Below are 72,089 nucleotides of genomic sequence, written 5' to 3'. Positions count from 1 at the left end.
GGCTGTATTTAAAAATCTAATACACAAAAATGACTAATATTTTGTTAACTAGAAAAGTTTGAGTGTGGGGCACCTGGGTGGCTCAGTCCATTGAATGTCCCACTTGGTTTCAGTTCAGGTCATGATCTCAGATCCTGGAATTGAGCCCGGAATTGAGCCCTGCATTGAGCTCCATGCTCAGCCAGGAGTCTGCTTGTCTTTCTCTTTTCCCTCTCTGTTCTCTGGCCCTCCACCTTTCCCTCTTAAATACATAAATAAAATCTTTTAAAAAAATGTTTTAAAAGAAAAGCTTAAGTTATTAATAAAGTACAGAGTTTATAAAGAAGAATCAAAGGGATATTTAGAAGGAATTTTGGAAATAAATATTGGCTTATTATCAATTTTTAAAACTTTGACTTAATTATTTTTTAAAATTTTTCTTAGGTTTTCTTTATTTACCTTGGGCAATTCCTATGACAATATATGTGACAGAAACCAGAGTTATTTTAAATTTGAAGGTGTAAAGATCCAAATACAGGCATAAAGATAGTTACCTGCTTGAATTTATAAATTATGACTGACTGACCTTGATGTAGAGTAAAACTGTTGATTATGGTTTCTAATATATGTTGCTCTTCGTTTGTGGGCAGTATCAGAATATGTAGTAGACCAGTAAACGGATGAATGTTTGTTATGTGTGCACAGACATTATTAATAGTATCATTTCATAAATGCTTACTTCACTTGGTTTACAAAAGAGAGATTAATATGTTATTCAACCCTTGACCCTAGGAGCGAAGTGATCTATTAAGATAGCTGATTACCTCAGACTCTAAGTTGTTGCCCAAATTATGAGAAGGAAGTTGTTCTAAAAATAAGCGTTCTAGGATAAATCTCACCAGAGACAAAACTCATACAAAAATTATTTTTTCTATATTAGTTATAAAACAATATTTTCCAAAATTGTGTCATTAATAAAATAATAATTTTTTTCTGATTAAATTATTAGGCAAGATTTTTTCAATGTTTGTCATGTCTCATATAATAAAATTGTTTCTGGGGGCGCCTGGGTGGCTCAGTGGGTTAAAGCCTCTGCCTTCCGCTCAGGTCATGGTCTCAGGGTCCTGGGATCGAGCCCCACATCAGGCTCTCTGCTCAGCAGGGAGCCTGCTTCCCCCTCTTTCTCTGCCTGCCTCTCTGCCTACTTGTGATCTCTCTCTCTGTCAGGTAAATGGATAAAATCTTTAAAAAAAATAAAAAAAAAATTGTTTCTGGAAAGTCATAATCCACGTTGATGTAACGCAGTGCCTATAGACTTATAGCTATATATCTATAAATTGTTAATGGAATTCTACATATCAAATTCTCCCCTACAAGTTACTCTTTTAATCATGACTTTCTTGATTTCTCAGTCAGAATTTCTGTGTTTCCTGTTTATTTTCATTGCTAACATATAATTTGTGCAAGCACTAAGTACTCTGTATGTGTTAACTAATAGTCTTGACACCCTGTGAGGTATGTCTAATTATTATCCCCTTTCGCAGATGAAGATATTGAGAAGAGGTGGATAATTTGCCAGGATTATTGACCCAGACAGTTGACATTCCTAACTGCTCTAGCCTACTACTGCCAGTAATCTATTTCCTAATTTAAAAATAAGGCCAGCTTCATCATTTATAAAAAGTAGGGACAATTGTATTGAAAAATCCATTCAACAAAATCCTTCTGTAGTAGTCCTAACTACTAGATTTCACTACAGTGAAATCTATCTGTATTTGCTGAAGAACTGCTGTGTACAAGGATTAAAGCCAGATTCTAGAAGCACACAAAAATACACATTCTTTGTCTTCAAATGTAGAAACCTAGATGGAAAGATGGATATGTTCACACATAGAAATAGAAGCAAAATATCATGTAGAATAGAGATAACCATGAAAATTCCAGTCTAACGTGGGTAAAAGGAGTGAGGAGAGAAATAAAGCAATCAACATTAAGAGGGTCTGGTGTAGAAATTGAGATAACAAGCATATTTGACACAATTATTTTCTTAAAACAGGAAGAAGTACAAGAAGTACACAAAAATTATGTTAATTCTCATTTATTTCCCAAAAGACAAGAGACGACCTGATTTATCTGTTTATCCCTGTCCTTTAGTGCACCCACACAAATACACAAAGAGAAATATAAATCACCATTTTTTGAGATGAGCCATGCCTACAGCTCTTGAACTTAAGTCACAGGACAGGAACATTCTCCATACCATGAGGTAGAGTGGTGAGGCATTTCTAGTACAGTCCTGACATCAGGACTCTCCAGCCTGTGGACTACTCAAGTCTCAAACTGTATAGTAGACTGTTACTGGAGGTCCAGTGGAAGTTATAAATATGAAGAGTAGACCATAGTTACTTCTTCCATTGTGTGGTTGAAGGAGGTGGTTTGTGGAAGTAAAAGGTCTAGAGTTCATCAATCCCTTTTCCTCTTATTTAGTTGATATGATGAGAGTAAATGACATTTAAAAATTATCACTAAAGATTCTCTTCAAATTAGTGTTTATGGTTTTTACAGAGCTTCAATATTAAGTCACAGGGAAACAACTGCAACAATTTGGGTTTTTTTTTTTTTTTAAAGATTTTATTTATTTATTTGACAGACAGAGATCACAAGTAGGCAGAGAGGCAGGCAGAGAGAAAGGAGGAAGCAGGCCCTCTGCTGAGCAGAGAGCCCGATGCGGGGCTCGATCCTAGGACCCTGAGATCATGACCCGAGCCGAAGGCAGAGGCTTTAACCCACTGAGCCACCCAGGTGCCCCGGGTTTTTGTTTTTGTTTTTTTTTTTTAACTTTAATTTTGAGAAAGACTACTTAAAAAATCACCTGCTTGCTTCTCAATTGGTTTCAGAGTAACTTATTAAAGATGTGTATACGGGGCACCTGGGTGGCTCAGTGGGTTAAAGCCTCTGCCTTCAGCTCAGGTCATGGTCCCAGGGTCATGGTCCCAGGGTCCTGGGATCGAGCCCCGCATCAGGCTCTCTGCTCAGCGGGAAGCCTGCTTCCCTTCCTCTCTCTCTGCCTGCCTCTCTGCCTACTTGTGATCTCTGTTTGTCAAATAAATTAAAAAAATAAATAAATAAAGATGTGTATACAAAAATGCTATTAGAATAAAGAAAGAAAGATTTTTTGAAATAGGTAGAAAATATTCTCTCACAGGAGCAAATACATTAACTGTGATCAAACCCTACAGTTAGCTTAGAGATTCCTGGCAGCTGATAACAAGGTAAGGAGGATGAATTTCAGAACTCTTATTATCTTGGATAACATATAGCTTGCTTCTTCAAAGGAAACCTTTTTGCTACCAGTTTTTTTTTAATTATATATAAGAGACATTGAACAAAATATATAGAGGGTATTTACAATGATAGTTTTGTATGATTTTTCCTATTTAGGCTCTTGATAAAAATCTAGGGCATCATATCAAAATTTTAGCAATTTGTAAATATTTGTAATAATTTTTGGTAATTTCTTGGTAAATAATTTATAAATTATTTAACAAATCTATGACTGTGGTGAGGGAATTTAGATAATGTGGTCCAAGTTTGCTGCTTTCTGATTTATCTTGCTATGAAGTAATTTTCAATCTATTAGACAAATGATCTATACATGTTCCTCTAAATATTCTCTTTGGGTATGTACTGCTTTGACTTTTTAGTTGGAAACTAGATTGGGAAATACATCATCTCTACTGAAAATTATGGGACTAGGGGTGCCTGGGTGGCTCAGTGGGTTAAAGCCTCTGCCTGCAGCTCACGTCATGATCCCAGGGTCCTGGGATCGAGCCCTGCATCGGGCTCTCTGCTCAGCAGGGAGCCTGCTTCCCCCTCTCTCTGTCTCTGCCAGCCTCTCTGCCCACTTGTGATCTCTGTCTATCAAATAAATAAATGAAATCTTAAAAAAAAATTATGGGACTAATAAAATGCATTTTGGGGGCACCTGGGTGGCTCAGTGGGTTAAAGCCTCTGCCTTCGGCTCAGGTCATGACCCCAGGGTCCTGGGATTGGGCTCTCTGCTCAGCAGGGAGCCTGCTTCCCCTCCTCTCTCTCTGCCTGCCTCTCTGCCTACTTGTGATCTCTGTCTGTTGAATAAATTAATCAAATCTTTAAAAAAATGCATTTTGAATACAGGTTCTGTATTAGGAATAAGTATGTTTGGCTCTCAGGTGTTTAGAGTAGTAGAATAAATTGCAGTTGGAGAAACAAAATGCTAAGGTTCAAATGCAAAATTTACTCTTTTTTAGTGGCAGGACCTCAGTGCTTTAGCATCTTCTATAACATGGGATGAATAATAGAGAGGAGTTAAGCAAGGATTAAATACATATGTGACATCTAATTGAATACTCTTATCATCTCAGACAAATGGCTGTTTCACATGCTGTTATGACCTTCAGGAAGTCAGATTGGATTCTGTTTATAGAGAAGAGCACCTTCCTGCACAGAGGTGAGTTGAAAGATGCTGACCCTCAGGGCTAATCTTTTCCTTTAAAAAGCAGCTTTAGAGCTACTGAAATTCCTGAAGATGTATTGGAAAAGTGCACAGCAAAGGTAATTTTACCTTGAAACTTTTTTAAGAGTAAGCCATCTACCTTAGATATGGCCTTATATCTTTGAAATGTTTGGCTTTGCATTCTAACAAAATCATCAGCTAAACTAGCAAAAGTTTGTGGTTTAATTTCTAGAAAATTAAGTAAATTGATGTACCAGACCTGATTATTGAATATTGCCAACATCAATTTTGATTTTGTAGAATTGATATCAGAAATCTTACAAGTTAGCAATAACAAGGCAAGAACTTATAAAATGTAAAGATTTGAAAAGACAGGCAAAGGGTAATTTAGCTGTACTATGACATTTCAGTAGGGCTACTTAAAACATTTCATAATATAGGAATGGGTCTCATTGTAGACATGACTTAGGAGAGAAAATATGCAATACTGTTGAACATAGCATACTCTGCAAATCTCCTGGCATGCCCACTAGGGAACCCCAGTGACTCAACAGGTCTTTCTCTTCCTTCTCTCTGGACTGAACTGACCTCCAAACTCAGAGGCACATTAACTAAGAAGTGCTGTCACTGGTATATTTTTAATTTACTGATGTGATCTCCTCTTTGTAGTCACCAGCTGTGACACCTATTGTGACCTGTGCTAAGTTATTAATAAGAAAAAAAATCATTTCTCTGGATCAAAGACACTTCTTTATTAAGCTTGGGCTATTAGTAATTGTAGTATTTTACCTATATTTAATCTGAGTCAGTGCACTAGACCTAGAGCATATTGGAAAGTTATTCTCAGGCCCTAGGAGCTGTAGGACTTCAATAACTATTATTTGAATTGGATTGAGAGGAATTAAAGAAATAAACATTCCAGATCATCTATTTAAATCTTCTTTAAAAGTGATAAATAGCTTGGTGTTTAAATATCAAGGGCTTTGGCTGGACATCAACAGGAATGGCAGAGTAAGAAACTTCAAAATTCACTCCTACATAAAGGAATGAGACTATTTGCAAAATGGTCAAAATAACTTTTTCAGAACTCTGGAAATTACCCAAAGGCCTGCAGCAATCTGAGGAGCATTTACTCAAGAAAAAAAAAAAAATCATTGAATCTTGGTAGAAACAGCGAGGTTTATGGTTTTATTTTAACTTGGTCTAATAACATGCCCTACTTCCCAACTCTGTAGTGGTCTTGCAAACCAACAGCCCCACAAGCACAATGAAAACAAGCAACCTAGCTGCCACTGGAAAGGTCATGATGTGTTGAAGATTTTTTAAAGTCCATTCTCAGAATTGTCATCAGTTGACCTGACTGGTAGTTCTTTGGAAATCTCCACTTAGGGTTTGTATTTACTTGGCTCAATTCAGATCTCTCAGTGAAAACAGCTTTTTTCACTGGGAGAAAACTATCAGTTGAAATTGTTTAACATCACTTCTAAGGCAGTAGTGATAGTTGGAGCAAACAGGAAGCTGAACAAAAATCTACTAGGGAATGAGAGGTCTTTAGGGAAGGTAGAAGGGCATGTATAAATAATGCTGTGTCCATGCCTAGGGCTGTGTGGATGCCTAGGAAAGGTCTGAGAAGGATATAAGTTCTCACCTCTGGTTGACCTTGAAGCTCTGTGAAAGTAGGCAGTAAATACTAAAGCAGAGGTATAAACTGCCTGGACATTGAAGGGATGCCCCAAATACACACATAGAACCTCAGCAAAGGCTGGAAAACTTATTGGTTTCAAGAATTTAAAGAATTCTCTGCCATTCATTAGATAATTGTAAAGCTAACTGAACAGTGACTTCAGTAACCACACACAACAATAATATAGGCTTTCCAGAATAACAGTTAGTTAGGAAAGTCACTTCATGAATAAATAATAGCAGCAGCAACAATGAACCTGGAGTAGGAAATCTGCTTTCCAGAGTTGTCACATTATATTAATTTTAAATGTCTAGTTTTTAACAAAAATTTGTGAGCCATATGAAGAAACAAGAAAATATGGCCCATACACAGGAATAAAAGCAACCAATAGAACCTACTTTTGAGGGAGTCCAAATGTTGCACTTACTATACAAAGACTTTAGATCAACAATTTAAAATATGTTCAAAGAACTAAAGGAAATTACATCTAAAGAACTTTTAAAAATGTATTAGCATGGAGTAGGAACTGTATAGAAGCAAAGTTTTGTATACTATTAAGTTAATTAGGTATTAATGTGAACTAGAATATTATTAATTAAGATATTAATTATAAATACCAGAACAGTCACTAAAGAAAATAAAAATATACACTAAAGGAAGTGCTACTGAACTAAAATGGTGCACTAAAAAATATCTGTTTAACCTACAAGAAGCCAATAATAGATGAATACAAGAATGAAAAAAGACATAAGACATATAGAAAACAATAGCAAAATGGCATGTGTAATCATGTCATTATCGGTAATTACATTAAATATAAATGGATTAAATACTCCAATCCAAAGGCAAAGATCGGCAGAATGAATTAAAAAACACAATTCAACTATATGCTGTCTATAAGAGACATATTTCAGAACCAAAGATGCAAAAGATTAAAAGTAAAAAGAATATAAAAGAATATACTGTGTAACATTAACTGAAATAGCGCTGTAGTGACTATACTAGTATCAGACAAGATAGACTTTTAGAAAAAAATTTTTACAAGGGATAATGGACATTTTATAATAAAGGATCAATGCATCAAGAAGACAGAACAATGATAAACATATATGCACCCAATGATAGAAACCCAAAATACCTAAAGCAAAAACTGAGAAATGAAGGGATAAATAGGCAAGTCATCAATAACAGTTGGGACTTCAATACTCTAATATCAATAATGGATAGAATATCAAGACAGGGGGCGCCTGGGTGGCTCGGTGGGTTGAGGCCTCTGCCTTCGGCTCCGGTCATGATCTCAGGGTCTTGGGATCGAGCCCCGCATCGGGCTCTCTACTCGGCGGGGAGCCTGCTTCCTCTTCTCTCTCTCCCTCTCTGCCTGCCTCTTTGCCTACTTGTGATCTATCTGTCAAATAAATAAATAAAATCTTAAAAAAAAAAAGAATATCAAGACAGAAAATCAACAAAGGATTAGAAGACTTTAAAAATACTATAAAACAAAGAGACTTTACAGACATTTATATAACCCTTCACCAGTAATGGCAGACCACACATTAATTCTAGTGTACATGAAATCTTCTCCAAGATAGATTATGTAGTGGATCAATTTTCAATAAGACTAAATACCTTGAAATCATACCAAGTATGCTCTATGACCACAAAGAGAGGACATTTGAAATTAATAATTAAAAAATTAAGGGAAACTCACATGCATGTGGAAATTAAACAGCAAACTCCTAAATAACAAATGGGTCAAAGAAGAAATCCCAAAGAAAAATTAGAAAATCCTTTGAGATGAAATTAAATGAAAATACAATATACCAAAGCTTGTGGTATACTACTAAAACAGTGCTTAGAGAAAAGTTCATAGCAGTAAACATCTATATGAAGAGAGAACAAAATCTCAAATTAATAACCCAAGTTTCTACCCTAAGAAGCTGGAAAAGGAGATCTAAACTCAAAACAAAAGAAGGAAGAAAATAGAGATTAGAGTAGAAATCAATGAATTAGAGGATAGGGAAAACATAGAGAAAAACTGATGTAAACAAAAGCTGGTTCTTTGAAAAGGCTGATGAAATTGGGAAATCTCTAGGTAGGCTGATGAAGAAAAAAGAGAGAAGATTCAAATTACTAAAATTAATAATAGGAGAGAAGATATTACTATTATTATTACAGAAATAGTAATAATTATAACAGAATACTATGAACAATTGCCTGGAAACAAATTATATAACCTATGTTAAATGGAAAAATTCCTAGAAAGTCCCAAACTACCAAAACTAGACATGAAAGAAATAAAGAAGGGAAATAAGAAAGAATGAAAATCTGAATAGATCTATAATAAGAATATGGAATTACTTCTCCTCCTCCTCCTCCTCCTCCTCCTCTTGCTACCATTTAACTCCCTGCAAAGGAAAGTCCAGGCCCAGATGGCTTCACTATGAATTCAGTCAAACTTTTAAAGATGAATTAATGCCAATTCTTTACAAAGTCTTCCAAGAAAAAGAAGAGGAAAGAACACTTTCTACTTCATTCCTAGCCCAGGATTAGCCTGATACCAAAACCAATCACAAGAATGAAGAACTGCAGACCAATATTCTTTATGAATATAGAAATAAAAATTCTTAACAAAACACTAGCAACCTTAATTCAGCAACATATAAAAGGGATTTTACATCATGACCAAGTGGGATTTATGTCAGGAATGCAAGGTTGGTTCAACATTCAATAATCATTCAATGTAATACTCCATATTAATAGAATAAAAGAGAAAAACCACATGAGTACTTTAATAGATGTAGAAAAAGCATTTGACAAAAATCCAGTGTAATTTCATGATAAGAACATTTAATAAAGTAGGAACAGAAAGGAAATTTCTCATCTACAAAAAGCACTTATAGAAAGGACATTTGTGAAAAACCACAGCTAACATAATACTTAATGTTCAAAGACTGAATCTTTTGTCCCTAGGGTCAGGAACAAGATTAAATATATTCTCATTACTTCTCATTACTTCTATTCAACTTTTTTCCTGGAGGCTATAGTTGGGAAATGAGACAAGGGAAAGGAATAAAAGACAAGTTCATTGAAAAGCATAAAATAAAATTATCTCTATTTGCAGATGACATGAACTTGTATACAGAAAATCCCAAGGAATTCACACACACAAAATTATTAGAGTTCAGCAAGGTTACCAGATGCAAAAACAATATATAAAAATTGTATTCTTATACACTTGCAGTGAATATTTCAAAATGAAATTAAGTAAATAATTCCACTTGCAATAGTATCAAAATAATAAAGGTTTAAGAATAATTTAAGAAGAGAAATGCAAGACTTGTGAAAAATACAAAATACTGTTGAAAGAAATTAAAGAAGATTTCAATAAATGGAAAGAGATCCTGTGTTCAGGGATTTAAATTCAACATTATGTTAATGGCAATGCTTCCTAAATTTTTCTACAGATTAATTTCAGTCCCTATAAAAATCACAGCTGCTTTTTTCAGGAATTGAAAGCTGATCCTATAATTCATACCATGAGACATCATTCAATCATAAAAAAATAAAGTTCTGATAAATGCTCTAACATGGATGAACCTTAAAGATATTATGCTAGTGAAAAAAGGCAGACACAAAAAGCCACATGTTGTATAATTTCATTTACATAAAATGTTGAAAATTGGCAAACCCTATTAGTGGTTGCCAGAGGTGGAGGGATTGGGAAATGGGAAGTGACTGCTAATGGATTAAAGAGTTTCTTTTGAGGTGACAAAAAAATGTTCTGAACATAGATAATGGTGATGGTTGTACAACTTTATAGATACAGTGAAAACTGTTAAAGTGTACAGTTTTAAAAAGTATATTTTATGGTAAGTGAATTATATGTCAGTTTAATGAATGAATGAATGAATGAGCTGAATCAACTGAAAATCATCCACCAGCCTTTGACTGGATCTTCCCTTCCATATTAAATCTGTTTTCTGACAACTAGTCATCAATGATAAACACAATTCCTTGAATCATAGATACCTACAAAGGCCATTGTGTATTACCTCTGGCTGTCATGTGCTGGACTAAATCTATTACTGTATCTAGTTTCATTAGAAACCAACATGGTAAAATTCTGAGAAAACTGTATTGAGCTTAATTAATATTTTGTTGTTTTTTATCTTTGAATTGTTAAAACTTCTCAGGCTTGTATTTTCATCTTTAAATTTGGGGAGAATGATTTTTTTCTTGTAACTATCATTTTTACTAGCCAAATTATTCCCAGGTAAGGACATATTCAGGGCTACTGTAGACCATATGACCAAAAAAATATTATCTTCATATAAAACAATATTTATCTCATTAATAAACTCTTAGTTAAATTCAGATGTAGTCATTATGATGGGTTAAGTTCATATTTTGATAATAATGACATGCTGTCCTTTTGTAGCAATGATTGGGTAGCCACAAATTATGTCATGTCAACAGAGAACTGAATAATTTAGTGATTGTGAATTTTTGTAATAAGTCACTGAGTTATTGTTGCCATTTATTTGCTCAATGTCAGTGGCTTTTCTGGATTTATAGATGAGGATGTATCATGATGTCTGTGGAGTTGAAATGCCCTTTTCTAATTCAGATGATAGTGCATTGGAGTAGGCATTTATACACTGCAGTTGTAGAATAATATGTAATACAACTGTATAAAATATCTATCCTGGGGCACCTGGGTGGCTCAGTGGGTTAAGCATCTGCCTTTGGCTCAGGTCATGAACCCAGGTTTCTGGGATTGAGCCCCACATCAGGGCTTCCTACTCAGGAGGGGAGTCTGCTTCTCCGTCCCTCTCTCCCTGTAGATGCTCTCTCTCCCCCTCTCAAATAAATAAATAAATAAGTAAATAAATAAATCTTTAAAAAGTAAAACATCTATACAATACCACATTTTTGGATGAAATAAGTGCTTCAGTTGATTGGTGTCAGTGGTGAGTTGTCTTAGAGATGATGAATCAAATGAAATGTTCTCTCAATCTGAATAATTTCTAGTAATGCTTAATCAAATGGTTTGAAATAATTTTTTTCATCTGTGCTTCTAATTCAGTCAAAGCTTTTGATTGACAAATCTGGAGATTTTTCAATGTGAATGTCTTTTATGTTTATCTTTGTTTACCTATACAGTGATCCATTAGCGGAAATAATAAATTTTCATAACCATAGTGAACATTAATGTTGACTAATCAGAAAGCATACATTTAGTCTTTTGGTTTAAATATATATGTTTAAGTACAATTTAAATTAAAATAATCATAAAAATAATGAACATTAGTTGAATCTCAAAATACTTTACATGTATTGACATCTTAAAGGTGAGTAACTAAAGGCATGGAGAGGATAAGTAAGTAGCCTGAGGTCATCCAGACCACCCAACTAGCAAGTTGCTGAGCTGAAATTAAAATGTAGGCAGTGTGTTTTCAGAGGCCATTCTTTTAACTATTTTTCAATGCTGCTTCTTCATGAAAATAAAGAAATCAGGACACATTAATAATTGTTAGTTACATTTATGAAAAAACAAGGGAGGAATTAGGTTGGAAGAATTTGCCAAAGTGTAGTTCTCAGATTATTTGTGGATCTTCACAGTTATTAGCAACTAGTATGACAGCCATTTCTTACCTCCAGTAAAAAAAAAATTCAAATATTTAAAAGCCATATCTGATAAATCAGACATTTGGTTAACCATAGACTCAAATATTAGCTGATATCAACTGGTATGAGTAATAGGAAGAACAGATTTCCCACTGCTTCACAAACTTTCACCCAAACACCTCAAAAAAGAGAGAAGAATGAACTGGCATTCCAAGAAGACCTAGGGAGGGACCATGCTTGGACTGAAGTATCTTGCTGAAACTTTTATCTTACATATATATATATATATATGAGAAATTCTTATGCAAAATATATTCAATTTCACAAAAAATCTGTTTAAGCACAAAAATAGGTTTTACCCAACACTTGGCAATAACTTGACATTCTAGGAAGATATACCATGTTGAATCTGGATATGCTAATTGAGCTTAAGAAATACAGGATTTTACCTCACATCCATTAGGATGGCTACCAAAAATAACAAAAACAAACAAAAATAACAGGTATTGGCTGTGATGTGGAGAAATTGGAACCCTTGTGCACTGTTGGCGGGAATGTAAAATGGTGCGGACTCCATGGAAAACAGTATGGTCGGGGCGCCTGGGTGGCTCAGTGGGTTAAAGCCGCTGCCTTCGGCTCAGGTCATGATCCCGGCGTCCTGGGATCAAGCCCCGCATCGGGCTCTCTGCTCAGCAGGGAGCCTGCTTCCTCCCTTCTCTCTCTGCCTGCCTCTCTGCCTACTTGTGATCTGTCAAATAAATAAATAAAATCTTTAAAAAAAAAAAAGAAAAGAAAACAGTATGGTCGTTCCTCAAAATATTAAAAATAGAATTGCCATATGATCCAGCAATTCCATTTCTGAGTATACACCCAAAATAATGTCTTTTATTTATTTAAAGATTTTATTTATTTATTTGAGAGAGAGAGAGTGCAGAGCGAGAGAGAGAGAGAGAGAGAGAAAGAAAGCATGAGCACAGGGTTGGGGGGGCGCAGAGGGAAAGGGAAAAGCAGGCTCCCCCCTGAGCAGGGAATCTGACACAGGTCTCGATTCCAGGACCCTGGGATCATGATCTGAGCTGAAGGCAGATGCTTAACTGACTGAGTCACCCAGGCACACCCACCTAGAAGAGTTTAAAGCAGTCTTGAAGAGATGTTTGCTACAACATAGATAAACCTTGAGGACATTATGCTAAGTGAAATAAGCTAGTTACAAAAGGAGAAATACTAAAGGATTCCATTTATATAATGTACGTAGAGTACTCAAATTAATAGAGACAGAAAGTAGAATGGTAGTTTCCAGGGTCTGGGGTGGGGAGAATGAGGAGCTATTATTTAATGGGTACATAGTTTCCATTTTGTAAGATGAAAAAAGTTCAGGAGATGACTGGTAGTGATGGTTGTACAACACTATGAATGTACTTAATGCCACTGAACTGCACTGCCTAAAAATGGTCAAAATGGCAAATTTTGTTATGTGCATTTTGCCCCAATTAAAAACAAAAAGAAACATAGGATTATGTGATAGAAATGTCAATTTTCTGTGCATCATATGCATTATTTCACTACTATTGTCTTTATCCAAACTACCTGGATCAATGTTCTACTGGGTCACCTCCAGAGCCTCATCCTTAGGGTGACCGTGTAGTTGTTAACCAAACAGACATCCTTGAGAATGAGAGAGAGCACTATTAATAATATTGCAACACAACTGGCATAAACCAGGATTGTTCTATTCTCAACAAAGAAGCCACAGTGGTCTTTGAAAACTGTCAGGCGTGTCCACTGGAAACCTGCAATGGCCTCCTATTTCCACATGTTGCTCATGGCTACCATACTGGACAGTGCTGATCTAGATGATATGTATCCCCAAACTATCTTTCTGTAAAAATTGGGTTCTCCTTCACTTAAAGGGGCTTAATAATTTCCATAATTTATAGCTAATGTGTAAACTCCATGAGAGCTGGGGCTGTATGTTTATTCACTGCTACATCCTCAGCATTCAGTCCAGTGTCTGGCAGGAGGTAAGGGCCTCAGATTTGCTGAAATAAAGAATGATTATATTAGCATTATTCAAACAAAATATGATTTTTCTTTTAAGACCAGAAAAATATTCAGAAATACAGCACAGCATTTCAGTAATTGTGTTCTGGAACTATCTATTTTTTCTATTTCCAGTTTCTGGTACAATATTCTGGTGAATATTGTAATAGATAATAGAGAAATATTTAGACCAAAAGAGAAACAAGTTGACATCAAAGTGTCAAGATTATGTCAATGTAATTGGTATACCATGTCGGAAAAGTGGAAAACATATTTGAAGTTTTTCTTTCCTTAGCCACCACTGAGTTTTTCATTTTTCTTAGGATTGCTTGCTGCAATGGAAATATCCAATATATTAGCTTCTAGTTGAAAAATATCCATCAATTGGGACATATTTTACAAATCACCACCCTTTGCAGCTTTCAATTTTGGAATATGAATGAGGAGGGAAAGGGCAATATTGGTGGCCTGCAAGACTCACAAATAAATACAAAAACCATGTAAAGTCCTGCTCCTTCTCCTCTTCTTGATTTAACTTGGCTCAGATGAGGAATATGTAAAGCTCTGTAAGATGTGTATATGACAGACAAAGAAGAAAAGGGAGGGGAGAGAAAGAGAGGGAGGAGAAAGGGGAGAGGGGAGAATGAGAGAGCGAGAGACAGAGAGAGAAGACAAAGTGCTTACTCATGAAAGTCAGCATGAGAATGTAGTGCAGGGACTGGTATCATGGCTATGTGCTCTGGGCATAGTTTTCAGACTGGGCCTATTATAAGTCAATGGATTTTTCAACATTATTATATTAAAAGGAAATTATGAATTTATTTATTCCTGCATTTTTCACAGAACCAACTCTCAGTAAATGATATTTAAAAATGATAGATTTCCAATTAGCATTTGTTATCAGCCAGTGGCTCCCAAAATTACAGTTCAATAACAATATGTGGATATTGCCCAAATTTGCAAAGATTTGTGACCCTAAATAAATAGTGATTTAAAAGCTCAACATTTCACATATGCAATGCAAGTATCTTCTTGATGTGTTGACTCATTGTCATAAAAGGTTTTATCAGATGACTAATAATGCAAAGGTGAATACTGAAGATATTCTTGTTAGATGGATGGGCAGCACGCCCAAAGGCATTTGAGGAAAGAACTCACTAAACATTTATCTAGGCACGGGCTCAAACAATTTAAGAGGAAGCTCGTGTGTACCTGTGTGTGCACACATAAGTAGGAAGTAAAGACCGATGGCAAAGATTTTTCTGTTATTTTTTAATTCATGGCATAAAATTCCGTTAGCTCAGAGGCACACAGAACTTAATCTCTTTCCTCCGTGTCATTCTCTTCTTTTATAATTTGTATACCATGAAGAGTTTGGAGAAGCCCATTCCCAAGTACAATGGCAGGAGAACAGAAGATCAGGGAAGAGATCCAGTAATTAACCCACTCTGCTTGGCAAGTAACCCACTGGAGAGTAGTGGCTCTGGACAATAATTTGGTAGGGGTACTTGGTGGTTGCAGCCTTTCATCTGATGTGAACTGCCTGAATGCCAAGAGTTTGATCAGTACGTGTTAATCTAGTTAAAATAGGCACTTTTTCTCAAAATAAACTGGATGCATAATGTATGCATCTCAAATCCTGATTTATAGCTAACTTCAGAGATAAGGATTGAGGTAGAGTTGCATTTAAAACAAATACTTTGCCATCGTCTGTAAAAATGTGGTTAGTCTAACTTCAGGATCTAGTCTTTCCAAAGTCTTTCCCCTTTATATACACATGTACTCACACATATACGTAATGAATGATGACGGCATATAATGAAATAATACTGCATTTTCAAAGCCACTTACCTTTTAACCTACCCGAAACAATACCCATTTACGCTGATTATGTGGCAGCTGGCCCAGCTGCCTTATGACTTCTTTTCTATTGAAGTTGCATTCTATAAGTGACAGAAGCTTTAACCTTTATTTAGGGGGAGAAGCCATTAATCTGTCTTCAGACTTTCCCCTACCTCCCACAGAAAAAACAATTTGCTCTTCAAAAGTTTGTTTGGAAATGAAACTGAATTCTGTGTTTCCTCTACAGATGGTTGACCTCTTTCAGTTGGTGGCTGCATTACTCATTTAAACAATTATACAGGTCAATATAGTGTAATCTAAATTATTTAGTCTCTTAGTGTTTTTCAGACACGACTGACAGTTGGAGAGGCTCCAGCTGCTGGTCGTACCTGGATTTGAACTCCACCCAATGATAACAGTTTCAGTCTGAATTCCCGAGCCCATCCATTGACAGTACCTACTGACCCACTTGTTAGTCTTGCACGTTGGTCCCGAGGGAGTTATAGCTTAATAATCAATATGTTGACACAGGATAGTTAAGTATTTTTGAATGGAAAGTTTAAAATGTGTGTGATTCTCAAGGACTCATTACTACCTAGAAGGTTTTTCCTTCTGAAGCCTAACTTTAAAATACCTTTCTTTTTTGTTTGTCCCCCACAGGGAGCAATTCAAATCTACCAAATAGACTAGCAAAATATTATGATAACCTTTTCCATCCTAATTTGTACTGGAGGCTGAGTGTGTACTAGGATCAACATTAATTACTGTATAACATTTCAGCAGTGTGGTTCATGGAAATGTCAGGGAGTTAGCTAAAGGGGACTTGGGGTCTTGGAAACATCAGGGGGGAAACAGCTAAAGAACACGTGTTCCCCAGGACAATGGGGATTTACAAACATGAAATTTAGGACAAAGATGGAAGTAAAACCCAGGACTAGGGTGTGAATCCTCAGCAGATCCAGTAAAAGTTAGGTTTATCAAGGTAGAACAAACACAATGCAATACAATCTGGTGGTCTTTCCACCATCTTTAAATAATTTTAAAATTAGTAAAATTTAGGTTCCAGCAGTGAACTCAACAGCTTGTGAAAATGATTCTTTAAATAAGGGACCTAGTTTGTTAAAGTTAATATATCAGTTCGAATTAATGAATTTTAAATTCAGATTCCTTTTGCAGCTTGAATTCAGACTAATTACAGGTTTTAAATTGTCACTAGTCGGAGCTCAGCCAAGGCATATTTCCTCTCTTCTTTACTTACACCCTGAGAATTCATGAATCAATTTTTTTCTGGGTCATGACTTTGCCCCACTAGGAGTAGAGAAAACCCTTCAGTGAGAAGAAAATCCAATGGCAGGGATCCCAGTCAGTCAGAATTTATACGCAAAATGCAAGGAGGTAAACGACAGAGGAAATTTCCCAGCTCTGAAGGAAAAAGGCTTAGAAATCACATATATAATCGAAACAGTAATGAATTTAGTAAATACTTTTAGGCACAGCAGTATCCACTTCTATCCTTGTAATTTAAGATTACTGAATATTTTAGGAAAGGGACTGGTTTTTTGCAAGCCTTTTTTTTAAACAGCAGAGGTCACCTTAGTACAAACCTCTTCAGGGGGGAAATGGTTTCTGTTCAGTGGTGATAAATTAAGTACTTTTAAACCATCAACAAGTCTTCTCTTATTTCATTGAAGCTCAAAAATCAAACACACATGCTTAGCTGAATTTTTAAAAAGTTAGACAAAATGAAATTGTTTTAAAATTAAATTGCTTTCAAGCCTATATCCTTTTTTTAAAAAAAAAAGTTTCTTTTCTAAAATGAATGGGAATAAATAATATGAAATAATTTAAATAATTATAACATCAATTATATGTGCAACTTGCTTAACAAAATTGCATGTTGTATTTACTGTTAAAAGACTGTCCAGTAAATTGTTCTGCCTCAGCTACTGGGCATTATTTTAAAACTAATTGTACCTATAAAGTATATTCACTAACAAAGAATAGCAAATAGCTAACTAAATGTAGAAACCTCTAAAACAGGGAAAAAAGTTATTCAATAAAGTTCCATTTAATAAAACATGCATTGGTTTAGATAAATTGATAGTAATTTAGTTTTGTAACTTAATTTTTTAAATTTTTGTTTTGTAACTATTCTAACTTTAAATTACAGTTCATCTAATGTTGCATTGTAAGCTAGTACGTGCATTTATTTTTCGGATATTTTAAGACCAGAAGGTGTACAGTGAAACATTTGCTTTATAAGAGTCCATGTAAAATATTCTTTTTAGTTTATAAAGCTTATTAGGATATACTTTTAATTAGTAATAATGTCTAGTGACAATATAGAATCTTTACATATTTAATCCGTATTTTCTAATGGACTCTTAATCTACAAGATATAATCAATTTTAAACAAATACTTCCAATATCCTTGTATTATATATGCCAACATATCACTTTTATATTATAATGAACAACATAACTATTTTGACAATGAGAATAAGATTTACTAACACTTTCCTTTCTCCTTTTCCTGCTTTGTCCTCCTCTCCCAACAGATGACAAAGTTGCTATAAGTTTCAAACTAAGACTGCTAAGACAATTGCCATCTTTCAGTGAATGGAGGGAATATTCAAAGTAATAAAAATGCCCAGGAAATTCTTAAAAGCTATTTTAGATTTTAATCACTTTATTAGATTTCTTGCTTGAGTGATTTGTGCAGAAAACATTTTATCTATTTTGTTTTCCTCTGATTACCAAACTGTGTTAGACACAAAAGTCTACTTGAAACTAGCTTACAGTTTAAAGACAGGTTTAATAACAGGTGAACACTGGAAAATATGCAAACAAAATGGCAGACATGAATGACTTCATTTAAGGCATAATTGCTTCTCATCAACCCAAGAAATCATGCAGAAACAGTCTCTGTTTTACCCAGCCAGGAAGAGACCAGAGAAATCACTCAGGCAGAGATACTAAAAGGAAGGTCCATTCTTGGGTCTCAGCCAGACAACCACTCCACACACAGATCCAAGCATAAAGACAATAGTCCTTAGAATCACAGTTCATCATAACAGATAATTATACAGCAAGTAAGACAATAAAGTTTTTTGGCCTCTGACTATATAGACTAATTGCTGGCTATGGAGCTCTGCCTGGAAGGCATACAGCACAGCCTCTGCAATGTCTTCTTATTATGTGAGGACTGGTGTAATTTGGGTGGACAAGAGGTTTAGTGTCTAGTGAATTCCATATGGTGGCTTTTCTACCCCCTCCTTTTTGTGGATTCCTTTTTCACTGACAGACATACAGTGGTTTTCCAATAGCAGAATTCCAAATGGCTGCTGACATATTTACCTGGAAGGAGTTTTAAAAGGAAACATTCCTGCCTATTATCCCGAAGAAGTTTTCAGTTGATTTAAAAAATTGATTTAAAAAAAAAAAGATAGAAGAAAATATGACCACTAAAATATAGGGTTTGCCTTTATCCATTACAAAGTATTAAAAATTAGGGTAGGATGTTAGGTTTTACTTAAATGCGTATGGGTGTCAGCAGATTTGCTGAATAATACAGGCAAACCCCAGAGTTAGCAAACAAACATTGCTTTCAAATACGCATCTGGAAGGAATAAAGTCCCACCTTTATTTTGGTTTTGTCTTGTTTTTTTGTGTTTTGGGGTTTTTTGTTCCTTTCACTTTCTAACAGGATCTATTGTGATCATTTCATTTATTTATTTATTTATTTATTACCAAGAAAGATGAAAGTTGTCTGCTTTAAAGATATTTACTTATGAGAGCGAGTTCCTGGCAAGATAGCAAGAAGGGGCAGAGGCTCTGGAACAGTGACCTACTCATCCCCCATTAGAAACAAATATGTCTCTCTTCAATTTGTGCGGCCCCCAATGCCAGCCAATTAACTTGAAGTTGGGTTTTGACTCAAACTCGTGACCCTTCAAGCCATAGATCCCTACTCTACATCTAGTGTCATTGAACCAAGTTAGGGTAAAAATAATCTCTGCTATTGTGTGTGTGTGTGTGTGTGTGTTCTTTTCCTTGTTTAAAAACAACAGAAAAGCAAACAACAAACAACCCCCCCCACCCCCAAAATTAATATTTTTAAGACCTACTGGAGTCTTTAGGATTCCTAGAGATTTCTACATGATATTTGTATGTTTTCTCCTCTTTAGGAGGGAATAAGGGCTGGAGCACAATCATTTTTATTGAATAAAGTTTGCAGTTCATGAAAGGCTTTCTTGCTCCCATGTACAAGCGCTGACCATTACATCATGCGCCCTGAGGGTTGTGCTAGAAAAGAGAAAAGCAGGCGAAATCAGCAAAAATAAAAGAGTCTTCCTGACTTGAATTGAAAAATGTGCTTGTTTTTTGTTAAACACCACAAATTTGCGGGAAGGCTGGCAAGTGTAATAGCATTCTGAGCATATGCTCCCTCGGAGGCACAAAGCCCTTGCTTAAAGAAATACATGTGAAATGTACACTTTGATACCCATGATTTGTTAAAAGAAAACTATGGTTTCCAAGCTGGGTCATGTATTTTGAAGTTAGTTTAAAAATTTAATTAAACAGGATTGAATATGCAGTACCCAAACCAATTTTACCTCATTTACTTTTATTGTAAATTAATTTGAAATTTTTTTTCCAGTGGTAAAAGGAAGAAGGTGGGTATCTTTTGAAACAAGGTGAGCTGAGGATCAAAAGAAGCAAAAAAAAAAAAAAAAAAAAAAAAAAAAAAAGAAGCTCTAACTAAGCATAGTGAGTTCACTCGTTTTGTTTTTTTTTTTTTCTTTTCTTATTTTACTTTTGTTTTCTACAAATGCAGCGACATTTGGCTATTGGAGATGTTTGGTACATAAGGGTATGTGTAACATATATACTCAGACATTATAAACAATATTAAAATAGAGGCTCCAGGAGTGTAATGATGTGCATATGTCCAAAAAAGGCCTTTGAGTCGTGTCTGCAATTTGGTGGCTGTTAAATACTCATCTCATTTTGACCTCGCATGTCTATTTTTTAATTGGGAATAAAGTGAATTCACTATTTATTTGTGGTTTGATTTGCAGAAGAAAATGAAAACAAAACCAAACCCAACAAGGCCAGTCACTCTGCTATTGTGGCGGTATTTTAATGTATTCTCTTATTCTGTGTGAATTTCTTTTTTTTTGAAAGTACACAGATCTTAAATATCGTAGCTAGAGAGTTGATATGGTTTGGATTTCAGATGATAAACACTACCAAACGGTGTCATATTAAAATGTAAAAACTATGCATGCGTGCCACAGCCTCTGCCTGCTATGAGTTTGGTTGTACGAATGTTTTTTTGACTTCTAAATCACACATTTGCTAAAATGAGCTCTGCTAGATATCAGTTTGCGCACAGGCACAATGTGTCTCAGTCAGATTCATAAAACAGATAGCTGAACTAGACTTTGACTTTTGACATCAACAATCTGACTTCAATATTTCTCCACAAAAAGAGACTCCTGACTCGGTGCTATTTCCCTGTGATGGATAGCTTTTCAGCTGCTGACAGCACGGAACATAATAAATGTTTTCATTAGCATTGGGGGCTGCATATCCCCATGTCTTAAGTTTTCCAGCTAGTGGCTTTGAAATGCCACCCAGAAACACCTGCAGCACTGCCTTGTCTCTGCAGAACTGCAAAGCCACTGTGAAAAAATATTGTTATAAAGTTGTCTGTATATCAGCATTCTGTGCTAAACAACCTTTTAATTGCCTACCCTCTAATTTTTCTTTGCCTGGAAACACTTGCAGCCACATATTTTAATTTAAGCTGCTCTGTTTGACTCCTCTGATCATCTGGGTTTTCATTGTCATTGCTTCACAATAATTTAATGTCATATATAATGGCATCAAATTGAGGAAAGCCCTAAAAGCTGCCAATCCAAAGTGATCTCAGAATGTTCCCGCGTACAAGCCTAGATAAGCTTGATTTGTTTGTGCCAACATTATTCATCACATTCTGTGTCTAACTGGGCCAGTGTTCTCTTGCTCTTGCATTTTCAAATCCTCTTTCAACATACACTGAAGCTTCTTAATCAGTGTGTTTTCTATACTTTAGTTAACAAAATGGTTGAAAGTATGCGTTTGCGACAAAAAGGAGAGGGTATTATGATGATGCTTACTTACTACACTACTATCTAACATTTTAGCATACTGTTTTTTAACTTGGTTCTTGTTTTAAAATTTTCATTTTGTTTGCCACTAGAAGAGGAGAGAGAGTTGGACCACATACGCAATTCAACATTTGTTTTAGATTTTCATTTAATAATATTATGGAGAGCTAACTACCAGTAATGAAAACTTATTTGTGAGTCTACTCCAAAGCTGATCATATACGTCTTCTTGGGAGGAGAAGAGTTTTATTTTATAGCTAATTAAAAGTTTCTAAAGATGCCATGGATTTTTTTTTGTGCAAATTAAAATTAATTAGAGTTATTAAGGAGCCATGAAAAGAAGGATTTGAGAAATAGTGAGAAATATTATTTAAACCCTAATGGAATTCAGTGAAACCCACAGGTCTATTACAGGCCCCTGATTTGCCAGGATCACTGCAGGGAATCTAACATTAATAAGCACACTGGTAATTAAATCATTTGTTACTTTGTCTGTAATGTTGTAATGTTTCACTGATACTCTGTCAGAGCTCTTTGTGCAGATCAGAGCTAATCAAAGGTAATCAATTTTCAGCATTTGAGAAATCTGTAAATGATTATACATTCATCAGATCATTTAGTGGAGTGCAAGGAAAGTGCAATGCAATTAATCTTCCTGCATGAGGAGGAATTACCACCACAGAATTCAACAGTTATAATTAATTTCATTGTCTTGCTGTGAATTTTGATTGCTTTTCTTTGGACTGTATAGTACAAATGATGATTCATTGCAAAGTATTTGCAAAGCAAACACACCAGTGTGCTATGCAAATTAAAGTAGCTGTATAACAGATAGGTTTCAAACTTCCTATTTACTCAGGGTTGTTGAGTACTAATTTGCCAAATAATAATTGCTTGTTAACTTTATACACTCTTCCCTTGAATATCAAGATTGGTAACCAACATAAATAGAAAGCACGTGCTATTTTGTATCTTATGGTATGTATGCAAAATACTAGTTAGCACTAAACTTGTTCACTTTACCAAATAACTTAAGCATTAAAAATGGTTATTTACCTTTGAAATAATTTGCTACTTATTTTACTTACACAAAATAGGTAGTAACAATAGATTACGCATAGAAATTTTCTTGTGTGTTGTTTTTTCCATTATATGTGACCATAAGCCTTTAAGAGACTTTCTCTAGAAACATATGATGCATAGAATCTATTTATGTCCCGAATGTTGCTTGTTTAAAAAAATATGTAATTTTTGGTATATAGTAGGGTATTGCCAGAATACATTCTCCGTAATTTACAGATTTCCTATATAATTTCTTTTCAGTTTCCCAAAGCTCTGCTCATTTAAAGATGTGCCTGTGGAAACAAAAATCGATTCAAAACGACTGAAAAGGTTCATGTCACGTTTCGTGTTAAAATGAGAAGAATTTGAAAATGAAATTAAGGTTAATAGCAAACAGTGAAAGAATGTGCATAACTTTCACATTAACTGTTTGCCAGATGACTCCAATTCCGTAGTCCTTAAAATGTGGAGAATACTTTTTCTTTAAATTACTTTGTGAAATCCAAGTCTCCAATGTTTTCTCCCAAATTAAAGTCTATAAACCTTAAAATCAGCTCAAATTTCTAAAATTCACATAGCTCCACAAACATGAAACCCTATTTTATTATATCTTGATCAAAAAGCTGAGATAGGTGCATGATTCCCAATCAAAAACCAGTATAAGATGTCACTTTCCCCTCAAATACATTCTGTGTGTGAAGTCACTGAGGCTTTTGTTTAATGCATATTGAGGAATAAAGTCACTTTTCCTGCATGTTAATTTTTTTAACCAATGAATTAGTTTGAATTAGTTCAAACCATTGCTTGCTAAAACCACAAGGGTTAATATAAGTCTTTGCTATTCTGAATAACAAAAACAAACCAAAAAATCTCGAATGGGTTAACTGACTAAATTAACACATTCCAAATAATGTGCAATTAAAATGTCAAGGTATTGTCACTTAAAATTCATGGTAAGATAAATAATACTAGGAAATAGACCAAAATAATGCAAACATAATAGTAAATCAATGCTACTATTTTTCTGAGAGAATTAAATTATTAAATTGTCTGGAAACCCAAAGAGATAGTCAGAGGGCAAATGAAGCCCCAAACCACTATTTTGCTGTCAAAATCAATAAAACAACTGGGAAAATTCTTTGATAGCGTCAAATCTTGCATATACTTTAAAACATTTGCCTAATGTGGAGATGCAATGATTCTGATTAAAGACAAATAGTATATAGGTAAAAAATTCCTTGTCTCTTAAATTTAAGTGTACCTCTATTATCTACTGTTTCATGGGAAGTGTTTCTTTTCAATTTGTTAAAGTTGTCCCATCTTTGCTAGTCTCTTCTCTTTAATGATTTCCCATTGTTGCTGGGATCATGGCATTCCTATTTGACAGTTCTCTGTAGTTTTAATATTTGATGCACCATGCTGATCTCAGGTATTACAGTTGGTTCAAGCAGTATTATGTGCTAAATATAGTTCCACTAATTTAACATTATTTGAACTGCCAAACTTAAAAAATTCACTTAAGAAAAATTAATCCTCTCAATTGATGCTTTCAGATTAAATCTGCGAATGTTAACCCATTTGATCATTTTGACTAAATTCACTGATCAAATCATCTGGAAAAAGGCTTTTCGAGTTAAGAGAAGAAATAAAGACATAAACACAGTATACAAAGAAGAGGGAATAAAAGTTAACATGTAATGCAGCATGTTTTGTGTGAGGATCATAGGCTTTGGAGTGAAAAAGACAGTTCAAATCCTAGATCAACTTCTTTAAAGGGGTCTGAGCTTGGGAAACTTTTCTTAACGTAAACTTTCTAAGTCTCATCTATAAAATGGGAATAACAATCTACGTTGCGGGAAGTTGTTCTATTGCAAATATACATTAACATGGTTGGCACATAGTAGGCACTCACAAGAATGAAAGCTTCTCTTCTGACTCATGCAGTGAAGAAAAGAAAATGTGTGAGGTGATGGTGGACGTGGTAGAAGTAAGGGCTCTGACTTCTGGGTTTTATCTGTGAATCTGAATACACATAATTTTCCCATCATATTGGCCTCTTGGTTACAAACATCAGTTGAACAAAAAAGGTATTAATTAAGGAATTTAAAACACATGATTTGGGGTAGGGATAGAAATGTTATAGGTTTCTTCATTCATTGTTTCCAAAAAGCTTTTCTTTTCTTTTTTTTCCATTAATACCTTTGAACTACCTCAAGGATCTACTTCAGAAGGTTCATCAACTTAGGTCTCTTGCATATCTATTTTTTTTAAAGTTTTTATAGGTCTCTCTCCTGAATTATTAACTTCTCCTTCATTTGCATTGGAACAGACATGTTAGAAATGGTAGAATGGTTTCAATAATTTTTACTAGCTGTTTCAGCATTATTTTTTATTAATAATAACTCAGAATATCATTTTTGAGATTTACCATTAATTTAGTTAAGCAACAATGATTTCTCGATAGGATTGTAAAATCTAAAACATTCAGAGAATTTGACTTATCAGAAGTCAATTTGAAAAATTCAGCCAAGTGTCAATATCAAGTTCTCAAAATGGAAGCTCAGTATTTTTTAAAGTAAAAATATTTCTGGAAAGAGATTTTGGGGAGGGGGGGATTTTTATGGTATAGTTTCTCCATGACTCTTGGTTTGCTCTTAGTCTCTTGCAAAATTTTCTAGTTTGAATATAAATGAAAACCCTTTGTAAGTGAAAAATAAAGCCAGGGATAGTTTCATAAGATTGGAAAAATCTAAGTTGTTTTTTTAAAGAAATTACAAATAAAAAAAAAAATCCCTCATCTGTCACTTAATTAAAAATTTGATGAGACTTGTTGTTTCCCCCAGTACAAATTTCAGGGAAATATCTATAACTCAGTAATTATCTTTATTAACAAAATACATGTGATGAATATTTGTTTCCACTGATAATTTCCATCTCCTAAGTAACAATTGCTTTTCATTTTTCCAATTTTTTTTTTAATTCAGAAAGTCTAATTTCATTTTGTTGGACATCCAAGTGACTTTGAGGAATCTCCAACTATAATAGTTAATAAAAAGTAATTCAGGAATGAGCCATATATGTTTTTGATAGATTTTGCAAGTGTTCTATTCATTTAAAGCACCAGTCTGAAAATTTTCCTTGATGTAAGATGGAGAACAATATAAATAATCTATCTGACTTAAAAATATATGAAAAAAGAAAACAGAAAACTTGATAGGTTCTTACAATATCATAATTTATGTGAAACATGAAAAAAACATGCATACATAACACCTTTCCTGTCTGGCTTCGTCTGTATTTCTTTGTTGTCAAAACAGGTTTCCATATTTAACTTCTTTTTTTGATTATGCCTTTTTCTTTATTTCATGGAATGATATGTTATTATCTCTGAAGTGTAGATTTCTGCCAAGTTCTATGCACTTCAGTGTTAAGAGTATGGCCCACAACTCTGGGAATCTTTGTTGAAGCTGTAGAAATAAAATGAATAGTATAAAAGCTTGATGGCATCTGTGGATAGGAAACTCATTAAAGGCCCCAGCCCTCTGTTTTATTTCCAACCACATTTTCCCTGTGGGATTTCAGTGTCTTGCAGGATGAAACCAGCAGGACTCATTACTTACAAAACAATGTTTAGAGTCCTTTCGTGGTGCTGGAATGCTTCTGCCAGTCAGGTAAAGAACCTAGGCCTTTATCCTTTCGGGGACAATGCCGGCCAGTTCACAAACTGCTTGGAAAAGTCATGCCTTTGAATGTAACTGCAGGTGCTGCTCCCCAAAGGCTGTTGGTTGGTACCCTCCTATGCAATGTACAATGGGATAATAGAAAATTCACTTTGGAATTCAAACAAAGTCTTAGAGAAATGGAAATAATAGGAACACAATTTTGAGACTTCCTTCGTTTTTCCCACGAACTATGGACCATGACTAATACCCTCAGGGCAAAAAACATCCCTTTGCCTTTAAGGGATGTATACAATTCAGTGTTTCAGATAAATAAGTTTCATGACCTCACCAATTCTGTGGCTTCCATTCATTTACTAGAAAATAAATTTAAGCAAGAGAATAAGGCCATGTTATGGACTGAACTTTAAGACACTCAATCTAATAAAAGATCAGCACGTATGAGTATAAAGTATAACAAATCATCTTATTTGATTTATTTTTTTTTCCTAAAAGAAATCATTGCTTTAACTGGGTTCCCTAAATCAAATTAGTATAGTTCTGACTGAATTGCCTGTCTCTCTTTGGCAGTGTGGCTAGTGGCATTTTGGAAATATTCTTAGAACTTGTAAAATTCCTGCAAGAATAATAAGGACCTTGCCATTGTGGAATCAAAGAGATTCAATCACTTAAAGTAGTACTATAGGCTTGTCAAGTGGAATTGCTTTTACAGATTTGCTGAATAACTCATCCATAATGGCTGAAAATTTCAGCCATTTTGTTAAAACACCCAAGGCAGAAGAGATTAGTGCGCACCATAGAAAAGCATATGTATAATCACGAGGAAGTTTAGACCACGTCTGCACCGTGAAGTACCATTTAAACATCCCAAGTTCCAGTCATTACATTACGGAAAACAATGTGAGCTATCTAAAAAATGAAGTGTGGCTTGCTCTTCGTTGGCTGATGAGAATTCAATAGCATTTAAGCTTGGTAAAATGTATTTCTAAACAAAGTTGCTATCTTTACAGCTTATCTTTACAGATGACAAGGTCATGTAGAATTTGACTGGAGGGAATTTAAAAAAACAGTTAAATGTGGCAACGATAGAGAAGAAGTTAAACAGTGAGAAAGTGCTAACCTAGTTGTTGAAGAATTAATATCAATTAGAGTCCTATTAATAATAATAGGATCAGCTGACAACAAACATCTGGGTTGCTAAAATGAGAAACCATTAAGCTCTTCCCTTTTAAACACATTTTGACAATGGAGACATGTATGTTATTTTTCAATGGGTAAGTTTCAACTTGAAGGCTTCCAGCATTTATTTTCACAATTTTATCTTAATTCTGAAAAAGAAATCAGGAAATAAACTGCTATTTTAAAGATTGTCCCTCGAGCCTTTGGTGCTTTGCAGAAGCTATTGTAAAAGTGGGTTCTGGAGGGGAAAAGTATATTTTTAAATGTCAAATTCATCTCGTATTTTCTAGGTGGGAAATGACATGAATACTAGATTTTGTGCAAAAGCTCAAGTAGGCTTAATGAAGAATAAATATTTTCCCTCCACCTACATTTTGGATTTTGAATTTGGGGGGCTATATTTAGTTTGAGTTGTATATGGTGTTCAGTAGAATAAAAACATGTATATAAAACTTATCTTCAGCTTGAATTTAAATTCATCTGCTTGCTACCTTGTTTAAACAATAAAAAGGGAAAATATTCCCCAGGAAAGATGTTTAAATACCAGTATGTAAACAATGATGTCACCTTGCAATTTGAATGAAATATTAATGGAAAGAAGAGCAGATGAATATCAGAATATGTTATGAATAGAGTAAATGCAACAGAAGGATATTTTCTATCAAAAGAAAGGTGGTAAGAAATTTAACAGATACAATTCATAGTCTCGGTAAAATTAATGCATTTGGGCTAGAATATATAGAAGTCAATTAGCTTCTCTGTTCCAACAATCTCAAGAGCCCTATACACATGTGGATTACAAAATTGGGTCAGAAGGGTGATAATTCAATCAACACTATCTTTTGGTTTTCACTCTTTGCATAGCTTTTGCCAGAGGTCATGCAATAGGTCAGCTGCACTATTAGGATCCAAACTTTAATTCTAGCATTATTTCTCTAACACTCTATGTTCTCCAAAGCAAAGTAGTCTACAGGAAAAGGATCAGAAAATTTCTCTTACACACAAAGCTATTTGGAAAAAATAACCAACGAATTAACCCATCTAATGATTCGTTCAGTAGTAAAAGCAGCATTTATTTGACATGTTCTAAATCTACCAGTGATGGCTGCCTCTCCTTCCAAATCATACTGAGCCCTTCTCTACCAACCTTCCCCATTCCAGTAAGCTGTGACTAGGGTTTCAGAGGAGGCCAGTAAAAATAACTTCTCTTTCTCCTAAATAAATAATCAATTACAAGCTAAGTATTCAGTTGTACACCTGAAACTAATATAACCCTGTATGTTAATTATACATCAATAATAAATAAGTAGGCAAATAAATAAATATATAAATAAGAGATAGATATTCGAGGCAGCTGGAGGAAGCTAGAATGCCAGCTTTAACTGGTAAATGGTGGAAAATAGGGTCTGATTAACAGGTGAACCACTCGAAACACCACTCAATAAATAGACCTCCCACCCCTCTCAGGCAATGTCACATACCTGCAGGCCTCCCTAGCAGGGCTGGAGTCTCTTGACTCACAGAAGTGTGGACCTAGACATTCTCCCTGTTGTCAGGCAGACCTGAAGGAGAAAAATGCTGAGCTTTCTCCTGAATGCATCTTCAGAGAAATTGCTCCCCCTTTCCTGAGACCTAAATGTGAAGGCTGCATGGATCCCCCTGGACCTTTTTCTCTTCCTGGGAAATAGAGGGGAAAATTCCCTCTCCTTTAAGGAAAGAAGAGGAGTGGGGAAGAACATGTGTGTTTCTTTTTCACTTGTCTAGATTATTTTCTCAAGTAGGTATTTAGGGACTAGAGAGGAGGATTTTATTTTATTTTATTTTATTTTTTATCTACGTATCTGCATATAGCTTCCTGTACCTCAGCTCATGGTGCAGCTTTCTGTGTGAGGATGTCTCAGCCAGATATGATAGCTGGAAGAGGTATAATAATAATGATAAATCAATGAATCTTATTTTGAAGGGGCTAGAGGAGTAGGTGCCCATACTTACGTCTTGATGCCTCATAATATGCCTCTCTCTCATTCTCATATTTTTTCAGACTGTTCTCAGTTGTTTCTCTTTGTTTTTGTTTTTTCCTCACTGGTAAGTGATTCTTCTGTACCATTCAAATAAAACAGTTGATTTAGGAAAGTTAACTTACTTGAGAAGGACATGGATCCCTACTATTTAATTTTTTTTTTTTTAACTTTAGATCAAACCAAGGCATGCCATCACAAACAGGCACTGAATGAAACTGATTTCTGTTTTTCACACATAAGATAGGCTGTTCTCACTACCCAAGGTCATAGTTTCAGGGCCGACAGCATCAGAATCACAGGGAGGTGTTAGAAATACTGAATCTTGTGTACAATTCTTCAACCAGAATGTGTACTTCTCAGGTGACTCCAAGGTATGTTAGCTTTTGCGAAGCACTGGTTTAGGAAATTATTACCTTCTCCTAAGAGGTCAGCCGAGGCTCTCATTACTCAAACTACTTTAGGAGCTGTGGAGCAGAGGAGCGATGGGGCCACAACCTGTTCTCATAGTTGCCGGGAGTGTTCTCATAGTAGCTGGGACAGGATGCGTGGACAGGGCCCTGCACAAGAGGTCCAGGACCATGAGCAGCACAGGGCATTCTTCAAAAAATACGGACCTGAGTTTGAGTCCTAGATTTACCACTTACCAGGACTGGGAGCTTGGCAAGTTACTTCATCTCTCTCAGCCTCATATTCTTGAGTGTGAAGATAGGAATATGATAGTGACCTTGAGATTTATTGTGAAGATGACTTGAAGTACAGTATGGTGAGTACATGCCAGAAGTAGGGAAATAATACATTTCAGGGTTTTTTTTTCCCTTTTATTTCCTGCAAGTGAAAAAATGTCCTTACTTATTTTAATAGCCTCAGTTTAACATTCTGTGACTAGGTCAGCCAGTGTGAGAGGAGTGGAGGGAGGGAGGTTTGTTCTTCCCTACATGAGACTCTCACCCTTTATGGCCAAGCAATTACTGTCATATTCTCTTCTAATGCTGCTGTAGCACAAATACTTCTTGCATGCTGATTGACTATTCTCACAACAACCGACAAAGTGAGAACTATTACTATTTCCATTTTTCACAGGCAATAAAGGGGCACAACAAAGTTATGGAAGCTACCCAAGGTTACCTCACTTCTAAGAGTTCATGTGAAGATTCATACCCCATGCTCTACTTCTAGAGCCCATATTATTGGCCACTATGCTAGAGATGGGACTGGAAGGATTCAGTCACTTTCTTTTATTGTGGCTTCTGTTGTGACCAAGAATAGATATTTTCAGGTTAATAGTAAAGTCCCAAATTTGTGGAGAAACACAGAGGCACCTGGATGAGAAGTCAAGCCTTAGATCCAGACCTCATTTCCCTAGGTAAGAGTCACAACCCTCCCTCCAGCAGAAACAATGTCTTTACACTGTAAAGTTATGTCATCTTTACTAATTCTCTAGGGAAATGAACAATTCTTGTTTTTCACGGCCTACTTTAGAGAATGCTAGATGAATAGTCAATGGTTGTGGAGAAGGAAATGAGCCAGCTGCCTCCCTGGCCTTCCCTTGTGGACAACAGGGGGCTGTAGTCAATTCCCATTTACTTCCATGTGGAGAGCAAAAATGAATGTGAACTCAACTTACTTTTCTAGCCTCTTCATTAACAGTGTTATTTCCAAATTTTGTTATAGATATAACATTTATGATTTCTAATATACTTTCAATGTCTTGAAAGTTTCAAAACTGTACTGAAGGTGATCCTGTTTTAATGGAAACCCAAAAATCTCTGAATGCTGTTACTATTATGTTATTCATTCATTCATTTAACAGATATATATTGTATATCTTCCTAGGTTCTGAACCTTATCATAGACCCTGAGGAGGCACTCAACAAGACAGAGAAGATGCCCAGCTAAGGGGAGCCTATCTTCTGTTCAGAGGAGACAGAACCTGTGCTCTAGAGGTAAAGCCTTTGGTGTCTCATTTCCTTGGGCTTGATGACTTTAAGTTAATGATGAGAAAAAAAGACATAGAATGTTTGCTTTCATGAAATGCACCAATATTTTTTTAGTTACATGAATAAAAAAGAGTAGTAAATTTTTACAGGATGAAAACTAATCCATTTTGGCAGTCTCATGGCTTAGCATAATCGGATTCTGTCTCAGGAAACACTGAATGGTGGTAACAATTTAAATTAATAATATAATTTGCAACTGCATTTAAGATAGGTCAATCAGTATCTAAACATATGAACTTGGGTATCTAGAAACATATTATATAATGTTCAGAAAATATAGTATGCAACATGGAAACATCTATCTAGCAATGGGTCTATTTATTTATTTATATACATAATATCTGATAAATTTATTACTTTTGACAAAACTGAATTTTTTGACAGGTGCTATTACCTAATAGATCAAGTGAGCATTTTGGTGACCTATACTTCAGTGATAACTCTTTGAAGGGAAATGTGCCTTGGAATTTTCCAGGTTATTATTATTCTGTGGAAAGGTAATATTTCACATTGCCTGAAGAAGGTGCTCGTAGTTTTACTTCTCATCTAAGACCCTTAAATTTTCTATTTTAAACATTTCTTTGCCTCCATTCCTGACATTTGAATTCATCATTCACGTTTGTGACATGTTTTCATATTATCTTTTAATACCGATGTCAGTACCAAACAGTAATAAGGGTGCAAACATCTGTTGTTTACTCTGAAATGATTAGCTTCCATATATAATAATAAAAATTTACCCTATTTCAATAATGTTTAAAAAAAAAAAAAACCCTTGCAAACATTTTGGACTCTGGTGATACCTTTCTTTAAAAAGGCAATGGAAAACCAACTATATAAAGTTTGCCTGAAATTTGCTTAATTCTAGTAAAATCTAGAATGAGTACGAATAAAGTTCATTCCAGATAATGCTTACATTAAGGGGAGTCTATTAAATATATGCATAGACCTGTTTGGTGTTTAACTTCACTGAGTCTCAGAAACAACGCAACAAAGTGACAAAATCACACAGACGTTTGGTGAGGAAGGCCTATCATTTTATTGTCCTTTTCCAAGTTGGCTGGTTGTTTCTTTGGTGACATTTAAGGACAAGACCCGTTTGGTTGATAATACTGCTGACTTTAAGCTGAAATAGAAACATCTGGAGGAATCACATTTCTTTCACTGGCTAACCTTTATTCCTCCTTTGAAATTCTGCTCAGGCGTCATTTTTTACAGCGAGCCTTCTCTAAGCCTCTAGGTTAGGCTTAATGTTTCTCTTGGAAACTCACAGCGCCCAGTAGGGCCCCTTATTCAGAACTCATCATAGGATTATATTTGAATCATCTCATATATGAACAGCTTCCCTATTAGACTGCACGCAGAGACCCAGCATTACTTATCTTTGTATCCCTGGTCCCAAATACAACAGTGTATTGCCTGATCATGGATAAGAGGTCAAAAGAGGGACAAAAGGACAGGAGTTAGAACATCAGGCAACATGCAAAGCAGGCCCAGGATATATATGATATTTCTGTTCTTTAAGATCCAGTCATCTAACAATCTAGGAATAAACAAATACTACCATGAGAATATGCAGAGCCTGCAATGGGGAACAACAAGGGAAATTCATCAGCCTGATGGGAAGGGTATGACAAAGAAGTCTTCAGAAAATCTAATGTAGGAACCAAGTATTGGCAGATGAAATGTACTCATTGATTGCCTCGAGAGTAAGAGAGCAAGGCAACTTTGTGAAACTATAAATTGTTAAATGTGTCTTGAGTTTAGGATTTTAAGGGTGGAAAATGGTGCTGGAAAAGTAGGAGTTAGGACAGGATAGGTATAATTGGAAATACCAAGTATTTAGTTTTTTAAGCTGCAGAATGAGAGGTCATGGAAAGATATTAAACAGAGGAGTGTCATGGTAAGATTTAAATCTAAGAGTGATAATCCAAGGTAGGTAGTGTAACAGAAGATGTATTATTGGGGGCGCAGTGAAGAAACAAGGAGACATTTGGGAAAGGACTAATTGGAACTGAGGCATGGGAGTCAGGAATAGATCAGAGGTATACTGAATAGATAAAATCAGGGGGACTTGGTGAATTAAGGATGAGGTATCTGCAAAGTGAATTGAATTTTCTGGACTGATTCATGGGGGTATGAAAGTGATATTCACTGAGAAAAGCAGTACCTGAGGATAAAGATGTGAGCCCCATTTTGGAGAAGGTGTATCTGGGGAGGCTAGTTGACAAGGAAAAGGTCCAATTGACAGATACATAGGTCTGGAGTTCAGGGGCTAGGTCTGTGGTAGTGATATAGATTTGGAATTTGTCACACTGGCTGAAGCTGTGGGTGTTATAGTGGGCACTGACATTTTGCACACAGATGCCCCAGGATCCCTTCTGTAATTTCTGTCTTCTAGCCAGCATCCCTACCCCAACTTCCTTATGGTTTTGTATCTAGTGGGCTGAACCCATGGAGGGAGGTTCTGTGGTTGCTTTGTCTGCATCCTCAGAGAGCAGGGCATGTCTGGTTATTTCAGTGCCCATGGTAGACCTTAGCCATTAATTAAGGGGTACAGGTGTACAAAAGCCCAACTCTGTTGCCTCCAGTTGGGACAAACTGTGAGGTATAATTTGCCTTTTGGGACTCTTCCCCAAACCACACCTTAGCTTGCTTTGTTCTGAATCCCCACCCTATTTCCCTACTCCCTGGCTAGCCTCCCAGGAAATCACTCGCACACAAATAAATTCTCATCTCATGGTCTCTTTCTGGGATGTCTACCTAAGATATGTTGTGAATAAGACCAGTCAAGTAGAGTATTTAAAACGAAAAGGAAAAATATCCAACAAAGGAACTTAGGCTAGCATCCCAGTTAAGAGGTAGGCTAAGAGATCCATATCTTGAATCTGACAATTATGGGTAGAGCCATCATCAGTGCCGAACAGTGTCCCCTCAGACCACTTGTTCTCCTAACCCCTCGCTCTCTTTCTGACAGGACAAAATTCCTTCTGCTTCTAAATGTGAAGAGATGAGGAATTGTCTGATGAAGTGTCACAAAGATACTGTTAGCAAGGATGCTGATAAGCATATCTTTGGCCATAATAGGAAAATGAGCCCTGGATGAGCGCCAAGTGGTTATTATGGATTTGTTTATTTCAGGAAGAATGAAAATTTAATACTTCATATATGGGGAGGAGCTGTCATTTTTCCCCTTTCACTCAGTATTATGTGGTGACATCTTTCTATGCACACAAATATAGATCTACATCATTATTTTAAATTACTGCATTGCATACTATTATGTATATTAATTATGGTTAAATAAATAACTAGTCTTTCATTGACAGATACCTTGGTTTTCCTTATTATGAACGATGCTGTGATGAACAACCTAGGACACATATCTCTTTTTGTATGGTTGATTGAATATCTTCTCAGGGAAAATGTCTTCAGGTAGGATTTGTGCATTTTGAAACTGGTAATTATACGAAATTTTTATTAACTTGGCATACCATATTCATGTGTAGGATTTATAAACTTATTTTCTCATCATTCAGCATCATTCTGTTGTAAGCCCCCATTTCTCTGGATACCAGAAAATGTTGCCCAGTCAATTTCAGGTTCAATTGGTTCAATAAACTAAACTTACATTTGGTTACTGCAGGTTAAAAACTTAGCCACACGTGGAGGTTTTAATTTTCTACTCTGGTTTTCTCTCATCATATTCTTCCCAGAGTCAGTTCCAAGTTCCAGGGGCATTTTGCAATTGCCACCAGGCTCAGGGAGGGGACCAGTTCTGATTTGGCTCTGCACAGATGTTTTCTCCAGATGTGACTTATAGCTGCTCCCTTGACGTAAATGGTGTTCAGTGTTTCTTCAATGATGACTAGTCTGTGGTTTTATAGGGACACTGCTTGGATCTTTGGGTCAACTGATTTCTCTGTTATGCAGCCATGTTGTTCTCAGGTTTCTTGTTGGAACAGTAACCAACTCTGTGTCCCCTTTTCCTGGCCATTTGACCCCCAAACCCCTGCTAGCTCTCTCAGCCAATCTTTACATCCCACTTGGTACATGGGAACTTAGGATTTCCTTGCACATCAATTAGGGGACATAAACAACTGTAAGAAAGGTAGAGGATTCCACAATTTCCCCCCCTTTATTGACCTTTTTGCTTTACTTTCATGGGAAAAGAGATCATGTCACTAGAAAATTCTGAAAAATACTATGTTTGCAATGAATGAGAGTAAAGTTTTGAAAGAGCAGCTGAGGAGAAAAGTGAACTATGGAGAAGAAATGCCAGGCAGTGTTGGAAGTGCAATATAAGTTCCAGACCTTACATTTCTAGTGGAGGAAAAAAAAGGGCAAATAAGTGACATTTTTCTCTGTCACTACTCAGTGGCAGCAAGGAGTTGAAGACTGGGAGAACACAGAAGGCTGTGGGACTGGAAGCTGAAGGATGTCAACAAATTGCGTAACAAGACAATACAAACAAGCTTAGACAGAGGGCAAGTGTGGTCAGAGAAGGTCACAGATTTTAATAGTTTAATGGTAGGACATTTTGGGGGAATGAAACATTTTTTGTGGGGGATGCTCGGTGAAGAAGTAAAACCCACTAAACTTGGGAAGCCAACTCACCGTGACACAGGGTTTTCCTATGGAAATTGGAGCTCCTTTGAACAAAGGTTGAACTTGGGATGGAGAAGACAAAAAGCCAGGTTCTGAAGTGCTCAAAACATGTAGAGAAGTGACGGGGAATGAAGTGGAATGAAATAAAGATAATGTGAGCGACAACAGCAAGGAGAAGTAAAACATGACATACTAGGAGGCAAAACCTGAAAGGGGAAAAGAATTGAGATGAAGGAGGAACAAAATGGTCTTAAAGTGAAAACCAGAAATTGGCAGAGTAATTAATCCCTCCATTCCACTTCTCTAACTCCAGACATGCAAGGCATAGCCAGTTCTCAGGGGAGAGCCAGATTTTTATAAGGGCAAAGAGGCAGAGGGAGTTCATTTGGCAGTGGACTCAGGGAGCAGGAAGAGCAAAGCGATAAGGAAGTGGGAGTATAGGAGAGATGAGTGACCGTGGGGAGCCTGTGTTTGGGATGACAGGCAAGGCAGACAGGGCTGCGAGAGAAACTTAGCTGACTGGGCTAATGTTCTAAAGACAATGTTCATATGCAACTGTTTGCTGTCGCTGACTGAGGTCTTGGGAGTTGTAGGCCTCTTCATTGCCTCTCTGTGGTCTAGTCAGCAGAAGGTAAGTTAGTTTGAGGTATCAAAGAGAATATTGATTAAAATACATTTGAGCATTAAATCCGGAGTTGGGTGTTGAGAACAAGCATGAATATGCTTCATGTGTCAAATAAAAGTAGAATTCCCTTGGGGGACAAAGTGGTCGGAATTTGGACGTGAATCCAGGCAGACTAGTCAAAGTTGTTAGGTTTCTTGGGTTGCTGGGTGTAATTTGCAAAAATATTATTAAAGACATCGAAAGTCATTTTTTCCAAAGCAGGTGGTAGTAGCGGCAAAAGAAGCAGTCTATTTTATCTAGAATTTTAGGCTTATAAGAGAAGGTGAGGTGAATACTCTGCCAAAGTCGCAGGTAAATTTGACTAACTCTTTGGTTTCTGTCATCCTTCAATACTTATTTTGAGGTTATAACAACAAACTTGAACTCCTAATCTCATTAGGAAAGGAATAGAAAAATAGTAAGTAGAGAAATTAAGGGAGAAAGAAATGACAGCATGCTTGTTATTCTCTTGCTGTCATTCCCACTTTTCCAAGAGAGTGGCAGTAATATCAGGCAAGTACAGGTGTGATTACATGTTATGGTCCTGTCCCACAAGGGCACAGCTAAAGATCTCCGACTTGAGTTGGGTCCTGGCTTTGCATTTCTGTTCTGTCTTTAATCAGTCATTTCCTGTTTGGTGTGAGTTAACAGTTCCTTTGGTGGATTTTTTTTTCCTCCCTCTGAGTCATCTTACTTGATAATGTCAGCCATGGGCTCACTGGCACATGTTGTATTGTCAATCTGTGATTCTCACTTTGGGCCATTTCTGTTGCTTGTGTCTCTTCTACTTGCAATTTCCCTTTGGTCGCCATCCCCTATTTTAGGAGAACTCAATCCACGTGCAGAGAAATATTATAGGTTAATCTCAGCAGGATGTGTGAGAAAGAGACCTTGGAAACAGGATGAAACTTGGAGTGTCATAATTCTATTTGCAGAGACTTGATCCTTGCTTACATGGACTGATCACAGTTGCTGAAAAAAAAATAACTCTGTGATATTTTCATGGATTCAGCCATATGGCACCGCCCTACCTGAACCATCATTCTGTTTTCCCTTGCAGACACTGAGGAATGCAATATGGACATCCCGTCTGACTACACAGTATACAAACTCTTTACCTAATGTTGCAGATGGGTTTCATATATCCAAAGGGCTGTTTATTAATGTGGATATTTTTTCTCTCGCTTATTTACATATTGCTCAGAATCCTGCCTACAACATGGAAATGATTTGCATGCATCTCATATCTTAGGAGTAAAGCACACTCCTACACAATAGGGCACATCGTTTCACAGAGAGGCAAGTCATTTTGGGGTCTCCATTACCATGTTTTGTGGGGGCAGTGCCATAAAAGCACTCTCTAAACAAATCACTCTCTACAATTTACTTGGACTTTTGAACAAATTTAAAGAAGTGCCCAAAATGCTTGGAAATAGTAGGGAGTGGCAGATAAATAGGACCCTGGGGGGGTTTGGTAGAAGGAATGCAGGCCTTAGAATAAGAAATAGTCCAAGAACTAAAGAAATATTCCTGGCTGATAAATTTATCTCATTACATTATATATTCATCACCTGTGCCACCTTGGAAAATAGTTGACCTGTATCCACCTGGTTCTTCATCTATAAAACAGGAAAAATAACACATATCATGAACAGTTATAAGGACTGGACCGTATGGACGTATGATTAAAAATGATGGTGGAAATGGAATTATTAGAAATAGTGTTACTAAAAATTAGGCATTATTCTTATCTATGTTTTCTTAGGACAAGAGTATTGACACTTCCAGGGAGCAAAGATAATTGTCTTTGCTAGTCTTTACCCTGTAAGAGTCCTTGAAATGTATATTCCTAGTCCCCGTGCAAGTGTCTGGCAAGTAGTAGATACTCAATCCGTGTTTGTTTAATTAACTATAAAATTGATTCATTCATATGAAAAACATTTAATGTGCCTAAATAGGTATTCATATTTAAGGAGATGAAATCAAAATTTTATAGACAATCACTGTATAATTTTCTGGCAGAAAAGGAAATCAGATATGAAAAGAGATGTAGATTCCCCCCCCCCCCCCCTTTACTTGCTTCAAACTCTTTTGACGTAGGAGTGGAAACCTAACACTTGGAGAACAACAAAAGAATAGGAACATCATTCAGTGAGTCTCTTCATTTTTATCCACTGCCTTCCTTTAATAGAATGCTAGGTTGCCTGAGAACAGAGATCTTGCCTGTTTTATTTTTGCTAAAATCCTTCCCTGTCCCTAAAACAGTGTCCTGGACATAGTGGTTGCTCAATAGTTATTGGATAGCTTTTTATCTCTTTGTGCCTAATATCTGGAGAAAAGTTTATAAAAATACATCTTCCTTCTTCTTCATCCATAGAATTACGAAGCTCACGGTTCTCTTATTCAGGATTTTTTCTTTTTTTAGGATTTTGTTTTTTATTTGACAGAGAGATAGAAAGAGAGCACAAGTAGGCAGAACGGGAGGCAGAGGGAGAGGGAAAAGAAGGCTCTCCTGTGAGCAGGGAGCCCAACGTGGGGCTCGATCTCAGGACCCTGGGATCATGACCTGAGCCGCTACTTAACTAACTGAGCCACCCATGCACCCCTCAGGATTTTTTTTTTTTTTAATTCTAGTATTCGTCTTTATTTTGAATAAAACATTTCTTCTTTTACTATTTTTTTAAAAATATTTTATTTATTTATTTGTCAGAGAGAGAGAGAGAGAGCGAGCACAGACAGACAGAGTGGCAGGCAGAGGCAGAGGGAGAAGCAGGCTCCCTGCGGAGCAAGGAGCCTGATGTGGGACTCGATCCCAGGACGCCGGGATCATGACCTGAGCCAAAGGCAGACGCTTAACCAACTGAGCCACCCAGGCGTCCCATTCTTCTTTTACTATTAATTTTTGCTTCTACTACTTGGTTAAATGACATCCAAATAATTTGCCCTGCATACTTAACTTTGGGTTTCAGTCAAAATGCTTAAATTTGGTTATACATAGCAATCGAATTACTATTCCTTTTTTTGTTCTGTCCACGTGAGACTCCGTCCTGGATTTTCAGGTATTCCAGTTTGGAGCAGACCTTAGCACAGCAAGCTTTGTAGGAAAAATTGTATATTAATTATTTTCTGAGGACTTAATTTTTTTGTTTCTATCAGATAAAACTTCCAGATGGATGACAGATCATGGAATCACATTTTCCTGCTATCTTATGGCACACTGAAACACTTGATTTGCAAGCTGGAACACAGCGATCTGACCATGTAACTGTCAACAACATAACCGGGTATACACCTTATGCCTGGATCCTCTAATTTGCACATTTTTTTCTGACACATTTGGAAAGTCTACAGTCTGAATCCTTCAATTCATGTTCACTTAGATGTTAGTGAAGTTTTAAAACCATACCCACTCTAAGAGAAGTGGGATGATAACCAGTAAGCAAAATCATAGGTGATTCCCAACACCACTTAATGTCTTTTATTGGAACTAGAGTAAGGGCCAGTATCAGTTAAATGTTTTGCTTTTCTTAAGCTCTTCTTATAGTAACTTTTCTGATAAGCATAGCTGGACACACAATAAGATGTCACATATACTAGGAGGGACCCAGCAGTGGAGCAGAAAAGTGGATCCTAGGTCCCCCAAACCCTTGTTTTAGTTGAGTGATCTTGAGCAAGCCATTTAAACTTTGGGCCACCGATTCCTCAAAGAAAGAAGAAAAGGTTTCAATGAGGTAGTTTTGAAATCCTTTATATCTCTAAAATTTTTATGATCTACCAACAAGATAGGTCAATTCTAAATGATTAAAAAAATGGTACCTCGTTTCATGAAACAAAGCAAGTCTATCACAATAAGCCTTTTAAATAATAGCAACCACTCCTTAGCCTTGCTTACATTTATATGACAAAACACCATGTCAGTGACAGCCTCTGACCTAGATGGTATCATTCATCAGTGATACACTTTAAAACATTCAAGAGGTTCAAAGGATTGCTCAGAATTTGTCTCATAATTTGAAGAAAAATAAACTGACAAAAATAGAATCCAAGGTCTGGGTTAGTGTGCTCTGGAAAATATTAAAAGTTAAAAACAAACCAGCAATGGCAAAAATAACAGTAATTTGTGGATCATGATAGAGCTTAGGCATGTGTGTGGCTTATCTCTATGTTCTAACATGTTGACAACAGAGCAATAATGATGTTTAATTCAAACAATCTTTTTATGACAGGCAGTATGTGAGAAATATTTTTGATATATTCATCATGTTTTTGTGTTTCAGGATCATTTTGCAAAAGCAGGCTTGAATCCTTCCTAAACGCGTGGTCCTTCGATTTGAACTGATAGAATATTATGACTTCCTTTGTCTTCTGTTTTGTGATTTTGCCAGTAGTTGAAACAAGGAGAACAATAGCGTGTACATGAATAGAATTGAGCATTTCGGAAGGTGTAAAGGTACTGAAAGCTGACAAAAAAGGAACACTAATGAACCAAAAAAATTGGTTTAATTTCTCGAGTTAGGGATTTCTATATCTATATCTCGGTATCTTTTGTTTTCCTTTAAAAAAAAAGGACAAATACTTTATTCGAAGGTAATTAATACTTTCACTAATAGCTATATAGTACAATTTCTTTCAACTCGAATGGAATTTATGTAACAGATACCAAGAAGACAAGATAAAAATGATACTAGTATTTGCAGGGAAAAGGCACCATATAAAAATAGTGGGATCTTAAATACATGTGTTCAAATTGTTCATTGATTTATTTGTATACACTTTTTATGTATAATGTGATTCTTGCTCTAATCTTTATTAGCAACCAGCTTATCGGGTTATCATTAGCAGAAAGTCAATTGCTATGTTAAAGTGACCTTCCGTAGCATATGAGCAGTTTGTGCTAGAAATCTGGGCAGTGGTTTATGAGGACTGTAAGTTTGTCTTAGAAGCCCTTCCAAAGGCCTTTGTTCACCTTTCTTCAAGCACCTTTTTGCCTCCTGTTCTGTCAACTGGAACCTCATGACATTTCCCTGGAGATCTCAATGCTGCCAATTTTTCAAATGATGAGCTCCTTTCTCCAGAGCTAACACTCCAGACTATTCTCCCTCAATCTATTAATTTGGGTATTTTAAATGTATACCTTAGTGTGAATAGATTTAGCTCTGGTGTAACTTGCACTTTTAATGCTACTTTTCGATGGAAAGGGATCTCTAATTGGTGGGTTCATCTGATGTCCAGCCTTACTCCCCTGTTTATTCTCCTTCTGAAATGTCTCATTCTGCCAATAAAAGACCTTATTTGGTGGGTGGGCACTCGTGACGAGCACTGGTGTTGTACGTAAGTGATGAGTCACTGAACTCTACTCCTGAAACCAATCCTATACTTTATGTTAACTGACCAGAATTTAAATAAAAATTTGGAACAAAAAACCCCATTTGGTTATTTCTGAATTTTTGTCTTTGATGAAAACTAGTTTATGTCTTCACCAAAAAAGTATTTGTGGGGAAAACATCTCATATTTTTCCCCCTTGTCTATGTGGTCCCTAGTTTTGTACTGAGAATTTTACTCTCCACCATTACGCTAGATCCCACAGTTAATGGGTCCTAAGTGAGAGCATTTTAGTAATTTGTTCCTGGGCACAGTGGAGTAAAATTTCCTTCTGTCCAGCAAGGATATACCTTCCCTTTCAGTGTGTAGATTGTTAGCAGTGGCAGTCCCATGGCCATGAGACCACGCCAACACTGAATTTGCAGCTTTCATGCACTGGTGCTCTGTTCCTGGACCTCCATCCTCAGAATGCAGGGCTTGACTTTGCCTGGACAAGCCAGTTCTGAGCTTCACCCATGAAGCATTTTTTCTCTCAGGAGACCTGTGTTTCTCCATGTAATCTGGCTTCTATTTTCAATCTCTTTTAGTCTATAAGACATATTAGTATATGTTTGGACTCTTATTGAAGACCAGGTTCAAGTTCTTCCCCATGATGTTCATGCAGGGCACCCAAATCTGAGGATGTGTCTCTTGACCTCTGCTTAAGTTTCTGTAAGCAGATAACGAGGCTCTGTCTTAACGAGTGTCAGCTCCGGCCCAAATAAATCATGTGACACCACATTTCTTCATTTGGTCAGACTAATTTATTTATTCAGAGTACAGGAGGGAAAAAGATCTCTCTCTTCACTGCTAGTCTAAATATTCTATTAGTCAAGCTGCCTGATTTGTTATGGGCTTGGGAAGAGTGTATGGCAGGGCATATGGGAGTTCTCATGACTCTGTGATTTTCATTACAAAGTCTTAGTTGCACATTATAGACCAATAGATAAGAACAGAGTGGGTGGAATCTTCTTCCATGGTTAAGGTCAGATGAGAAAAAAATTGGGAGAACTGGGGTAAATACTAAATGAGCATGAGTTTGGAAAGAGGGGAAAAGTGATCCACATATTTGGCAGGCAGAGTAGAATTTTGTGGCACTCCGAGGATGGATGGCAAAACGTAGACATTCAGAAAGCTTCTCTGACTCTGACCTTGGGAAAGCAGACATGAAAATGATGGCTTCATGAAGTGGCGTCCAGTTGTGTCAGGACTAAGAGAAACAAAGTCTGACCTGGTTAGAAATAGAAGCCTCCAGAATAGTAAGGGCAAATAGAGGAAAGAGGTTTTAAGTTGAAATTAATTATTCCCCAAATCGACTTTAATTTCAATTATTTCCTCATTTTAGAATTCTTAAAAAACATTTTATTTATTTATTTGACAGAGAGAGAGACAGCAAGAGAGGGAACACAAGCAGTGGGAGTGGGAGAGGGAGAAGCAGGCTTCCCAGTGGCGCAGGGAGCCCGACGTGGGGCTTGATCCCAGGACCCTGGGATCATGACTTGAACAGAAGGCAGCCGATTAATGAGTGAGTCACCCAGGTGCCCCTCATTTTAGAATCTTTATAATCCTGAATTTTCTGCATACTCATAGAGAAAATAATTTTTATCAATTTGTCACATTTAGCCACTGGCTAAAGGCAATGCCATGAGAGAAAAGGAATAGAGGATACAGAAAAGATTTTGCTTCCAGAAGTGGGCCCTAAGAAGGCACTAGGTCTTAGACTCTGAGACTGGAACTCAGATATTAGGATAAAATGAGAGCAAGTATGTGTACGATGTCTCCAATGTACCTAACAGAAATTTTCTTATTCATCTACAAAATGCTTAGAATTAATGCCTTGTTTCTGTGTGAGCATTTATTTTAAATAATCTCAGTGAATTTAGGAATTTTCTATTATACCCTATAATTAAATGTTGGCAAATATGATTAGAAGGTTAATAGGGACTGCCCCCAACTAAAAATAGGAGATTTTAAGATTTTTGATTTACTTAACCAGAGGATGGCAAGTCATAGAATGTATTTCTTTAAAAATAGTTTCCTTTTTTGGAGGGAGTGACTCCAAATCTAGTGAGGTTATCATATGTATGTGTTGCCAGAGAACTGTGTCATTAAAAATGAGAAATTCTTAGGTCAGAATCAATAGCAGTTTCAACAAATGATGTCTCATAAAAGTCCTTCATCAGTGAATTGTTTTTATGCAACTGGTTCTGGAGATTTTGAAGACAGTCTTGAGTGTTCATGAATGCTAAGTGGAGTGTGTCTCTGACTGTTGTCTCCATATGCTTTCATTGGTGTTTCAAACTGAGGATCACAATGGTGGGAAATGTGTTAAAATTGTGCCATAAAATTGGTGCAGGAGATTTATTCTCCTGGAAGGCTGCATCTTCGTGTTTCTTTAATATGAAAGCCCCCACGTCACACTGATGGGGAAATCAAAACCCTAGTCTGGTTATTCCATCTCAGAGTGGTCATAAAATATTGTGATGTGCTAGTCTTGCTGGTAAACTGAATGGATTGAACTAGAATTTTTTTTTTTTTTAAGATTTTTACTTATTTATTTGACAGACAGAGGTTACAAGTAGGCAGAGAGAGAAGAGGAAGCAGGCTTCCCGCTGAGCAAAGAGCCCGATGCGGGGCTCGATCCCAGGACCCCGGGATTATGACCTGAGCTGAAGGCAGAGGCTTTAACCCACTGAGCCACCCAGGCGCCCCTGAACTAGAATTTTAAAGTCATGTCCAATTCCAATGACATGATTCTTAACCTGATTCTTTATCAGCTGATTGTGTGTGAAGAGATTTAGATCTTTAAAATATTGCATCTTCTGGGGCACGTGGGTGGGTCAGTTTATTGAGCCACCAAATCTTGATTTCTGCTTGGGTCAAGATCTCACAGGCCCGAGATGTAGCCCTTTGCGTCAGACCTTGCACGTCCTGCTACGAGGGCAATGATGCGCACACACTCTTTCTCAAAAAGTAAAATACAACAAAATACTGAATCTTTCCATCCGATTCATTATTCACCTTATTTTGTGTCATTTAATAGTTTTATAGTTTAGTGCTTCTTTAGTATTAACTTTCTTGCTTGGTATTTTAGAGTTGTGTTGTTGCTATGATGGGAAAGCTAATATCGTCCTACATCCCCAAGCTCTCTCATAATTTCTACGATGTTTTTCTGTTGACACTCTCACATTTTCTAGGTAGATAGAGTAATATACCTCATGTACTTGACAACTAGAGTAGATAATTTTTTAACACTCTGTCCTCTAGATGACAAAATTATTTTCAGTAATAATCATGAAATGAAATAAATAATGATAATGGCCAGAAAAGAAAGGCAGACAGATTAGATATTTTTTAATTGAAGTTTATACTTATATACATGCCAGTTAAAATTTATATTAAAAATAACATAAATATTACAGTACTTATGAGGAAGAAATCTGTGGGTTAATAATATTTAATTATATTAATGTATTTTTTGAAAAAAGAAGAATTAATATCTATATATACAGTCTGTCTCACTAATAAATAACCTCACAATTTCTATTTTCAAGCCTTAACTTCTGCAAATTTGTCAATTAAACTTTGGAAAAATGAATCTTGGCATATTCATGTTTAATTGTAGAGCTAGATTTGTTAATCCATCTTTGCTCACAGTAGATAGACTTTCAGTTAGTTTTAACTTTAAAGTTTTCTTTCCCATGAAGCAGGACATATACAAATAAGAAAAGCCTTAAACATAAGAATAACATTTTCAGTGATTTCCAAAAATCCTATTTCTTTATTTTTTTTTAAGATTTATTTATTTATCTGAGAGAGAGAGAGAGAGAGAGAGAGAGCATGGGAAGAGGGAGAGGGAGAGAGAGAATCTCAAGTAGACTCCCAATAAGTGTGGTGCCTACGTGGGGCTTGATCTCATAACCTTGAGATCATGTCCAGAGCCAATACCAAGAGTTGCATGCTCAATCAAGCGAGCCACCCAGTGCCCCAGATCCTATTTCTTAGTACATTCCACAAATTGTAATATTGTCCATGTCCATGTTTCTTAGGGATTAATTCTATCAGCTTCTAAATATCTCTGTATATAAAAAAGTTCCACCAAAACATCCTCATCAGAAAATAATCATAAATTTATATTACATTTGGTTGAAACACCCAAAACTTCTCTTCTTTTGCAAAAATTGGAGGAAATAGTTGAATAATATCAAACATTGTCATTATTTGATCCATTGCTATAAAACAAGTGTTAAGTTCTTAGGGGAAATGATCAAGGCATTCAGGCGCAATATCTTTTGTCTTTCTCCTGGCATTCATACAATGGAAGAATTAAGGTAAGTCCAGTTCACTTTCTTTATCTTTATAATCACTTTGATATTACTATATTTTGTTTAAAATCTATTCTTTAAATGCAGGAATACGTAGTGGAAAAGAGATTCTAGACATGAACAATGCCTGAAGCAACTTGGACTAATTCTAACTGTTATGAACTTCCTCTCAATAGAAATTGATGTAACTGAGCCCTCTATTAGGGGCTGACTGTATAACTAAGAATTCTCCATATTGGCTTACAGATATATTCTAAGTTATTAGAAGATAAATAATAAAATGTGCTGATTTAAAACATATGTATATTTACAAAAACAGTCACCAAAGCTGTAGTTTTAAAACTTAGACCAACAATATCTCTTTTTTTCAAAGAGAAGTATTTTATTGATGTTGTTTAGTGTTGTGGGCTCATAGTAATAATAAAAACAGACTGAGTTTTAGTGGTTTTGCTTCTGTTTTGAAGTGCTTTTTTTTCTTTTTTAAGGATTTTATTTATTTATTTGAGAGAGAGAGACCACAAGCAGGCTCCCTGCTGAGGTAAGCAGGGAACCTGCCTGCTAGAGGGCTCGACCCTAGGACCCTAAGATCACAACCTGAGCCAAAGGCATCTGCTTAAATAGCTGAGCCTCATTGGTGCCCCATGTTTTGCTGTTTTTTACAGACGACACATACCTTTATGTATCTGAAATGAACCCCTCCTCTCACTACATTGTAGCAGTGATAATGAACATTCTTGAATAGCTCCTGACTGAAATGTGATTGTCTATAATTTTTCCATCACATTTAAGTTTTCCATAGCTATTTTGTACATAACCCATTACCAAGCAAAAAAAAATTTCTTCCACTATTAATTTACTATTTTTTTAAATAAAACTCAGTGCTGAATCTTACGAAATGATCTTCTGTGTCTATTGTAATGATTATATGGTTTTTATTCTTCAATATGTAAATACTACATTAACAGTTTTCTAGCTGTTGAAGCATCCTTGAACTTTTGGGATAAAACCTACTTCATAATATATTTTTCTTTTATATACTGCTTTTAGTAATTTGCTAGTATTCTGTTTATAAACATTTATAAACAATATAGGTCTAGAAGTTCTCTCTTTGGGTGTTACTCTTTTTTTAGTTTTGTTATCACGGTCACATCTCAGTGAATCAGTTTGGAAGGTTTCCACATTTTGGGTCATCAGTAAGAATTTATGAAACACAGTAATAGTCTGTTTCTTGTAGGCTCAGTCCTTTTTTTTTAAAGGAGTAGTTTTATATTTTGTTATCTCCTATCATTCCCCAAATTAAGTTTATAATATTGCAATACTGAGCCTACCTCAATTTAAAATAAAGATGTGTTACCCTCTTCAATCTCTTTCTTGGAAACAGTTACCAGTTGATTCCTCCAATAGCACTGTGGGGTTGGTGTGGTATACAGCTCCTTTCTGTATGGATGGACTGTGTTGACTTTAGTTTCTCTCTTGCTGGTGGTTTTTCTCAAATGCCTGCCAATTCTCAGTTATCTCTTTTCATGTGTAAATGAAGTTCTAGGTTGAACAGTATTGGTATCTGAAAGAGTTTCAAGATATCTGCAGACAGGGAAATGTTGCTAATGGCATTTGAAAGCCCTTCTCATCACTTCACACTTTTCACTCCTGGGCCATGAGAAACAAACAGGCCCTAGGACCATTGTAGTGAAGATTAGAGTGGATAAAAAATGATCCCTTCTTCCTGATCCAAAAATATTCATTTTTAAGGATAGTGTAATTAGTAGGGAACTATCTTTAATACCTGCATATGATTCTGAAAACTTAGATAATTATTAAAATCCAGTTAAATTTCCTTTACTTTTTGTTCAGTGATTCAGAGATAACAGGGGTTCTGTTTGTCTTTAAAAAATGTGGGGAAGAAATTTCCACTTAGATTGATGTATTCAAATCTGGGTTCCTGCCCATGAGAAAGGAGTAAAGCAGTTTCCAAATTCTTAGTTGCTCCAGATAGAATTGCAACCATTTCACCACATATCTTGGCTTCAAATGTTTGTCATGGAATACACAGGAGAAAAATATATTAGAAGTCAAATAATATTTTTAATCAAAAAAAAAAAAAAACAATTAAAGCAGGGATTCCCCTAAATTCCCAGGGAGGAATCCTCATCATGGGAAGACACATTAGTCCGTGCTTAGAGTCCCAGTCAGTACATTTAGAAGGCAGAGTGGTTCTCCAGGCCTGGTGGAACCCACCCTTTCCTCTGTTCTTGCTCTGATGCCAGTACTGTAAGGAGCTTCTGATGAGATGTGGAATTCAGAAAAAGCTATTGTAAAGCCATTGTTTTACCTCAGAAGGCTATGAATCTGACTTTTGCCAGACCATCCACAAAGTGTCCTCCCACATTTCCATATTTGCCAGTGCTTAACATTTTTTGTGGATGCCAACGTATCCATGCAACGTATCTGCCAATGTTGTCCTGTGCTCTTGATATCACACAAATATTTTAGCCAAGCCGTGATTTCAGGGTTTGGTTCTAAGACTTGGGGATGGGACAGTGCAGGATAGTCTGGCATCTGCCTCTCAAGTAGTGGCCTAAGGCCCTTGGATCTTTCACTCTTTGTTTTCCTCTCACTTTCCTGTTTCCTTAAGATGAGTTCTTTTCCAGTAAGTTCCTATGTATTTTATGCAAATAAACCCTTGACAGGTCTATCATGGGTGTTGTCAGAGATAAAATCCTTTCTCAGTCACAGAGCGTGATCAGTTTATTTTGCCAAGCTTGGAATCAGATGAAAGGACAAATAATGAACACATGATAGTAAATAGATGATGTTCTGTTTTAAAAATCTGGGGTTTGGGTAGTAGACACAGATGTTCATTTTGCTATTATGCCTTACAATATACATAAAACATAGATACACATATATATGAAAAATTTCAGAAATAAAAATGAATAAAGGCTAAGTGGGAAAAGTCAATATCAAATTCTAGGCTCTCTCCCTACCCAAAGAATTAATTTTTGAAATTATGGATACATAGACAAAGACAGGATACATAAATTTATATAAAGATGGCTGGTTTACATGGTATAACGTGATAATTCTGTTAAATTCCACCTGTTCTTTGGAATTCCAACTCTGTTTTATATCTGAGTTCAGAATTACTCTACCTTAAACTCACCTCTCACATGGGCTGTGCTCTGAAGTGAGAATTGAGGGTGAAGTTGCCCCCTTCTGTTTAACTAATACGTTGACATATATTAAAGCAACAGGTTCTTTAACTGTCTTTTTGAACAGTACAGGAACTCTGAACCTAGAAGGAGAAGAGGGAAGTACACGGCCAGTATGTTTCAGTACAGGAGACAGACATAGCGATCAAAATCCTGGCTGACTGGGATTGGTGCAGGAATAAGAGGGACTGCCTTCTCATTGCCCTGTTCACTCTAATTTTCTTTCTGTCTAGATTAACTGCTTTTGTTTCCTGATTATTCCCCTTGGCTAAAGTCTTCACTCCCCTCCCATGCATCCTCCATGTTAACTTTCTGAAACATAAAGTTGGGCAGTCATTCTCTTCTTAAAACCTTCAGTGGCTCCCTATTACCACAGAATGAAATACAAATTCCTTAGAGCGATATTCAAGACCATTCCTTCTCCCTCATTCTACCTTTTTTATAGTATGTATTGGTGTTTGGGAGCTCACATCCTGACCTGATTTCAAATCTTGAGTCTACCCCTTACCTGTTGCATGACTTTGGGTGAGATACCAAGCCTTTCTCTGTCTTGATTTCCTCCTCTAAAACAATAATAATCCTAACTTTGCATGGAATTGTTTTGAAGGTAATGGAATTAGTGCATCTTAAGTACTTAAAAGTGGTATATGCTAAGTACTCAATAACTTAGCAATTATTACAAATATCGTGTAACACTAATCTCCATGAAATGTACTCTCCATCTTCCAAATGCCACAGTTTTGCTTATTCTGTATTGGAAGTTGCAAATTTAAGTATTTTCAGGCATCTGGCAAAGCAGGGATGGGGACTGTGTGAATTGGAAGAGCTTAGGCCTTTTAAAATATATATTTTGGGACACCTGGGTGGCTCAGATGGTTAAGCATCTGCCTTTGGCTCAGGTCATGATCCCAGGGTCCTGGGATCGAGCCCTGCATTGGGCTCCCTGCTCGGTGGGAAGCCTGCTTCTCCCTCTCCCACTCCCCCTGCTTGTGTTCCCTTTCTCGCCGTGTCTTTCTCTGTGTCAAACAAATAAAAAAAATCTTTTAAAAAATAAAAATAAAATATATATTTTAATACTATGCTAAACAAAGGAATCATATCTGTCATTTCTCTTCTACTTTTATGGAAAATTAGAACCCATCCCTCCTGGCCAAAAGCCTCTTTGACCTCTTTGACCTCTTTGATTTCCTCCCTCTTTTGTAGTGCTGACGTATTCATATGCCCACCATAATGTTTATAATATTATAATTTAGTTACTTACCTAATTTTCTGCCCCCTTACATGTTTTTAGTTCTCTCAGAGCAAGCAAATTTCTTGTGTATTTTTGCTCTTCCAGTACCTAGCCCGTGTTTATTATACTTTTTTGAATGAATGATGATGGTACCTGGGATATATGCAAATATGAAAAACCAATATGAGTAGTGATGAAAAAGGTGAAGAAGCTTAGGTGGTAGGGCAAGCAAAGGCAAAGGTAAACCACTCCCCCTATTTGTGTTCACTCTGGCTAGAATCTGGCTTCATGGATTGTTGCCCTGCTCTGTCTTTGGGCAAGTGTTGTTAGCAACACCTCCATTAAGCCTTTGCCGATTCAACAAGGCAAGCAATTAGAAGGGGTTTTTTTTGATAAAGTAATAGACTTTTATTTCATAAGGTGGTTGGTTGGTTTTTGCATAAAAATTAGCAAGAATCATCAGTCACTGATAGAAACTATTCAAGAAAAGATTATTTTTCAGATTTGGTAAAGATGGTGATTTTCTTATTTCTTCCAGATAGTTTTTGTCAAACAAAATGGCTGAAATGCCAATTATTTACCCAATTGACATACTTCTGTTTCTATATAGAACAGACAAACCAGAGCTAAACAATAGCTTCTTCCTACCCACACGCATACAAGAGTACAAAACAAAATAAAACCAAAACCAATAAAGCCAAAACCATCAATGGAAGGGGAGATGACAAGTGTTTGAAATTTGTGGCAAACTCTGCTGGGCTGTTCAGGCCCCATTGCTACTTCAAGGGCACCTGGACGCAGTTCTTACCTGCTCACTGCCCATTCCTTGTGATTCATCAGTAGCTTTGCTGGGAGCCCTTACTTGTTTCTAGTGTATCAATCAGTGTGAGGTGCACTAACAAAATATTGTGGACTGGGTAGCTTAAACAACAGCAATTTATTTTCTCACAGTTCTGGATGTTGGAAAGTCCACGATCAAGGTCTGGCAGCGTTCCCTTTCTGCTGAGAGCTCCCTTCCTGGCTTGCAGACACTGCCATTTCCTGTGTGCTCACATGACCTCATGTTTGTGTGCTCACCAAGAAGAGAGAGAGAAAGATCTCTCTCTCTTCTCATAAGGCCACCAAAGCTTATTAGAGTGAGGCCCTACTCTTAGGACATTGTTTAAACAATCCCTTCTGAAGGCCCTATATCCAGATACGGTCACACTGGGGGTTGTGGTTTCAAAATATGAATTTGGGGAGGGGGCATGCAATTAAGTGCATAGCCCTGGAGAAATGTCCTTTTAATTTGCTTTGAGTGCCAATTCACATTCTCTTTCTTCTTGGTCAAACTTTTTTTTTTTTTTAAATTACATCATAGGTACTGATTTTCTATCTTTTGAAATTCTCTACACATGTTATTTCTAACTTTAATGAATCTAGTAGAGTTTCAATTATTATTGGGGGAGAGTCTCAGCAAATAATATGTCTTTCAAGGCCTTAAATAAAAGCATCAATAAAGGAAAAGAAGTTAAGGTAAAGACCTCCTTCTCAAACAATTCTGAACACCTCTTGCTATCTCTCTGAAAAACAAAATCTCAGGGCTTATTTGTGATCACGTTCAACATCAAAAACAGCACCAGCAACTTTGTACTGATTCTTCTTAGCCCAAATTCTTAAGAACTCCAAATCTGATGGCATAAAAATAGTTCTGAATAAATAATCCAATTGACATCCATAATGCAATGGATTAAGCAAACGAGAGGAAAGGAGATATTTTTAAATACATCTTTTTGGTGTTTCCAATAAAGCTTGATTTTTTTTTTTTTTTTTCCATCTCCCTGAGACCCGCCAGTCCTTCCTGGAAACTTTACTGTCATGATAGTACCTGCAGAGTGATACCACAACCAGACCTGGCTGTTTGTTTCTGAGTAAGAACAGCTGTGCGACAGACTGTCGGAACAGTCCCCGTTTCAGGAGGCAGCACGGATCTCTGACATTGAGGCAGTTCCGCACCAGCTGGCTCTGCGCTCCGTGCTTTGCTATTCCTGGATGATTTACCTGTTCTCAGCCCTGTCACCTTACTGTTTCTGCCATCTAATTAAAAACCCATGTTACTGGATTCACTCTGCTACAAATTAGCAATGCTATCTGTGTTCTTTCTGAGCCCAAACTGGCCATTTTTACTTTATGATACATGATTTATTTTTAAATTTATACAAGATGCTTGATTATTTATTTGTGGTATATTTTAGCTCTCTTGTGGAGTCTCGATCAGAGTAATCCTCTTCTAATGTATTCATATAGAGTGAAGATCTAAATTTCCTAATCAAAATCATGTCAGCAAAAGTAGAGCTGCTCTTATGATAACATTTTAGTCTAGAAAATGATTTTCCTTTAAAAGGGATTCAATGGACATGATGACATAAAAAGAAGCGGCAAAATTACACACAATCAGTTCACATAATCAAAACAGCAATGTTTTATATTCAGCCAGGATTTCTTTTTTACTATAATAAATGGAGCAAAATAGTCCTTTTGGAATTCTGCAACTGTGTTATGGCTACAAATGCAATACTACTAGCATTCTACAGAATTAGGGACAAGCATTTTCAAAACTTTAGAAGAAAGGATCCCGTTGAGACATTGAGTCCCCAAATATACATTTGGATGAAATTTCATCGCTAACAGTGATGTTCTACCTTCACTTTAACTTCGTTAGAACTCACCATTTAACCAAGATTAGTCTATCTGTAAGAGGCCTAATTCATACAAGCAGTCAATTCAAATGATTGCATTTCAATCGAAACAACCTAGAAAAGAAATTTTATCTTAATATATGCATTGGAAGTGAATAAGATCTAAGGAACATCTCTAAATCTGTCAGAAAAATAGTCCTGTCTTGTGGGATGCTCCAATGGCCTTTGTGCCTGTTTCTGTCCCTACAATATTCTAGAAGAGCATGTTGTAGGGCTTGTCCAGGTTCTCAGAAAGATTGGAGTTCTGTGAAGCAGCTCTCATGTATTATATATCATTATAATCCTAGAACCTAGCCTGGGCCTGATGTGAGGCAGGTGCGCCAAAAATGATTGTTGGTTGACTTTATGGAAACCAAAGGGACATGGATTAGTGTTCATAGGGAATAAGGTACTTAGTTAATTGCCTTCACAAGATGTAAAATTATAGTCTCCTCTACTTATAAAAGAGTGGCTAAATCAATTTCATGAATACATGTGCATAATCATAATCAAAGCTCTGCTTCTTTTTTATTAAAGTTTCTTCGATTCACGATCACACATACACACAGATGCACAGACACACACGAACACATCTTTTATGAATTTGACCTGGTTAGATAACTGCTTCCTATTCGATAATCAAATTATCCTTTGGTCTTTTCTAGAATTTTGATTTTAAGGATTTTATCTATACAGTGAATTTCTTTACTTTTTACAATGAACTATAACAAACGTGGTGCAAATTTTGGAAACATCAATTTACATACCGTGGTGGGTATATTTGGGAAATTAGAGATGGCGTGACAGAGTTGCTGGAGAATTTAAAAAGTTTGGAGGTGTCCCTTAGTAGTTAGGTTGCCTTTAATGTGCTGGAAATCACAGCCTCAATTCAGGACAGATACAGACTGCCACAAATACAGAGTCTGGAGTCACCAAGAAGTTTTAAAGATAAAGGAAAATTTTAAGGGGTAAGGAGAAAGAGAACTTAATTCCCCAGGGACAGTTGGCCTAGCATCCTTTTCCCCCAAAACCATTCTTTCCTGCTTCAAATTAAGGGTGTCAAGAGAAAAAGACTTTTCCTCTCCATAAAAGCAAACTGTAAAGACTCATAAATATTCTCAGATCGTAACAGAGCAGCCTATAAATGGGAAGTTGTCAGAGATTATTTTGTGACTTAGAACTAACATCCTAACTGGCTGATGTTAAACTGGTAAGCTTAGAGCAACAGGGAATCTAGCCAGGTGGTCAACAAGACAAAAACATAAGTGAGCAATAAAGTCGTTGATGGAAGCATGACCCGGGAGGTAATTGCTTTTGTAGTCATGAGGAAACAGCCTAATAGGTGGCCAAAGAGAAAGTACAATGTTCAGTGTCTGCATTGACCGCAGCAGGAAATGGGTATAAGAAAGAAGGCAGAGTCAGAAAACGCACTAGGAGAAAAGGATAAAAACCAATAGTACTAGTTACTAGTAATAAAGTTCTCATATTGTAGTAAAAAAAAAAAAATCTGTGAATATAGAGAGGGAAACTGACTTCCTTTTATTGCTTATAGGAAATATCAATGTAGAGCCCAAGAACTGGCAATCTCACTAGGGAATAAAAAGAAAGAGGCCAAAAAAAGAGGCCAAAGTCTAGGATTTTGCCTACAATTTTCTTACAAGTGTGTAAGTCTTTGTATAGACTACACATGCATTTTTGTGTTTTACAGTAGGAACTTGTGGTTTACATTTATGTGCTTTTTTCTAAATTTTTTCTGAGCTTGAAAAATCTAGTTTATATTATTTGTGATCCTTGTTTTAATGTAAAAATATATTTAATGGTGTTATGTATCTATTTGCTTAAATAATCCTCAATTATTTATAGATTAAGGCAGATAATTTAAAGATTAAAAATATATATGTCCAAGTTAATTATGTACATGTAACAATTTAACCATCAATGTAATTAATTACATAATATATTTTATATATAAATTTATAATTAGGTGTATAGTGTCTACATTAATTATGTACACATATTTACTTAAGTGTTAGTTTAGGCATCTTCTAACTAATTATAAAAAGTTTTAAAATATATTATTTTTGCTAAAAATATAATTTAATTCCTCAGAACCGATCAGCATTTTTCCCCTTTAGTTCCTAAAGAAACTCTTCAAACATCATAAACCATACACAATTGAACCCAACCAATGTTAGGTATCATCTGGAAACATTTTATTACATCTTATGCCACCTATCTTGAAAAAGGCAGCACAGTGCCTCATGAGCCTCATTGGGCTTTGAATGCACTATGGATCGCACATTTGAATGCTTCTGACCTACACAGCTGATATTAAAGGTTGCTGTTTTGGCAAGGAGTTTGCATCAGGTCTAGTTTGCAGTCAAGTAGCTTCGCTCATTGGCCTGTGTGATCTGGTAAACTCCATGGTATTAGATGTGTCAATGGTGGGAAAAATGGTATGTCGATTTTATGGCACGCTCCACTTGGCAGCTCACAACACAGACAGCACCCTCTCTCCTATCTTCCTTTTCTTCTTTACTAAGTACTTCCTATCCTATTATATAATTTGACACCTTATTTCTTTCTAAGCTACTAAATGCTTTTGTATTTTTGCAGCATTTCCTGCCTTGATTTTTGATTCTTGGTTGCAATAAGAAATTTTGTGGAAATCATAAACAATCTTGGTTCCAACTGATGCTTACAAATGGAGAAAACCTTCTTTTAAGATGCTCTCCAAATGTATAAGGCACACATCAGTGAGTGTGATGTTAGAAACCTGCAGGCAATAAAAAAAAATGCTTAAAAATGATAAATACAGGTTTGTCAGGGTTGAGCGTAATTTTAGCCAAACTGCAAACATTAATGGTTTAGTTAGAAGCATGCCTGACTTTTGGTCTATTCTTTCTTTATCATTAAGGTACCCCAAAGACAAAGTAACACCATCTGATACCCTGAATTACTGATTAAACTTTTGTACCACGGAGAAGGCACATCGGATGCTTGGAACAGAATTGCGGGGAAAGGACTGCCCTTGTCAGCTGTTAAGTTGTACATGTATGTATGCTGCTCGCAGTTAAGATATATTTCCTTTCAAGAGAAGAGGAGAGGTTGAAAGTACAAAAAAACCCCCAAAAGAACTGTACTATTTTTTTCTCCACAAATGGTACAATAAGATCAACCCAATGGTTTTTAATTTAATAAATTTGGAAACATTATTAATATCTGGAGGCTATTTTATCTCATCTTATTTACTATAATATTTGCAGAAATAACTGCCACTAATAAAGAAAACAATTACAAATTTTCTTTAAGGAACTGAACTGATCATAGATAGAGCCTTCTCATTTTATTATTTTTAACCTAAGACTTCAAAGGGTGGGTTATGTAAGTCAAGGAAAGGGACATTAAAAAGCATCTAGTTTAAGTCCCTTTATTTATTTATTTTTTTAAGTCCCTTTATTTTTACAGATGTGAAAAGTGTGGTCAAGGAAGGGAGACTTGTTCATGGAACTGGAACAAAAATCCATGTCTTGTCCCTATGCCTTATTTCATTACATGCATGAAACAAGACGGGAAATACTAGGGACCACTTGGTCACTTGTGTAAGTGCACTTCTGATTGGCGAATTTACCAAGGGTAGAGCAATAGGTACATCGTGTACCAATGTACATAATAATTATTGGTTGAGGGTAATATGAAGGTAATATGAGGGTAATATGAAGACTGACGGTTTTGTGATTCAATTTTTCACGGGTAAGCAAACTTATTGGATGCTATTATCTTTAAAGTAATTACGATATTCGTTTCAAACTAAAGAGTGAGTATCTTAACAAAAACACAAAATAGCAGAGAAGAGAGAGGAAGGATTTGCGAACAATGAATTTAGAAGATATGATTAAATTTTGATGTTCTGATGTTCCTTCACCGACAAATCACTTGATAAAATTGACCTAAAAAGTTTTTTTCTCATGCTCTCTCCTCGGCTCCCAACCATGTCATTTAACTAGCAGAAATGCAGCCTATTTGTACTTTTTCCCTTCTGCATCAGTTTCGATTCCTTTTTATATACTTGCTTTTATCTAGGTGTCAGATTGTCTCTAAATGATAGATTGTAATCTCAGCTATAGAAAAATGAAACTTACAAAATGGATGGATTTGATTTTAAGAGATGTGGTCTAGTCAGGTGGCAGCTACAGAGAGGAAAGCCTCCAGTGAGTTTTGGCATTACATGTGTTTTACATTAACGTATGTAATTAATTTTATATTTATTACATTATATATAAAATTAATTAAAATATTAAATATTAAATATTAAAATATAAAATTAATATAAAAATATTTTGTAAGAAATTTCTTCTGTTGTGTTTTGGAAAATTATTTAAAAAATTCTTCCTCCTCAGGTCTTTCAGGATAATCCCAAACCTCTGGCAGTTTTTAAAACAGAATGCGAAGTATGATCTGAAAAACAGCCCGTTTCTGTCACTTCAAGAAATGCCAATGAGTCATTTATTCAATCTTTTTATATATTGAGAATTTACTAATACTGTATATTGGGAATATTTAGCAATGTGAATGAGGAATGAATAAGACTTTCATGGAACCTATCATCTAATGGAGGAAGCAGGGAAGTAAAGGGACTATTATGGCAGACCTAATTACAGGGGTATAGAAACCATGCTAGATGGAATAAAATTGTAGCTTCTCTAAGTCAAGAACTGTGCCAAAACCATGTTTAGGTTTTAATTTTAAAAATGTATCTGTGTATTGAGGTGAAAGTCTGTGCAGATCTTATGACCTCTTTTAATGAATCAGATGAGCATCACACACCTTACTGACCAGTATGTAAAATGGGTCTTAAAAACAGCCGAATCTAGAAAGAAAATGAGGATAAACTAAATTATTTAAATAAATTCTTCACCCCAATGAAGTTTAAAGAACCATACTTAGAGTGAATCTAGTTTCACATGACCTCCCATTTTCATTTTAAGTTTTGCAGTGGAGTTTCCAAATATCATACTCAAGTTTTAAGTATAAATATTACATAGAAACATATTTCTGAATTAAAAGAATATTCTTAATAGTAGCAACAATTTAGTTCCTCTGTATTCTTACTCTTTCTGTCTCTCTCTCTTCCTTCCTTCCTTCCTTTCCCATCCCCCTTCCCCTTCTTTTTCACCTTCTCCATATTCTTTCGTAGCTCTTTTTTGATAAAAAAGTAATCAGTTGTGATTTGTCCAGGAAGAGTAAACTGTAGGAAAATGGAGCTGGGAGGGAGGGAGGGAGGAGTGGTGAAGTATTTCTACTCATTTTCTGAATCAGGTTTGCCACAGTTTCAGTGGTGCTTGTGTTCCTTTTTAGCTTTCATTTTGTGCTCCAGGAACACTGTTTCTTCCTCTCAACCCTACAAGCCCAAGGATGCTTCTGGCTTCCAATTATTGTCAACATCTAGGTGCCTGAGATCTAATGTTGGTTCCATTAATCTTGTCCACGCCTATATAAAATGTCTCTCTTCATTAAGCTCTCAACAGTGCAGTTAAGTATGCCTTCTGCTTCCTTCTGGGACCCTCACTTATATGCAACATAATTTAAAATCCTGAATTTTCCTGAGGAGTATCCTGGAGCTAAAGCCTCAGTGACCTCATGATCTGAGCCTCCAGATAGAGCTGGGCAACACTAGAAGCAACTGTTACCCTAGTACATTATAATGAGACCAACTTCACAATCTGGGATGTCCATGTCATCACTGGACTCAAATCATCCTGTTTTAGGGTATATCACTTCTAAGGCCACACTTTAGAAGAACATTCTATATCAAGTATGATGTTTTTATTTGTAAATGGCAGAGAATCTAACTTAAACAAGCCAACATATTAAAGAAGATGTATTACCTCTTATGACATAAAATTCAGAAGTAGGAAAGCCTTTAGTTCCATCAGAGGAAAAATTATTTTCATGTCTTTTCTCTTCTTTCCTGGTACTGCCTTCATTCTTTTTTCTTTCTTTCTTTGCTTCCTTTTTTTGGGGAGGAGCGACTGACTTCATTCTTATTGTGGCTTCCCTCCTGGTTTACACTGGGCCCTGACAACTGTCATACCCACATCCTATATTTTACAGTATATAGAGTAATTAACAACATCAACAACAAATATTTTAATAAAGTAGACAGGAGACAATGTGACTTGGCCAAAAAAAAATCTGAATCTGGAATCATTGAATATAGGAAGGATACTTTTATTTTTCCTTAAATATTAGATGGCAGTTAAATATATTTAGGGACATGTCTGTATTTTATTATGACAAAATGACTTTAAACACTTCCAACTTGTGCCAGCCTACACTTATCTTTTTTTACTTATAATTTGTCCTCAGACCGGAGTTCACTACATCATTATTAAATATAAGTGGTATATGCTTTTATGAGAATAGCAGTGTGCCAAACTTTTAGCTATTTAACAAATAGCTATGAAATTCACTCTGTTGGTCAAGTATTATTAGAAAGTATAGAAAGATGCCAAGAGAATGCTGACGTGGTCCTGTGTGAAAAATGCCTCCACATCTTCGGCTGGGCAGCCTCCCATCTACCACCCACTTCTGGTGAAGATAAGTGGGTTAGATGCTGTTCATAAGATGCATTGCAATTTGTTTCTCAAAGTCTGCTCCAAATGATAACAATTTTAAGCTATGATAGTAAGGTTACATGGTTCAACAAATTTAGGAAATGATGGGTTAAAGGCTTAGTTCAAAATGTGTCTTTTTACTAGGGTTTCTCAGAACTTCTAATATGGAAGTGAGCATTGCACATGGTCAAGGGGGGGGTAGTCTGTGTTCCTCAAATATATTTCTACAATAGAAATTTTTTGGAGACTACTGTTTGAAGGAATGTACCGATACAAATGACAGGTTAAGTTACTCACTTCTGAGCCTGGTTATCTTGTATTTATGTTTAGGATTTGTCGATGTCTACATGGTTTGAAAATTATCTATTCATTCAGCAGAAATTTCAGATTGCTTGCTTTCTCCCTGTCTATTCAGGCTATTATAACAAGTTGTCATAGACAACTGGAGGGTTTATAAACAACAGACATTTATTTAACAGTCATAGAGGTTGGGAAGTCCACAATCAAGGAGGCAGCAGATTCCATACCTGGTGAGGGTCTGCTTCTCGCTTCATAGATGGTGATCTTTCATTGTGTCCTCATGTGCTGGAAGGGGCAAGGGATCTCCCATGTTATAATTTGGAAGACCAAATTGACATTTAAAAAGTAATTAAATCCACCAGGTACTGCATGCCAAGTGACAAATATATAACAAGTGTTCAAGTTGGGGGTCATCACGAAAGACTGAAAGGGTGGGAAAAGGCTTTTTCGAACAATGTAGGAGCTAAATTGAACTTTGAAGGAAGCTTATGGGAGACCTTTGTGACCAGGGCATTTTGAGAACCTGTGATAGTGATTTCTTAGAGAAACAGGATGACTCTGAATTACAGAGATTGTCTCTCCCACCATATTAATAACTGGTTTTTTCTTTGTCAATGTAGATTGGACATCTTTATCTTTAGAAAAGATGTAAAGAAAAGAATTCACTGGAGGAATTATAGATATCACCCACCATTTAAAGAGCTGATTATATCAGGAATGGTTTTAAAACATCTATATAACTTTGAAAATAAGAGAAGTTATAACATTTTAAGGCATTTTTGGACCATGCCATATCTAAATGACTATTGGAAATCTAATAAGATCTGAACTACTTGTCACAGAAAGCACTTCTTACTGTCGTCTAATTTCAAGGTTATCTACTAGGGATAGTGGAAAATCATGAACACCCAAAATTGTAGATTCTGTAATTTCCCTGCCTTTTGCAATTTTTCTTGTTTCCTTCTATAGTAAGTTTTCATTTTAAAGAAATACATTTCTCTCCTTCCCAGTAGCAAAGTTAAAAACCCTGAAAATTTCCCCAAATTGATACTCTGTATCTCAGTTATGCTAGTTTCAACTAAACCAGAAGAAAGCCTATAAAGTAAGCTGTAATTATTTTTTTTTCTACTTTAAAAAGTCATACAGAAGCCCGTGCTGGGTACTTTAAATTCTACTTGTTGTTTCTGAGAATTTTATTATTTTGTAAGCACTCAGCTGGAATTAAGGCACTTAAAATTACTAAGCCAGTTTCAGTTATTTTTTTTTTCCTAATGGCCATTTTGATTCTTTATTCATAAAAGCTATTGACCCTAATCATTGACGTCATGTTCCAGTGGCTCATTTACTTCATTTTGTTGAAGGACAAGCCTGACAACATAAGAATGTGGGAAGAGTTCTCACCCAAAGTCTAAGCCATTCATTGGAAACCACAAAATCTTGGGCTTCTTACCAATTCTATTAAACCAATCTTTATCAAAAATTTATAGAAAAAAATTATAGAGTCTGAGATACTATTAAAATTATAACCCAAAATGAGTGAGCAAATCAAAAGGTATATTGTCTCCTGGGAGGACCAAATAAGTAATTAAGCAGTGACAAATCAAGAGAGGAATTTAAATTACTCCATTAAAAGAAAATGAGGATTTCTATAAGAAAAAAGTGGAATCTGGGGAGGAAGGTGCAAGTGAGGAGAATATCAAGAACAAAAACAGAGAGATAGGAAAGTTAAGGGCTTCAGAAGATAATGACTACAGCTGGCCCTAAACAACTCAGGAATTAGAGGCACTGACACCCTGTGTAGTCGAAATTCTACATATAACTTTGGACTCCCCCAAAACTACCAATAGCCTGCTGTTGACAGAAAACTTTACTGATAACATAAATAGTTGATTAACACATATTTCTTATGTTATATGTGTCATATGGCTGTATTCTTACATTAAAAGAAACCAGAGAAAAGAACATGTTATTAAGAAAATCATGAGGGAGAGAAAGTAAATTTACAGTACTGTAAAAAACCCTCATACAAGTGGACCTGTGCAGTTCAAGCCTGTGTTGTTCAAGGGTCAACTGTAATTTCAATTGGATTACCTCCTGGGTTGCCCTTGAGGAAACAGCCAGAGCGAAAGCTAGATGGTTGGTTGAGATCACACTGAGGTGCTGAGAATTTGGTCTTCATTTGGTTTTGACAATGAGCAAAGGATTACTGAAGAAAACTTTATCACTGGCATGCAGATGGTAGCTAAGTGTAGATAAAAAGGAAGTTGGGTTAGCAGGTAGGAGGTCACTGACTTAATCCAGTGGTATACCTTGGCCTTGTGTGGGAAGGAGCCTCCTTAAGCAAAATAAAATAATTCAGGTCAAACGTTAGAAGGCATTTGATCTAATAAAAATTTTTACTAACCGTTGATTCATTTTTCCATATTCCAAACATAAAATACTGAATGAAAGCTTTTCCTCATGCCTATTTTATACTATCTTTCTGTTCCAAAGATAATGATTAATGACAATAATGACAATAATAATTTCTTATAGGCCAGAATACTTAATGCTTAAAGATGTTTTCATATTAATAGGTCATAACTAAGTTAAAAGGAAAAGTATTTGGCCCCTAAACTGTAATCAACCCTCAGCCCAGCACTGCTCCTCATATGATCCTCCAGCTCCAGCATTCTTTGGTTTGGGGGTTCAAAGGAATTATTATTTCTTGCCTTAGCAAAAGGACTAATACTGGGTGTTTTTCCATGTAAAACAACTTTTTTTGGTGATTCTTTACCACTTTCTACCACTCCTTCAATAATCAAGTCTCCCGGGGCGCCTGGGTGGCTCAGTGGGTTAAAGCCTCTGCCTTTGGCTCAGGTCATGATTCCAGGGTCCTGGGATCGGATCGAGCCCCGCATCGGCCTCTCTGCTTAGCGGGGAGCCTGCTTCCTACTCTCTCTGTGCCTGCCTCTCTGCCCTCTTGTGATCTCTGTCTGTCAAATAAATAAAATTTAAAAAAAAAAATCAAGTCTTCCTTCCTTCCCTCATTCCTTCCTTCCTTCCTTTCTCTCCCTTTCTCACATTCTTTTTACTCTCTTTCATACAGAGAAAATAAGGGTAACATATAAAGTATATTTATTTTATACCAATATGCTTTCATTCTGCTTTAGATTTTTTTGGACGACCATAATTCTTTGCTTTTGTGCTAACTTTTATGATTAATCTAAAAGCAATTTCTAAAATATAACACATACTTGATGCCTTTTTAAACACTATATATGATATTTTATATGTAAAACATATATTTTATGTTAAAACACATATATATTTTATATATATAATATATAAATCTAGATCCTATATAATGAGCTATATTTTTTTTTTAATATTTTAAAATACAGGATTGTCAGATAAAATATAGGACACTCAGTTAGGTTTGAATTTCAGATAAACAATAACAAATAATTGTTTTGTTTAAGTGTGTCCCAAATATTGTGTGGGGCATACTTAGACTAAAAATTATTTGTTATTTATCCAAAATTCAAATTTAAGTGTTGTCTTGTATCTTTTGTTTTGTTTTTATTTATAAATCTGACAACTCTTTGTAATATTTAAATGCAAAATAATTACTCTCCTTTCAGTTAGGTATTTTTTAGGTTTAAGCAGTTAAACTCACTGAGGCATTACTATAGGTATTTGGCAGAACTTTGCCAGCTGGAAATAATACATGGAATTACTTTTTTAAACAGCTTAGTCAATATAAACCGTTCTTGATGTCACTTAACAAGTAATTGTAGTCTTCTTAATAAAATAAACCAAATCTCACTAAATAATAGTAAATACATCTCGAGATAAAATATAAAAAATGTTGGCAACCCTATTTTACCTCCTAAAATTCTTTAGAGAATTTTATTTTCCCTAATCTCTGGGAGCCAGTGATTCAAAACATTTCATTGTTTATTTGGTGGTTTAGTTCTGAAACTGTGCACTGGTGTATTTTTTAACTTTCAGAACTGTAAAAATGACTCTAAGGCAATTTTTATTGACATGGGTTTATCTTTGTTTAGCCAATTACTCCCAAGGTAAATTGGTCCACATTTTCCATTGAGACAGAATTTCTATTATATGCTGAATGGACTATCACCAAAATAATATATGATATATTATAAAAATTATTATAAATTTTTAAAAAATATGTAGATTGACTTTTATGTTTGGGAAGATAAATTTAGATAGAATATTCCCTGAGTAAAACTAAAAACCTTGGAAGTTAGATATAAAACAAACATAAGGATGTTCTGAAAAGTGAACAGAAAAAGGTGCACCACTTAGGGAGTTCAGGCCCCAGAATGAGTTTCCTAGGTTTTCCTTTTGCTTCATGCACCCCAGACTTGGAGCTGAAGAAGTTGGTAACTGGGAAACACCAGTCGGTGCAGACACAGAAAGCTCCAAAAAAGCCTGCTCCCTGGCCGAAGGACAGGAAAGGAGCAGTCTAGCAAAACAAAACTTTTGGAAAATAACTGCTGTATTTTACCAAAACACTGCAGAAACAAACAAACAAATAAAACATGGCCCATCCCCTACTCACACCAGCAAAGGCCAGATGAAGAGCCTAGAATCCTAGCCTTTCAAGGCACGAATGAGTCTCCTCAAACCTCTCACTGGGATGGTATCAAAAAAGGGTGAGTAGAGAGCTAAAGCTTTCATCCCCCACCAAGAGTAATGAGCACCCCCCCACAACCTTTACCCCTGTCCCATGATATCAGCAGAGACCACCTAGAGAACCTGAACTTAAAGTGTCACCTAGCTATAAGGAGGTGCTAGTTCCCTTCCCAGCTAGGGTGGTGTCTTCCCACTGTTTCCTCAGCCCTTGTGGTGTCAGTAATGAAGCAGCCCTACCCTCCCAGCCAAAGATTCATCAGTGGAGGCCAAAGAGATACAAAGCAAGCAAAAGTAAGAGAGTAGTGAAGAACAGGGATCAATGAAATTGAAAGCAAAGCAGTAGAGGAACTATCCACGAAATAAAAAGGTGGTTCTTTGTGAAGATTAATAACATTGAAACCTCTAGCTTGTAGGTCTAGTAAATCTTACAAGAAAAAAGAGGCAACACAAATGATCAATATCAGGAATGAAATGGGGATATCACTACGAATCTTGCAGACATCTAATGAATATTAAGGGAATACTATACACCAGATATAAAAACTGGGGCACCAAACACATGTTAGAGTTCCCCCAAGAGATGCTGGCACTCAGGAACATGGCAGAGAGTTCAAAGATGGTGCCCACCTCTGTGGTCTCAGGAAAGGAATACAGTCAGCCCTTAGATGTGTTTATTTATAGGCCTGCGTCATTCAGGCTGAAGCTATAATGATAAGCTAATAGTTTTCTTTCACAGAAAGACTGAGCTCTGGGCCTGTTCCTCTTGCTGTACCCAACGGCGGTAGCTGTTGAAGAACTTTCTCCATTAATTATAGTCCTGTGGGACCCATGAGCCCCTCAGTCACCAGAGCCAAGGGATGTAGAGGTTTGCAGCAGGAGCTGCACCAGACAAGGCTATTAATACCTTTGGCACCAGACAAGGGTATTAAGCTCCCTTCTGGAAGATACTGGTGATCTGGAGTGTGGCAGAGAAAGAGTGCAAAGACTATGCTACTAGCCTCCATTACTTCTGTAGGCCTCTATAGGTGTGCCAAATCAGAAGCCTGCCCCTCAGGCCCAAACTCCTAGACAAGCAAGTAGGCCTTTTTTTTCAGGAAGATTGAGATATATTTCAGTCTGAGGTCTAGGCAGTGTCCTGGGAATGGTAGTCTGCCAAGTACTATCTGATTGTTAGTCTCTTGGGGTCCAGGAAAGCAGGCCACCTGACTTCCAGAGCCAGGTGATCAAGGGGTATTCACTAGGTGACAGCTGCAAAAACTGGGTCACCAGATCTGTGTAGAGCCTCCCATCCCCAACCCATCGTAGAACTCTAGAATGTGGCCGCAGAAGAGCATCAAGATTGCACTCACAGCTGGAGTAGGCAGAGGTGGGAGCAAAGATGGCATCCACCAAAAAAAAAGAAAAAAAAGATAGGAAAAGGAAAGAAACAAAAGGATATTTTAAAATGGTGCCCTCTGCCTTTCGAAAGGCAGAGCGAAATCAGAAAGATAGCGCCCATCAGCTCCCTTCCCTGGAGCATTTCCTAGCCGAACTCTACCCCTCAGTCCATTGCTTGAAGATTAGTAAATGGGCCTCTTTCACGTGAAGAAAGGGTGCTTTTCAAAGGGCTGCTTCTGCCCTGAGGCCTGGCGTGAGTGAATCCGTGCGTGGGCCTTTAAGAGCCACACCTCAGCTCACCATAGACCATGGGCCTCTGGGGCCCAAGCCCTGTTAGTCTTCAAAGCCAGAGGATTTGAGGCTCCTCTCTCAGGTACTGGTCTTAAAAATTGAGGTGTCTGTGGGCGCCCGGGTGGCTCAGTCGGTTAAGTGTTTGACTTTGGCTCAGGTCGTGATCCCAGGGTCCTGGGACAGAGTCCCACAAGGGGCTCCATGTTCTGTGGGGAGTGGGCTTCTCCCTCTCCTTCTCCTTCCGCCCCTCCCCCATCATGCCTGCTTGTGCGTGCGCGCGCGCTCGCTCTCTCTGTATCAAATAAATGAGTAAAATATTTTTTTCTTTTTTTAAAAGAATTCATTTATTTATTTGACAGACAGAGATCACAAGTAGGCAGAGAGGCAGGCAGAGAGAGAGGAGGAAGCAGGCTCCCCGCAGAGCAGAGAGCCCGATGCGGGGCTCGATGCGGGGCTCGATCCCAGGAACCTGGGATCATGACCTGAGCCGAAGCAGAGGCTTTAACCCACTGAGCCACCCAGGCGCCCCTAAAATATTTTTTTAAAAAAATGTTGCGGTGGGGCACCTGGGTGGCTCAGTGGGTTAAAGCCTCTGCCTTCGGCTCAGGTCATGATCCCAGGGTCCTGGGATCCAGCCCCACATCGGGCTCTCTGCTCGGCAGGGAGCCTGCTTCCCCCTCCTCTCTGCCTGCCTCTCTGCCTACTTGTGATCTCTGTCAAATAAATAAATAAAATATTTAAAAAAAAATGTTGCGGTGCCTGCCGTGGGGTATTAGCGCTTGGGTCCTCAGGAAGCAGCTCAGGGTTTTGCGTTCCTTGCCGATTGTGGGTCGCTGTGCTGTGGGTGGGGTTTACAGCGAGATTGTGCATCAGGCTTCCCTGCTTGCTTTGATATGGTTTCCCTCCTGTTTGCTCCATGTGAAGACGTTCCTCTGCCAGTTTTTAGATTTTTTTCTGGAGAAAATTGTTCATATAGATCTGTAGATTTGGTGTGTGTGTATGGGAAGAGGGGAGGTCGGGATCTTCCCAAGTTACTGTCTTGAACCAGAACCTCTAAAATCTTAACAGTGTAGAGAACCAACGCATCAGAATCAGCAAACTTAGAGGAACCCCGTTGAGGTGAATACTCAAAGTAAAGCCATTATGTTTCTACTTCTGGGACTTCCATGTTCAGCTGAGTTGATTTTGAGGCTGATCGCCATCTATTTAATTGAGGCTATTTGGGGTGGATTTTAGTCGTTTGCATTGAGAGAAGACGGTTTATTACATCTTTAGTGTTGTGAAGTAGAACATTCTTTATGGATCATTGCAAAGAACATACTTACTTTCACAAAAATCATTCAGGTCCTTACGTTTCGAAAATATTACAGATTTTCTTTCCTTGAATGTATGTGACTTAGGCACAGAAACAAACACTTTTTTTTTTTTCCTCTTCCTTTGTTGTTAGCTTTTTTACTTTTTTGGAAACAGCTTGATTCAGATTTGATTACAGGTTGCCACAGAGATGCAAAAAGAACATATAAAATCTCGAGAAATCTAGTAAGTGTCATATTATCTATTTTTGTTTACTTTTTATTTTTATTTTACTTTATTATGTTGATAGTCACCATATAGTACATCATTAGTTTTTGAGGTAGTGTTCCATGATTCATTATTTGGATATAAAACCCAGTGCTCATATTGACTTTCAACTAGTATTATTTTCAACTAGTATTATTTTCAAGGTGAAATAGGTTAAAGATGTATTATTTTAAAGATTAGAAATTATTGAAATTTATGGGACCACTGTCTTTTACCTCTGTAAATTATGCCAGTGATATGCCAATCAAGAGCAATTTGATGGTTTGGTGATTCAACTGGTGGCTGGTTAAAAGTGATTTTCATGACTCATCTCCGAGTTTCCTCTTGTGTTTTCCTTTATTTTTATGTGGATAGGATATAAAAAAGATAAGGCAATAGAACCAAAGTAAAATGGAAGGTGGTCGAGCTGTTTGAAGGTCAAAATCAGATTGTTTGCTCTGAATATTATCTGAGAACATTTCCTTACATATTATTTCAAAAGCCAGACTGAGTCACATGTTGAGTACATAGGATAATAACAGTAGTATGGGTTCTTAAACAACTTACAACTAATGTCCATATTTCATATGGAAATAGGTTGAAAATGTTACTTACAAGCTAAAAGTTCTGTTTTGCAAAACTACATGTTCTCTGTTCCTGTGTGTTGTTTTCATATTAAGGCTTTTAATCAGAGCTTTTGGTATATCAGGATATAAAATGTTTGAGTGAGTGAAGAACATGTGAAGGCTGGCAAAAAGATGGTTGAATTTGGATGTGGCTTCTTAGCAAAATTGTTTTCTCATTCTGGAATCAGAAATGGTCATGTTTCTAATATATTTGTATACCTAGACACAGATGCCAACTTTTGAGCTGTGTGCCTCCTATCTGAAGATGTCATTTATTATGGCAGTTATTACCATAAAACAGGACCTGTTTTCTCATCCTCACCCTTTCACATGTGTTTTCTCTACAGAATTCATGTTTCCCAAGACAAGGCCAATCCTATTTGAATGTACTGTTTATTTATGCTTGCTGGCATGCCTAAGCTGGTACCTGCTTGTTACCTAAAATAGTAGTAAAAGGTGAGGCCTTTAGATCTAATTTGGAAGACCGATCAAAGGATAAGACTATATTTATTAGAATCCTATAATCTTAAACTTGTTAGGAACTCCGGAGTTATCTTAGGTGCAGGGTATTTAAATATTGGGTGACAGTAAATGTAGCAGACCAGATCTATGCCTCAGTTATTCACTAAAACAATCTCCAAACTTTAAAACAACCAGACAGTAAAAAAGAAGAATTGAAGTTATTTTGTAAAGAAAAGAGAACTGAATGGACATTGATTGCTCTTGAGAACACTGGTCACATAAGTAGTTTCTACTTCCAGTAAGGAAATGATGAATACTATATAATTTGCCGTCCAAACTTGGATAATTTTGAAAGTGAAGTGAGCCTATTAATAATTAAACATTAAAAGAAGTAGGCAAATAGCAAAATGTATAGTCACCCTAAGAATGATTCCTTTATTCAGTAATTTAACAGACACTCTGCTAAGTACCTGGGGAAAAAAATGAAGACACCATTCCTGTCCTCAAAAATTTCAAGGCTGTGAAGGTGGAACATATATGTTCTTATTAGGAATTAAGATAAAACTTTTTAGGGAGCACAGGGGAGAGGTTTCTATCTGTAACCAAGGATGCAGAAAGATGCTGTTAAACTTTTTTAAAATCCGTAGAGTTGAGAATAATGAGCTTTCATTCCGATTTGACAGCTAAGCAAGACTCACGCTACTCAACTAGCCAAAGGCAAATGTGAAGCTCAAGTACATGGTCCCTGCGTAGCACTCTAAAACTTTCCATCCCACTATATTATCCTTATGGGACTTACCAGAAGGAAAGGGATATAAGAAAATGCTAGAGATTTACTTTACTTTTCTTTGGAGACAGAGGATAGCATGAAGCTTCTTTGTGATTGAGTATATCCTTGCTGAAGAGAAGACCTAAACAACCCAACTTACTTTTAACCTTATGACTCTTAAATCACGCATTGCACTCTTAATGCTTTGAGATCTCTAGTAGGTTGTTGTTTTTTTGTTTTGTTTTGTTTTGTTTTGTTTTGTTTTGTTTTTAAAGGAAGACTCTTTAACACCAGATTTTCTTTCCAAGTTATCTCATGACAAGGAATTGCAATTTGTATATCCTACTTCTAGTATAACAGCCTTTCACTATATCACATTCTAAATGGAATGTCATTATATCCAGGTATAGCAAAAGCAGAGCCTAGTGTGTGTACACATCACCTCCACCAAAGTCCAATATGAGAACATTTCTCAGAAGATGCTTTATTATATTCTAGAAACATGTTAGTTGGATATTCTGCTAGTTTGTAATATTGGGAATGAGCCTGTCTGCATGTAGACATACACTCATTTAGGCTCATGTTACATCATTGAACGATTCTGTCATTTGCTATTTCTCTAATGCTGCTCATTTCATTATTCATTTGGTTGACTTTTTGACTCAATTCACCACATATGACCATTGCATCAATCAAACAAACATGAATACCTGAAGCTTGTTTTTAATATTGTTCCTTGTTTTATTTTAGTATAAGAATGTTTATTCAGTATGTTTATTTTGAAGAAGAAATTTTAATGATAGAAAATGGTAATTATAAGAAAAATAATAAAATGTGCTGTCTTTGAGGCAGTAAGTGCAGCACTTAGTCCAGGACAATGGCCTACAGTCTCTGACTGACAGGTAGATATCACGTTAGATGAAAATGATAAGAGTTTTAGTGGACTGAAGAATAACTTCCTCTTGACAGTGCCCTGACCCTTAACCTCTGGCCTAACTCTTGTTAGCTTCAGTAACACAGGGTAATTGTCACAGGTGTAAGATAAAAGACATCTCTACAGAAGCTACCAACAGTCTGAGATTTATTTCTTTTGATGACCACAAATGTGCTGCTGAGATAAAATCGTAAGTTCAGACTTTCTCAGATCTGCAAGGACATAAAAATTTACCCATGAGAAAGCAAAATTCCAAACACAAAGAGTTTTCTTTACTGTTTAGCTTGTTGTAAAACTGTTGTAACAGGGAGGGTATGTGCATCAGGGCAAAGGGATGGTAAATAATGTTACTGTTCTTACCCTGAAAGCATATTTCATACATAATTATGACACAGGTGTAATAAAGAATGCTTCATGCACAACAGATACCCCCAATTTTTATAATTATTAGTAAACTCTTACTGTGTCATACTCTGTGTGTCCTCTTCTGAAATGATTCTTTTGTATTTATATGCTAATCACCTTCTTCAAAAGAAATCAGTTCTTTGAGTTTTATTTAAATGTTCTCTGAAGGTAGTAGCTTTAAGAGTACTTACAGATGATGTGATAACAATTGTGATTTCTCATGAAA

This window comes from Martes martes (assembly GCF_963455335.1).
Source record: "Martes martes genome assembly, chromosome: 7".
Taxonomy (NCBI): Eukaryota; Metazoa; Chordata; class Mammalia; order Carnivora; family Mustelidae; genus Martes; species Martes martes.
This window is presented reverse-complemented; position numbering follows the sequence as displayed.